This window comes from Petromyzon marinus, unplaced genomic scaffold, assembly GCF_048934315.1.
Source record: "Petromyzon marinus isolate PM22_M1 ecotype Great Lakes invasive population unplaced genomic scaffold, UKy_Petmar_22M1.pri1.0 PM_G_Scaffold_9, whole genome shotgun sequence".
Classification (NCBI taxonomy): Eukaryota; Metazoa; Chordata; class Hyperoartia; order Petromyzontiformes; family Petromyzontidae; genus Petromyzon; species Petromyzon marinus.
This window is the reverse complement of record NW_027423046.1, coordinates 2579490-2651578: the sequence shown is the minus strand read 5'-3', so window position 1 is coordinate 2651578 and position 72089 is coordinate 2579490. Positions and strand designations below refer to the sequence as shown.

The window sequence follows — 72089 nt, the reverse complement described above, 5'->3', positions numbered from 1 at the left end:
CAATTGATAAAATAGTGAATGCTTGGGAGCTTATTGGCTCTCGCTCCTGGATAGAGATCAACCCAACCCACAGGTCCACAAAGACTGGCCGCTCGCTCTCACCCTGCAGGTTGAACCTAGGGACTGAGTGTTCAACTTCACATTCTTGTCATTAAAGGCCTTTGACAAAGGTGCATCTATTGGAGCGACATCGTCTCTGGCTTACACATCTACCGGGTCTCCACTTGATGTTGTATTGTCTAGGAGTAAGTCCACCCACACTTCCACAAACTGCTGGGATCCATGCTCTTTGGTTCCATTCGCTAAAGTCACGTAGGTAAAAAATAAAAAAAAATCACGACGTTTCGGCCACAACACAAGTGGCCTTTTTTGTTGTTTTATTTTTTACCTACGTGACTTTACCGATTAGAACCAAATAGTATAGATCCTTTCAGTCACGAAAGCTTCAAATCTAAAACTGCTGGGAGTTGCCTCGCTCTGCCTCACAGTCAGAATTCTCCTCCTGCTTCACGTTGCCTCCATCAATATGAAGGTCCCATTTTGGAGTTGAATCTTCATCTTCACATTTCACCTTCACTTCTTTGCTCTTCACCATCACTTCTTCCCTCTTCACCTTCACCTCTTCATATTTCACCTCGGTTCCTTTTCAGTGTCAAAGCTGGGATTTTCCTCCGGTTCTGGTATAATGAGGGATGGGCTTATTGTGGCACTTTGACTTTCACAAGCTGATTTCAAACTCCACTCCTTGTGGATCTTCTGATGCTTCTGTGTTCTCTGGTGTACTTGAAGATGTTGTTGCTGTGAAAACGCCTTCCTGCACGGAGTGCACCAGAAGGGTTTCTCTCCCGTGTGTGTTCTCTGGTGTTTTTTAAGAGCAGATGAATGTGCAAATGCCTTCACGCACACACTGCACTTGAAGGGTTTCTCTCCTGTGTGTGTCCTTTGGTGTATTACAAGAGCAGATGACTGTGCAAACGCCTTTCCACACACACTGCACCAGAAGGGTTTCTCTCCCGTGTGTGTTCTCTGGTGTATTACAAGAGCAGATGAACGTGGAAACGCCTTCCCACACACATTGCACTTGAAGGGTTTCTCTCCCGTGTGAGTTCTCTGGTGCCGTGTGAAATCTCCAGTACGATCCGTGCTGTATGCACACCGGTCGCATTGTTGACTCGTCATACCGAGCTGCGCCGAGCGCCTTTGCTCCATCAGACCAATTCTGCAGGTCAGCTGCAGACAGAAAAAAATAATATCCACACCATCTACACGACAGTATCGAGGCACAGAGGAATGCATATATAGTCACATGTGACTTACACGTCTATACTTATTCATATATTCATGATGCAGTAAAAACTTTCCCAAATTCATCACAGGGCTGTTATGGCACACAATGAGAGGGCAAATGGTCATAAACATGCATGGAAGCCCTCGATTCTTCAAAATGAATGTTCACCCAAAACCCCGAGCACACAATTTCGGCTGTCTGGCTACAAAAGGAATATTTATGAGAGCTAAATTCAGCTGACATAGCAAAGGGTGTTGAAAACAATACTATTTGTGTTATGCAGAAATTCATAAATTAATGTTCAATCACAACTTAGAGGTGTGAATCCAGGGTCAGATGTCCTTGAATGCTGGGATGAACAGTTCCGACTTCAGCTGAATGTGTGTGCTGTGTTCACCTCCAGTTTCCATTCTTATAAAGAGTTCCAGAGGAAAACAAAAGTAAACTACTGTTATGCTATAACCTCCGTGTTCAACAGAGTTAATAGACGTTACTGCAAACACAAACTGTACACCGTCACTGGGTAAACAGGCGGTGGCGTGTCTAGAATCACGCCTGGCCATCTTAATCTGTTTGGCATGAATGCTTCCTCACTCCACCAAATAATTAATCGAGGATCAATTAACATAGCCGAGGCTAACTGGAGTTTGCGTGTCTCTCTCCGTGGTGAGATGTTAACTACCTCACCTGGTATACAGGAAGTCGTGGGTTCGATCCCGACCCTGATGCCTGCTGTATATTTGGAGTTTGTGCGTCTCTCCGTCTATCGTCTTTGACCGATAAACATTGACACACGTATTCTTGGTTCTTTTGGTAAAGTTACGTAGATAGGAAATAACAATAACAGATAATAACAATAACAGATAATACAATTAAATTTAATAAAGACTACTTGTGTTGCAATCAAAACGTCGGTTTTTTTTGCTTTATTTACTATTTTTTATTTTGTTATTTTTATTTTATTTTCTATCTACGTGACTTTACCGAAAGAACCAAGAATAATAATTCCTGCAGTCACCAAAGTTTTAAGTCAAAACATTCACACACGTTGACAAAGCCCCACCTTGTGTTGTTGTGGGCAGGTCGCTTCTGATAACAAGAGCGGTATAGCAGCTCAAGCGGGCTTGGCCTGCAACAAAAGAAAATAAAAACTGCGTGAATATTTACAATAAAACAAAGTTACAAAGTGGCGAGCCGGGTGAAGACAAATTAAACTTAAGCGAGATAATTAAAGTGAACGCAATCAGGCGAGGGCAGGAGGCAAGGCCCCGCGTGGCTAGGCCCCGCGTTGTAAAGTTCCAACCTGGACATCGATTCCCATGCTCGCTGCTACTCAACTGACATCCCTGAGAGAGAGAGCGAGGCTCTACCTTGGTAAACAACAACAACCACCACCACAACGATGAGAATTTCTCACCTCGGATTTCAGTGCAAGCGCGCACACGGCAGCTTCCTGTTGCCTAGCGACAGCAGGAAGTAGTATGACGTCACTTCCCTCCCACGAGCGGCTCTATAACTGAATACATTATGTTAATGAGGCCGTCCCATATGTCGAGCGATGGGGGCGTGGGCGCTGAACCCGTCGCAATAAACTCGCGACGGCTTTAACGAATACATTATGTTAATGAGCCACCAGTCACTGGGCGTAGTTTTGCCCAAATGAGGATTGCCACTGGAACGATATCGGCAGCGACCCAGGTGGAGGTGACGTCACGCTCAAGAACGCGGTGGACTGATGAATACCTTGGTGACATGACGTCACTACGGAGGGAAACCTCCCCCTGGCGTTTCACGCCGATGAGGTAATGCAGAGTGGTGACGTCACAGAGTTGGAGTTTAAGTTGATTTAGATTCATTTTCCATTGCTCCCTCCCTTGGGTGTGTGAGCTCAGCTACAACAACGTGGACAGTATTGTGTATACACTGTGTGTGTGTGCACTGTGTGTATGTACACTATGTGTATACAATGTGTGTGTCACTGTGTGTCTACACTGTGTGCCACTGTGTCACTGTGTGTGTGTACACTGTGTGTGTATATATACACTGTGTGTGTACCGTGTGTGTGCACTGTGTATATACTGTATGTACAATGTGTGTGTACACTGTGTGTGTACAATGTGTGTGTACATTGTGTGCACACTGTATGTACACTGTGTGTGTACACTGTGTATACACTGTGTGTACACTGTGTGTGTGTACACTGTGTGTGTACACTGTGTATGTGTACACTGTGTGTATACACTGTGTGTGTACGCTGTGTGTACACTGTGTGTGTGTACACTGTGTGTGTGTACACTGTTTGTGTCCGCATTGAACCGAACCCCCCGGCAAGGCCATCTACTTAATGACGAGAGAAAATTCACACGAAATGTCCTTTTCAATGAAGTCTTCCACATGTAAATTGATACAAGCTTTTAATGAAGAAATAAAATCATCTAATTCAAAACACAACACAATTCAAAGATGTTTCATTTTAAAACTTCAAAACGGAGCATGGGGTACTTGCGTGAATGCGTCCTTCATGTGCAAATGTTGTGACTTTCCTGGCCTGAAGGCCGTCAATGTGTTGGACCCTTATTGGTGCACAGCGTCTCAACAACAGCAGTGGGGTTTGCTTCAACCGATAGGTACGAACATCCAGACGTGAATCAGCAAGGAGCATTTCTAGTCCCAGTTAGACAAAATCTACATCAACACATAAGACAAAACTACAATTCGTGTTGTAGAGAATGTACCTCCTCCTAAACGTGTAACTTTCAAGTGGTATGCCTTGTAACTGATGAATGATCCGAGCGTGCTCCCTATTTCAAAGACGATGAGTTGCTTCAGAGGCAAACGCTTCGTGAAACACAAAAGTACCCTTTGACCTGTATCACAAGAACAACGGGTCTCACCCGAGTTCTCTGTACAGGTTACTTCCAAAACACACACGCACTTTGTCCTACCATCACTTATTCAATGTATGACCCTCAGACAAAATGTTACATGCACACGCACAATCAGACAAGTATGCATTCTAAATCATTGACGGGCATATTAACAACATTGAATTACTGCAGCGAAATTGACTGCATCACGTTACATCGTATTAACAAGAAGCTATTTTACAAATACGCACTGTCTGCTTAAGAGTGTATGTACAACGTACTATTGTTGCGTCATTCAAAACGAGTAGGCCGTTGCATGCTGGCGTCTGCGTCAAAATGTAGCAAATTCTAAACATTACGCTACAAATAATAGATCACGGAGTTTCGATGGCAACACAAGCAATCGTCATCAGGTGGGACAAGCACAGCAGCAAGAAGAAGAAACTGCTGGAGTAGGCGCCTACTACTTCAGCAGTTTCTCTTGCTGTGGTTGTCCCACCTCATGACGATTGCTTGTGTTGCGATCTAAACGCCGTGGTCTGTTATGTTTCTACCCACGTGATGACTTTACCGAAATAACTCAAGAGTGTGGATTCCTGCAGTCACGAAAGCTTCGAATCAAGATTGCCTACAAACTACACAACTGAGATGACGCATCAATCATCGCCCCCTACTGACAGGCTCTTGTCCACATGCAGGCTGGTGCAGGGCCACCACCTTGTGCCGCACAGGGGCAGCTGCTACTTGGGGATGCTCTTCGAGTGTTTCAGACGAGGTACGACACAAAACTCCGAGTTGCTGAGGCGATTAAACAAGCACTGTGTAAATGCAATTATTATAACATAGTGAATGCTTGGGAGCTTACTGTCTCTCGCTCCTGGTTAAAGATCTACCCAACCCACAGGTCCACAAAGACTGGCCGCCCTTACTCTGCAGGTTGAACCTAGCAACTGAGTGTCCAACTTCACATTCTTGTCATTGAAGGCCTTTGACAAAGGTGCATCTATTGGAGCGACATCATCTCAAGCTTACACATCTACCGGGTCTCCACTTGACTTTGTATTGTCTCGGAGGAAGTCCACCCACACCTCCACTTCCACAAACTGCTGGGAGTTGCGTCGCTCTGCCTCACAGTCAGAATTCTCCTCCTGCTTCACGTTGCCTCCATCGATGTGAAGGTCCCATTTTGGAGTTGAATCTTCATCTTCACATTTTACCTTCACTTCTTCGCTCTTCACCATCACTTCTTCCCTCTTCACCATCACTTCTTCACATTTCACCATCACCTCTTCACATTTCACCTCGATACCTTTAAAAGTGTCCAAGCTGGGATTTTCTTCTGGTTCGTGTTTCATGAGGGATGGGCTCATTGCGGCACTTTGACTTTCACACGCTGATTTCAGACTGTACTCCTTGTGGATCTTCTGATGCTTCTGTGTTCTCTGGTGCATTTTAAGATTTGATGAATCTGAAAATGTCTTCCCACACACAGTGCACCTGCAGGGTTTCTCTCCCATGTGTGTTCTCTGGTGTGTTTTAAGAGCAGATGACCGTGAAAATGCCTTCCCACAAACGCTGCACTTGAAGGGTTTCTCTCCTGTGTGTGTTTTCTGGTGTCCTTGAAGATTAGATGAATCTGAAAATGCCTTCCCACACACAGTGCACTTGAAGGGTTTCTCTCCCGTGTGTGTTCTCTGGTGTGTTTTAACATGATATGAATCTGGAAATGCCTTCCCACACACACTACACTTGAAGGGTTTCTCTCCCGTGTGTGTTCTCTGGTGTTTTTTAAGAGTAGATGAATCTGAAAATGTCTTCCCACACACACTGCACCTGAAGGGTTTCTCTCCCGTGTGTGTTCTCAGGTGTGTTTTAAGAGCATATGACTGTGAAAATGCCTTCACACACACACTGCACTTGAAGAGTTTCTCTCCCGTGTGTGTTCTCTGGTGTTTTTTAAAAGCAGATGACTGTGAAAATGCCTTCCCACACACACTGCACTTGAAGGGTTTCTCTCCTGTGTGTGTTCTCTGGTGTGTTTTAAGAGCAAATGAACCTGAAAATGTCTTCCCACACACAGTGCACCTGAAGGGTTTCTCTCCCATGTGTGTTCTCTGGTGTTTTAAGAGTAGATGAATCTGAAAATGCCTTCCCACACACAGTGCATTTGAAGGGTTTCTCTCCCGTGTGTGTTCTCTGGTGTGTTTTAAAAGCAAATGAACCTGAAAATGTCTTCCCACACACACAGCACCTGAAGGGTTTCTCTCCCGTGTGTGTTCTCTGGTGTTTTTTAAGAGTAGATAAATCTGAAAATGTCTTCCCACACACACTGCACCTGAAGGGTTTCTCTCCCGTGTGTGTTCTCTGGTGTGTTTTAAGAGCAGATGACCATGAAAATGCCTTCCCACACACAGCGCACTTGAAGGGTTTCTCTCCTGTGTGTGTTCTCTGGTGGGTCTCAAGAACTGATGGCCATGCAAATGCCTTGTCACACACAGTACATTTGAAGGGTTTCCCTCCTGTGCGAGTTCTCTGCTGCTGTGTCAAATTTCCAGTCCGATCCGTGCTGTATGCATGCTGGTCACATTGTTGAATTGTCGTACCGGCTTGCTGTGCTGAGTGCCTTTGCTCCATCAGACCAGCGTCAGCTGCAGACAGAAAATAAGAATATCCACACCATCTACACGTCAGTATCGAGCCATGGAGGAATTAATATATACAGTCACACGTGACTTACACGTCTATATTCATTCATGTATTCACGACTAGCTGTACTACCCGGCTTCGCCCGGGACTTGGATCCACCACGTCCGGCCGCCTTTGTCTCCCCAGTGGCGATGTTCACACCGCAGCAGTTACTCGTTTGAGGCTGAGTCGACCTAGGGGAGGCCCAGAAGCGGTTCAAATAATCGTCGCCGGTGGTGGCCATGAGCGGGAATTGAACTCGGGTCGCCGGGTTCGTAGCGCGGCGTAGTGCTAACCGCTACACTGCAATGCGTTACGCTTACACACACACAGACACACACACAGACAACGCTAACCGCTACACTACAATGTGTGACGCTTCCACACAACAACAACCGCCATTCGCCACTAAGTGGCGGTGACGTCACCACGACGCTTGTGCCAGGCTATGTGCACCGTGAGGCCACGTGAAGTGTCGAACGCCCGCTGGCAGGTCACTGGGCAGACCCAGGTGCCACGGGTCGACTGACTGAGATGACTGGCTGATGCACCACCTGTGCCCCCTACTGTGCCAACCTGCTGTGCTTTAGCCACCCGGCGCTCCGCTCGTTGTTCTGAGCGTCGCTCCTCCGCCCTCCGTTGTTGTTGGAGGGCGACTGCCTCCAACTGCCCAGTAGCATCCTTCACGAGCCTCCTCCACAGAGGCCGATCTTGACACCGCTGGTACCAGTCATCGGCAAGTCCACTCAGCTCCACGTCCTCCTGTACCACATCACTCCATCTCTTCTCTAGCCCGTGCCGCGCCCGCTTAGCCCCCTCAATCCGGCCAAACAAAAGCTGTTTCGGCATGCGGTGGCTGGGCATGCGGGCTACATGACCCAGCCATCGCAGCCTTGCCTGCCGGAGGAGCTCACCGATGGGACCCTGCCCAGATCTTTCAAGGATTTGTGAGCTCCTCACACAATCCAGTCTGGTTAATCCCAGGATGGATCGTAGGCAGGCCAGCATAAATGTTTCTAACCGGCAAAGATGTTCCATTAGGGGGGTCCACGTTTCGCAAGCGTAGAGAAGGGAGGGAATGACCGTGGCCGAGAAGACCTGAAGCTTAGTGCGGAGCGACAGACCAGGTAGCTTCCACACAGCGTTACGCAACCGATGAAAAGATGTTGCCGCTCGACTGAATCGGAGTGAGACCTCTGCTGTTAAACTGGAGCCAGTCATAAGCACACTGCCCAGGTATGGGAAACTCTCTACTCTCTCCACAACTGCCCCATCACCGATTGGGAGTTGTGGGGGTGGAGTGTCCGATGGTACAAAATACCCAGGCAGGTGCTTAGTTTTGGTGGGGCTGATAGTAAGGCCCCACCTCTTAGTGGCACGCTCCAGTCTCAGCAGCAGCGTGTGAAGAAGTGATGAGCTTCCACACACACACAGACACACACACAGATACACACACAGACACAAACACAGACAACGCTAACCGCTACACTACAATGCGTTACTCTTCCACATGCGAGGGTCACGTGACAGATTTGACGTCACAGGTCACTTGCCGTGCAAAAAATCTATACATTATTGAGCTCCCCCCCCCCCAGAAACAAAAGTGTATTTGTATGTTTGCACGGTGTACAGTCTGCAAAGTACCCACATGGCAAATTTCCAGTTTGTTGCATGTCGGGAAGTACGCTAAACATTTTGAACAGACAACACAATCACAACTTTGCCTTTTATATATATTTGGAGATGCAGTGAAAAACTTTCCCAAATTCATCACACGGTTTCAGTTTTTTGATTTTCAGTTTGATTTATTTTGGTTATAGTCCTGTGAGCCATTCGGCTCTTGAATCGGGTGCAACCACAACAAGCAACAAAACAAAAACACGACCAAGAAAAACATCTTACAGTGACTATGTGTGACTGTGCAAACAGCACTGTCATGGCACGCAATGAGAGGGCAAATGTCATAAATATTCCTGTAAGCCCTCACATCTTCAACATTAATGTTGCCATAGAAACGTTGTGGGGTTTTTTGCTTCATTGTAAAAAAGAAAAATTATCATCTGTTATTTTTATTTAATTTCCTATCTACGTGACTTTACCGAAAGAACCAAGAATATTAATTCCTGCAGTCACCAAAGTTTTAAGTCAAAACATTCACACACGTTGACAAAGCCTCACCTTGTGTTGTTGTGGGCAGGTCGCTTCTGATAACAAGAGCGGTATAGCAGCTCAAGTGGGCTTGGCCTGGTGAAAAAAACAAAAACTGCGTGAATATTGACAATAAAACAAAGTTACAAAGTGGCGAGCCGGGTGAAGACAAATTAAACTTAAGCGAGATAATTAAAGTAAACGCAATCAGGCGAGGGCAGGAGGCAAGGCCCCGCGTGGCCTAGGCCCCGCGTTGTAAAGTTCCAACCTGGACATCATTCCCATGCTCGCTGCTACTCAACTGACATCCCTACGAGAGAGAGGGAGGCTCTACCTTGGTAAACAACAACCACCACAACCACAATCGCAATGAGAATTTCTCACCTCGGATTTCAGTGCAGGAAGCGATAGCTTCCTGTTACCTCGTGACGTCACGCGGGTAAGCAGGTAACGTGACGCCACATCCGGGGTACGAGACACGCTCCTCCCACAATGAGCTGCTCCGTAAATAAATAACTTATGGAATGAATCAATTATGCTACTGTTACCCGTCCCATATGTCGTGGGGTGCTGAACCCGTCGAAAAAAACTCGCGACGGCTTTGACGAATACATTATGTTAATGAGCCGCCAGTCCTGGGCGTAGCTTTGCCCAAATAAGGATTCGCACTGGAAGGAAATCGACAGTGATACAAGCAGAGGTGACGTCATGTTCAATAGCGCGGTGGACGGAGAGGGGTGAATACCTTGGTGACATGACGTCACTAGCGAGGGACACCTCCCCCTGGCGTTTCACGCCGATGAGGTGACTGAGTAGTGACGTCACAGAGCGGGATTGGAGTTGATTTAGATTCATTTTCCATTGCTCCCTCCCTTGAACTCAGCAACAAAAACGTGGACATTGCATCCCACTGGGATTTTTATCACACAGCGTTGGTGTACCGTGCTTTTTTCAGGAACATTTTGCTGTTTTTTTCATGGATTTTCTGTTTGCAGAGTCACACAAAGTAGTCACTTTAAGATGTGTTTCTTGTTTGTGTTTGTTGTGGTTGCACTTGATTCAAGAGCCGAATGGCTCACAGGGCTATACCAAAATATATAAACTGAAATTATTGTGTACACACTGTGTGTACGTACACTGTGGGTGTGTACACTGTGTGTGTGTACACTGTGTGTACACTGTGTGTGTGTACACAATGTGTGAGGGGCACCGCAGGCGGTCAGGCTTGCTTCAACCCTTGGTCGTGAACATCCAGACGTGAATCAGCAAGGACCATTTCACGTCCTAGTTCGGCAAAATCTACGTCAACACGTAAGACAAAACTACAATTCGTGTTGCAGAGAATGAACCTCCTCTACGTGTAACCTCTGAGTGGTGTGCCATGTAACTGAATAATGATCCGAGTGTGCTCACTATTTCAAAGACGATGAGTTGCTGCAGAGGGAGATGCTTCCTGAAAACGCAAAAAATACCCTTTGACCTGTATCACAAGAACAATGAGTCTCACCTGAGTTCTCTATACAGGTTACTTCCAAACACACACACACTTTGTCCTAACATCACTTATTCAATGTTTGACCCTTATAGACAAAATGTTACATGTACGCACACAATCAGACAAGTATTAATTCCAAATTATTGACAGGCATATTAACAAAATTGAATTACTGCAGTGAAATATACTGCATCAGGTTACATCGCATTAACAAGAAGCTATTTTAAAAATACGCACCGTCTGCTTAACAGTGTATGTACAACATACTATTGTAGTGTCATTCAGAACGAGTAGGCCGTTGCATGCTGGCGTCTGGGTCAAAATTTATCAAATTCCAAACATTGCCTACAAACTCCACAACTAAGATGCCAAATCAACCATTGCCCCCTACTGACAGGCTCTTGTCCACATGCAGGCCGGTGCAGGGCCACCACCTTGTGCCACACAGGGGCAGCTGCTACTTGGGGATGCTCTTCGAGTGTCTGAGACGAGATAGAAAAACTCCGAATTGCCAGAGGCGATTAAGCAAGCACCATATAAGTGGAATAATTAAATAACAAAAATCACGACGTTTCGGCCACAACACAAGTGGCCTTCATCAGGTGAAGGGACCGTGCTGTCATGATGAAGGCCACTTGTGTTGTGGCCGAAACGTCGTGATTATTGTTATTTTATCTTTTACCTACGTGACTTTACCGAATAGAACCAAAGAGTATGGATCCTTGCAGTCACGAAAGCTTCAAATCTAGAATGGAATTATTAAAACCGAGTGAATGCTTGGGAGCTTATTGGCTCTCGCTCCTGGTTAGAGATTAACCCAACCCACAGGTCCACAAAGACTGGCCACTCTAACCATGCAGGTTGCATCTAGGAACTGAGTGTTCAACTTCACATTCTTGTCATTAAAGGCCTGTGACAAAGGTGCATCCATTGGAGCGACCAGAGTGGAGTCGGCTCCGGGAGAGGCAACCACCTCGCCCCACGCCGCTCCTCCACTTCGAGGTCTGCGGAGAACTTCGCCACCACCACCACCAGTGTGGCGATCTTCACGGCTGTGCTCACTGTGGTTTTGCTGCTTACGCAGCCGGTGGTGGAACTCCTCAGAGGATCTCGGCGTGGGGGTTCGAACATCAACGGCTCCAACGCCACCACTACCACCATCACGATAAACAACTACTCGGGACTCATGAAGGACGTCTCTCCACCGGCAGCGGTCGCCACCTGGGGACCGATGTTCACCAGCGGCCACGCAGACGGACAGGAGAGGGACGGCCCAGCCTGGCCCCCCTGGGATGTCCTGGCTCATGGACAGCGCGCCGACTCCTCTCCTGCACGCTGCGGGTCAGCTGTGCAGTAGCCACAGTGAGGACATAGTGGACAGCGTGCTCCCTGCCCTAGTGCAGGCTATGGGTCAGCTGTGCAGTAGCCACAGTGAGGACATTGTGGACAGCTCGCTCCCTGCCCTACTGCAGGCTATGGGTCAGCTGTACAGCGGCTGCCAGGACATAGTGGACAGCGTGCTCCCTGCCCTACCGCAGGCTATGGGTCAGCTGAGCGGCAGTTGCCAGGACATAGTGGACAGCGTGCTCCCTGCCCTGCTCCACGTCGTGCGTCAGCTGTACAGCGGCAGCAAGGAGGCCATCGGCTCCACCGTGCCGCTGAACACCCCGCACATCGCCGTGCGTCTCCGGCATTTCGTACGTCGCAGAGTTGAGTGAGCAACATCCATCGTCATCAGCCACGGTCAATCCACTAGCGGGTAGAGACCTCCACGTGCCGTCGCCACCTCCCACGATGCCGCTGTGCGATGATCCATCCAGCGCCTGACACGTGGAGCGATTTCATTGCTTCATCTCCCCACTGGGCATCCTCTCGGATGACCACCTCGCCGCCCATCGGCATCACTCGCCCCCTTCGCGCCCTCCACCGACCCCCCTCAACTCCACCCGCGGTGTTTTCAACAGCCTGGTTGGGCACTGGAACGGTATCCCGGACAGTGCCGGATTAAGCTCGTGCGGGTCCTGTGGCATGTATTATAAAGGTGCCCAAAATAAAATAAAAAAAACACAATTATTAAAACGCAAAGTTACACATCTACCGGGTCTCCACTTGACTTTGTATTGTCTCGGAGGAAGTCCACCCACACCTCCACTTCCACAAACTGCTGGGAGTTGCCTCGCTCTGCCTCACAGTAAGAATTCTCCTCCTGCTTTACGTTGCCTCCGTCGATGTGAAGGTCCAATTTTGGAGTTGAATCTTCATCTTCACATTTCACCTTCACTTCTTCGCTCTTCACCATCACTTATTCACATTTCACCATCACTTCTTCCCTCTTCACCATCACTTCTTCCCTCTTCACCATCACCTCTTCATGTTTCACCTCGATAACTTTAAAAGTGTCCAAGCTGGGATTTTCTTCCGGGTTCGTGTTTCATGAGGGATGGGCTCATGGTGGCACTTTCACTTTCACAAGCTGATTTCAGACTCCACTCCTTGTGGATCTTCCGATGCTTCTGTGTTCTCTGGTGTACTTGAAGATTTGATGAATGTGCAAACGCCTTCACGCACACACTGCACCTGAAGGGTTTCTCTCCTGTGTGTGTTCTCTGGTGTATTACAAGAGCAGATGACTGTGCAAACGCCTTTCCACACACACTGCACTTGAAGGGTTTCTCTCCCGTGTGTGTTCTCTGGTGTATTACAAGAGTACATGAATGTGCAAATGCCTTCCCACACACACTGCACTTGAAGGGTTTCTCTCCTGTGTGAGTTCTCTCGTGCCGTGTCAAATCTCCAGTACGATCTGTGCTGTATGCACACCAGTCGCATTGTTGACTTGTCCTACCGAGCTGCGCTGAGTGCATTTGCTCCATCAGACCAATTCTGCGGAGGAAGCGTCAGAGGAAGCGTCAGCTGCAGACAGAAAAAAAATAATATCCACACCATCTACACGTCAGTATCGAGGCACAGAGGAAAGCATATATACACAGTAACACGTGGTTTACACGTCTATACTTATTCATATATTCATGATGTAGTGGAAAAGTGTCCCAAATTCATCACACGGGCTGTTATGGCACACAATGAGAGGGCAAATGGTTATAAACATGCCTGGAAGCCCTCGTATCTTCAAAATGAATGTTCACCCAAAACTCTGAGCACACAATTTCGGCTGTCTGGCTACAAAAGGAATATTTATGAGAGCTAAATTCAGCTGACATAGCAAAGGGTGTTGAAAACAATGCTATTTGTGTTATACAGAAATGCATGAATTAATGTTCAATCGCAACTCAGATGTCCTTGAATGCTGGGATGAACAGTTCCGACTTCAGCTGCATGTGTGTGCTGTGTTCACCTCCTGTTTCCATTCTTATGAGTTCCAGAGGAAAACAAAAATAAACTATTGTTTTGATAGAACCTGCGTGTTCAATAGAGTTGATAGACTTCACTGCAAATACAAACTTGACACTGTCACACACTGGCGGTGGCGTGTCCAGAATCATGCCTGGCCACCTTCATCTGCTTGACATGAATGCTTCCTCACTACACCAAGTAATTAATCGAGGATCAACGAACATATCCGAGGCTAACTGGAGTTTGCGTGTCTCTCTTCGTGGTGAGATGTTAACTACCTCACCTGGTATACAGGAAGTCGTGGGTTCGATCCCGACCCTGACGCCTGCTGTATATTTGGAGTTTGCGCGTCTCTCCGTTTAGCGTCTTTGACCGATAGACATTGACACACGTATTGTTGTTTCTTTCGGTAAAGTTACGTAGATAGAAAATAACAATAACAGATAATACAATTACATTAAATAAAGACTACTTGTGTTGCGATCAAAACGACGTGAGTTTTTTTGCTTTATTTACATTTATTTTTATTGTTATTTTTATTTAATTTCTATCTACGTGACTTTACCGAAATAACTAAGAATATTAATTCCTGCAGTCACCAAAGTTTTAAGTCAAAACATTCACACGTTGACAAAGCCCCACCTTGTGTTGTTGTGGGCAGGTCGCTTCTGATAACAAGAGCGGTATAGCAGCTCAAGCGGGCTTGGCCTGGTGAAAAAAATAAAAACTGCGTGAATATTTACAATAAAACAAAGTTACAAATTGGCGAGCCGGGTGAAGACAAATTAAACTTAAGAGAGATAATTAAAGTAAACGCAATCAGGCGAGGGCAGGAGGCAAGGCCCCGCGTGGCTAGGCCCCGCGTTGTAAAGTTCCAACCTGGACATCGATTCCCATGCTCGCTGCTACTCAACTGACATCCCTACGAGAGAGAGCGAGGCTCTACCTCTGTAAACAACAACAACCACAACCACCACCACAACCACCACCACAACCGCGATGAGAATTTCTCACCTCGGATTTCAGTTCACGCGCGGAGCGGCAGATTTCTGTTACCTCGTGACGTCACGCGGCAGCATGATATGACGTCACCTGCGTGGTACAAGAACACTCCCCTCCCGCAACGAGCGGGTCTTATTTAAATAAATTATGTTAATGAGCCCGGTCCATACGTGGAGGGATGGGGCGTGGGTGCTGAAACCCGTCGCAATAAACTCGCGGCCTTCACGAACACATTATGTTAATGAGCCGCCAGTCACCGGGCGTAACTTTGCCCAAATAAGGATTGTACTTGAACAAATAACGGAAGTGACCCAGGCAGAGGTGACGTCACGCTCAAGGGCGCGGTAGACGGGGTGGGGGGGTGAATACCTTGGTGACATGACGTCACTAGCGAGGGACACCTCCCCCTGGCGTTTCACGCCGATGAGGTGATGCTGAGTAGTGACGTCACAGAGCGGGGTTGGAGTTTAAGTTGATTTAGATTCATTTTCCATTGTTCCCTCCCTTGAACTCAGCAACAACAACGTGGACATTGCATCCCACTGGGATTTTTTGCACAGTGTTGGTGGTGTACGGTGCTTTTTTCAGGAATATTTGCTGTTTTTTTTTATTAATGGATTTTCTGTTTGCAGAGTTACACAAAGTAGTCACTTTAAGATGTGTTTCTTGTTCGTGTTTGTTATGGTTGGACTTGATTCAAGAGCCGAATGGCTCACAGGGGTATACCAAAATAAATAAACTGAAACTATTGTGTACACACTGTGTGTATGTACACTGTGTGTGTGTACACTGTGTGTGTACACTGTGTGTACGTACACTGTGTGTACACTGTGTGTGTGTGTACACTGTGTGTATACACTGTGTGTGTACACTGTGTGTATACACTGTGTGTGTACAATGTGTGTGTACACTGTGTGTGTGTACACTGTGTGTACACTGTGTGTGTGTACACAAATGTGTGTACACTGTGTGTGTACACTGTGTGTGTGTGTACGTGTACACTGTGTATGTGTGTACACTGTGGGGGGCACAGTCATCTCAGTCGACCAATGGGCATCTTTTCATCAATTTATTATTTTCCAATTTTCTTGTTTTTTGTTATTTTCTATCTACGTGACTTTACCGAAAGAACCAAGAATGTGGTAGCACATTCTCTATTTATTGCAGAGGTTCAAGGTTAAAATCCGACAGGCACACCTGGCTACCCCAGTAACATTCACCACAATATGCGCAGTCTGCTAAACGGCAGATGTAAAACATAACGTCGCGTCATTCACAACGCACAGGTCATTGCACAGGTCATTGCATCATTGGAAACCTCATTTGCCAGTAACAAAATATAATTGTTTTTTTTACCCTTTTATCTGGCAACAAAACTGACACCTTTTTTTACAAGGAGTCATGTTTACATTGACCACAATACCTGCGGTCGGAACGCAAACACAAAACAACTCTGATAATGTACGTGGCACTGTCCTTGAAATTGATTGGTCCACACCCGAGACAGCTTTCTTTTTGGCGTCTTCTGGTCCAACACCAATGTGAGACGAGGCTCTAAAGAAAGCTGTCTTGGGTGTGGACCAATCAATTTCAAGGACAGTGCCACATACATTATCAGAGTTGTTGTTTTGTTTGCGTTCCGACCGCAGGTATTGTGGTCAATGTAAACATGACTACTTGTAAAAAAATAGGTGTCAGTTTTGTTGCCAGATAAAAGGGCAAAAAAACAATTATCAGGTCATTGCATGCTGGTGTCACGGTCAAAATTGTGGCAATTCCAAACATGATCCAGAAACTCCACAACGGAGACACGCACCCCCTGTACCAACGACGGAGGCGCAGGGACAGAAGCTCGATTACGTTGGAATCGATCTGCAGGCGGCCAGCAGCTCCGTGTCGCCTCATCTCGATCCCACAATCCCAACCAGGCGAAAGTCCGCATCGAACCGAACCCCCGGCAAGGCTGTCTACATAACGACGAGAGAAAATTCACACGAAATGTCCTTTTCAACGAAGTCTTCCGGATGTAAAATGAAATAAGCTTTTAATGAAGAAATAACAATAATCTAATTCAAAACACAACACAATTCAAAGATGTTTCATTTTAAAACTTCAAAACGGAGCACGAGGTGCTTGCGTGAATGCGTCCTTCGTGTGCAAATGTTGTGACTTTCCTGGCCGAAGGCCCTAAAATGCTTGGACCCTCATTGGTGTACAGCGTCTCAACAACAGCAGTGGGGTTTGCTTCAACCGATAGGTACGAACATCCAGACGTCAATCAGCAAGGAGCATTTTTAGTCCCAGTTAGACAAAATCTACGTCAACACGTAAGACAAAACTACAATTCGTGTTGTAGAGAATGTACCTCCTCCTATACGTGTAACTTTCAAGTGGTATGCCTTGCAACTGATGAATGATCCGAGCGTGCTCCCTATTTCAAAGACGATGAGTTGCTCCAGAGGCAGACGCTTCGTGAAACACAAAAGTACCCTTTGACCTGTATCACAAGAACAACGGGTCTCACCTGAATTCTCTGTACAGGTTACTTCCAAAACACACACACACTTTGTCCTAACATCACTTATTCAATGTTTGACCCTCAGACAAAATGTTACACGCACGCGCACAATCAGACAAGTATTCATTCTAAATCATTGACGGGCATATTAACATTGAATTACTGCAGCGAAATTGACTGCATCACGTTACATCGTATTAACAAGAAGCTATTTTAAAAATACGCACCGTCTGCTTAACCGTGTATGTACAACGTACTATTGTTGCGTCATTCAAAACGAGTAGGCCGTTGCATGCTGGCGTCTGGGTCAAAATGTAGCAAATTCTAAACATTACGCTACAAATAATAGATCACGGAGTTTAGATCGCAACACAAGCAATCGTCATCAGGTGGGACAACCACAGCAGCAAGAAGACAAAACTGCTGAAGTAGGCGCCTACTTCAGCGTCTTCTTCTTGCTGTGGTTGTCCCACCTGATGACGATTGCTTGTGCTGTGATCTAAACGCCGTGGTCTGTTATGTTTCTACCCACGTGGTGACTTTACCGAAATAACTAGAGAGTGTGGATTCCTGCAGTCACAAAAGCTTCGAATCAAGATTGCCTACAAACTACACAACTGAGATGACGCATCAATCATCCCCCCCTACTGACAGGCTCTTGTCCACATGCAGGCCGGTGCAGGGCCACCACCCTGTGCCACACAGGGGCAGCTGCTACTTGGGGATGCTCTTCGAGTGTTTCAGACAAGATACAAAACTCCGAGTTGCCGAGGCGATTAAGTAAGCACCATGTAAAAGCAATTATCATTAGAACATCGTGAATGCTTGGGAGCGTATTGGCTCTCGCTCCTGGTGAGAGATTGACCCAACCCACAGGTCCACAAAGACTGGCCGCTCTTACTCTGCAGGTTGAACCTAGGAGCTGAGTGTTCAACTTCACATTCTTGTCATTAAAGGCCTGTGACAAAGGTGCATCTATTGGAGCGACATCGTCTCTGGCTTACACATCTAAAGGGTCTCCACTTGACTTTGGATTGTCTCGGAGGAAGTCCACCCACACCTCCACTTCCACAAACTGCTGGGAGTTGCCTCACTCTGCCTCACAGTCAGAATTCTCCTTCCTGCGTCACGTTGCCTCGAATCGATGTGAAGGTCCCATTTTGGAGTTGAATCTTCATCTTCACATTTCACCATCACTTCTTCGCATTTCACCATCACCTCTTCCCTCTTCACCATCACCTCTTCATATTTCACCTCGATACCTTTAAAAGTGTCCACGCTGGGATTTTCTTCCGGTTCGTGTTTCATGAGGGATGGGCTCATGGTGGCACTTTGACTTTCACAAGCCGATTTCAGACTCCACTCCTTGCGGATCTTCTGATGCGTCTGTGTTCTCTGGTGTACTTGAAGATTTTATGAATGTGCAAACACCTTCTTGCAGAGTGCACATGAAGGGTTTCTCTCCCGTGTGTGTTCTCTGGTGTGTTACAAGAGGAGATGACCGTGCAAACGCCTTCCCACACACACTGCACTTGAAGGGTTTCTCTCCTGTGTGTGTTCTCTGGTGTACTTTAAGATGTGATGACTGTGCAAACGCCATCATACACAGAGTGCACCTGAAGGGTTTCTCTCCTGTATGTGTTCTCTGGTGTACTTGAAGATTTGATGACTGTGCAAACATCATCCCGCACAAAATGCACTTGAAGGGTTTCTCTCCCGTGTGTGTACTCTGGTGTCTTTGCAGATTTGATGAATGTGGAAATACCTTCACACACACACTGCACTTGAAGGGTTTCTCTCCCGTGTGTGTTCTCTGGTGTAGTTGAAGATGTGATGACTGTGCAAACGCCTTCCCGCACATTGTGCACTTGAAGGGTTTCTCTCCTGTGTGTGTTCTCTGGTGTTTTTTAAGAGTAGATGACTGTGAAAATAACTTCCCACACAAAGTGCACTTGAAGGGTTTCTCTCCCGTGTGAGTTCTCTTGTGCCGTGTGAAATCTCCAGTCCGATCCGTGCTGTATGCACACCGGTCACATTGTTGCCTTGTCCTACCGAGCTGCGCTGACTGCATTTGCTCCATCAGACCAATTTTGCAGAGGAAGCGTCAGAGGAAGCGTCAGCTGCAGACAGAAAAAAATAATATCCACACCATCTACACGACAGTATCGAGGCACAGAGGAATGCATATATATTGTCACATGTGACTTACACGTCTATACTTATTCATATATTCATGATGTAGTAAAAACGTTTCCCAAATTCATCACACAGGCTGTTATGGCACACAATGAGAGGGCAAATGGTTATAAACATGTCTGGAAGCCCTCGTATCTTCAAAATGAATGTTCACCCAAAACACCGAGCACACAATTTCGGCTGACTGGCTACAAAAGGAATATTTATGAGAGCTAAATTCAGCTGACATAGCAAAGGGTGTTGAAAACAATACTATTTGTGTTATGCAGAAATTCATAAATTAATGTTCAATCGCAACTTAGAGGTGTGAATCCAGGCTCACATGTCCTTAAATGCTGGGATGAACAGTTCCGACTTCAGCTGAATGTGTGTGCTGTGTTCACCTCCTGTTTCCATTCTTATAAAGAGTTCCAGAGGAAAACAAAAATAAAATATTGTTACGCTATAACCTCCGTGTTCAACAGAGTTAATAGACGTTACTGCAAACACAAACTGTACACTGCCACTGGGTAAACAGGCGGTGGCGTGTCTAGAATCACGCCTGGCCACCTTCATCTGCTTGGCATGAATGCTTCCTCACTCCACCAAGTAATTAATTGAGGATCAACGAACATAGCCGAGGCTAACTGGAGTTTGCGTGTCTCTCTCTGTGGTGAGATGTTAACTACCTCACCTGGTATACAGGAAGTCGTGGGTTCGATCCCGACCCTGACGCCTGCTGTATATGTTTGCGCGTATCTCCGTTTAGCGTCTTTGACCGATAGACATTGACACACGTATTCTTGTTTCTTTCAGTAAAGTTACGTAGATAGAAAATAACAATAACAGATAATACAATTACATTAAATAAATACCACTTGTGTTGCGATCAAAACGCGGGGGGTTTTTTTGCTTTATTTAATATTTTTTGTTTATTATGTTATTGTTATTTTATTTTCTATCTACGTGACTTTACCGAAAGAACCAAGAATATTAATTCCTGCAGTCACCAAAGTTTTAAGTCAAAACATTCACACACGTTGACAAAGCCTCACCTTGTGTTGTTGTGGGCAGGTCGCTTCTGATAACAAGAGCGGTATAGCAGCTCAAGCGGGCTTGGCCTGCTAACAAAAGAAAATAAAAACTGCGTGAATATTGACAATAAAACAAAGTTACAAAGTGGCGAGCCGGGTGAAGAAAAATTAAACTTAAGCGAGATTATTAAAGTAAACGCAATCAGGCGAGGGCAGGAGGCAAGGCCCCGCGTGGCTAGGCCCCGCGTTGTAAAGTTCCAACCTGGACATCGATTCCCATGCTCGCTGCTACTCAACTGACATCCCTACGAGAGAGAGCGAGGCTCTACCTTGGTAAACAACAACAACAACCACCACCACCACAACAACCACAATTGCAATGAGAATTTCTCACCTCGGATTTCAGTGCAGGAAGCGATAGCTTCCTGTTACCTCGTGACGTCACGCAGCAGCAGGTGACATGACGTCAAATCCGGGGTACGAGACACGCTCCTCCCACAATGAGCGGCTCCGTAGGTAAATAAATTAGAGAGTGAATAAATTATGTTAATGTAACTTGTCTCATATGTCGTGAGTGCTGAACCCGTCGCAATAAACTCGCGACGGCTTTAACGAATAAATTATGTTATCGAGTTGCCGTCACTGGGCGTAGCTTTGCCCAAATAAGGATTGCCACTGGACCGATATCGGCAGTGACCCAAGCGGAGGTGACGTCACGCTCAAGAGCGCGGTGGACGGGGGAGGGGTGAATACCTTGGTGACATGACGTCACTAGCGAGGTACACCTCCCCCTGGCGTTTCATGCCGATGAAGTAATGCTGAGAGTTGACGTCACAGAGCGGGATTGGAGTTTAAGTTGATTTAGATTCATTTTCATTGCTCCCTCCCTTGGGTGTGTGGGCTCAGCTGCAACAACGTGGACATTATTGTGTATACACTGTGTGTGTACACTGTGTGTGTGTATACACTGTGTGTGCACACTGTGTGTGTGTACACTGTGTGTGTATACACTGTGTGTGTGTACACTGTGTCTGTGTGTACACTGTGTGTACACTGTGTGTGTACACTGTGTGTGTGTGTACACTGTGTGTGTATACACTGTGTGTGTGTACACTGTGTGTGTGTGTACGCTGTGTCTGTGTGTACACTGTGTGTGTGTGCACTCTGTGTGTGTGTACACAGTGTGTGTAGTGGGGGGCACAGGTGGTGCATTCGCGAGTCATCTCAGTCAGTCGACCCATGGCATCTTTTCATCAATTTATTTTCAATTTATTATTTTAATTTGTTATTATTTTATTATTAAAATGTTTACTTATTATTTTTATCTTTTATTGTTCTATCTACGTGACTTTACCGAAAGAACCAGGAATATGGTAGCGCATTCTCTATTTATTGCAGAGGTTCAAGGTTCAAATCCGACAGGGATATCTGGCTACCCCAGTAACATTCACCACAACATGCGCAGTCTGCTTAACAGCGGATGTCAAACAAGCCACTGTCACTCACAACGCACATTGCATGTTGGTGTCACGGTCAAAATTGTGGCAATTCCAGTAACACTATCCAGAAACTCCACAGGGAGATGACGCGTCAATGATCGCCCCCTACCGACACTCATGTCCACGTGCAGGCCGGTGCAGGGCCACCTTGTGCCACACAGGGGCAGCTGCCACTAGGGGGCGACCTTCGATTGTTTGAGATGAGGTTCGATACGAAACACCGAGTTGCTGAGGCAATTAGGCAAGCGACTTATGAGTGCAAATATGTTGTTTATAACGTAGTGAATGCTTGGGAGCTTAATTGTCTCTCGCTCCTGCTCACAGATATACCCAGTCCACAGCTCCACAGATACCAGCCGCTCCTCCTGGGCAGGTTCGGTTACGTACGGTGCGAAATAAGTTCCAGATACACACAGAGACTCACACAGATACACACACAGAGACTCACACAGATACACACACAGAGACTCACAGATACACACACAGAGACTCACACAGATACACACACAGAGACTCACACAGATACACACACACAGAGACTCACACAGAGACCCATAGATTATCACGGTTGGCTACGTACGGCGCGAAATAAATTACAGATAAACACTCCTTTGAGCAAGTTTGAGTCACGGGCCGTGCAAGTTGACCGGGCGCATGTTGCTACTGGCAGTTGTTGAAGACGGTTGGATAGACGCTGATAGAGAGACACACACACAGACAAGACAGGCGGACAGACACAGGTAAGAGGAACACAGAGACGACAGAGAGACACAGGCAGAGAGAAACACAGAGGCAAACAGATGACACAGACGGACAGAGACAGAGAGATGTTGAATCGAACACACTGAACTCGCTCCATTGAAAGAGATTCCTCGATCTTCGCAATGCCCGGAAGTCGTTCTTATTTTATTGATTTAATTGCGTGTGGTGTGTACGTGCAAGCAATGTGGGATATCGATGTACACAGATATGAACAAGATCAGCAGACAAGACGTCTTTAATTTAGTCGGTCTCTCCACTAAACAAAGGAATGTTGAACACGAAATATAAATCCCACGGCCTTCGTGCGAGTCCATAATTACTGCAGCATTGATTCAGTGCAAGCCAACTGTGGACCGGTTTTGGTGGACACTGTGTGTGTACACTATGTGTGTATGTATACACAATGTGTGTGTACACTATGTGTGTGTGTACACTGTGTGTGTGTATACACTGTGTGTGTACACTGTGTGTGTGTACACTGTGTGTGCAAGCCAACTGTGGACTTGTTTTGGTGGACAATGTATCAACAGCAGTGGGGCTTGCTTCAAGCCATGGTTGTGAACATCCAGACGTTAATCAGCAAGGAGCATTTCTAGTCCAAGTTCGACAAAATCTACGTCAACACGTAAGACAAAATTATAATTCGTGTTGTAGAGAATGTATCTCCTCTACGTGTAACTTTAAGGTGGTATGCCTTGTAACTGATGACTGATCCGAGTGTGCTTCCTATTTCAAAGACAATGAGTTGCTCCAGATGCTTCCTGAAACACAAAAGTACCCTTTGACCTGTATCACAAGAACAACGGGTCTCACCTGAGTTATCTGTACAGGTTACTTCCAAAAACACACGCACTTTGTCCTAACATCACTTATTCAATGTTTGACCATTATAAAAAATAAAGTGATGCATGTACACACAAAATCAGACAAGTGTTCATTCTAAATTTCGATTTAAAGCTTCCGTGACTGCAAGGATTCATCTTAAGTCACGTAGAATGAGAATAAATTAATAAATTAATAAAATAACACAATAAAGCAATTTATATGACCAGTCTATTTATATGACCAGTCACAAGCTAATCACTCAGCTATTTCAATGCTAAATTCTCCTGTTTTATATGTAAACCCCTTTGTCAAGGTGCCTCACTTCTCTAAACCAGCTTAAAAGACGCTACGAATCTTAACAACGTTCATTGTAGCTCTGTCGTCCCGACAGGTTTGTTCCTTTCACCTGAAGGCCACTTGTGTTGTGGCCGAAACGTCGTGAGAATTTGATTGTTATTTTATTTTATTAATTTATTCTTTTATTCTCATTCTACGTGGTGACTTTACCGAAAGAACCAAAGAAGATGTTCATTCTAAATTATTGACAGGAATTTTAACAAAAAATAATTACTGCAGTGAAATCTACTGCATCAGATAACATCTGATTAAAAAGCTATTTTAAAAAATATGCACCGTCTGCTTAACAGTGGATGTAAAACATACTATTGTGTCATTCAAAACGAGTAAGCCATTGCATGCTGGCGAATTCTAAACATTAGCGACAAATTACACAACTGAGATGAAACATCAATCATCGCCCCCTACTGACAGCCTCTTGTTCACATACTCTTTGATTCTTTCAGTAAAGTCACGTAGGTAGAAAAAATAATAATATATCACGACGTTTCGATCGTAACACAAGCGGTCATCCTCAGGCGAAAAACAAAATAAATGAAGGCCGGTGCAGGGCCACCACCCTGTGCCACACAGGGGCAGCTGCTACTTGGGGATGCTCTTCGAGTGTTTCAGACAAGATACAAAACTCCGAGTTGCCGAGGCGATTAAAGTAAATGCACTGAGTAAATGCAATTATAACATAGTGAATGCTTGGAGGCTTCTTGGCTCTCGCTCCTGGTCAGAGATCTGTCCAATCCACAGGTCCACAAAGACTGGCCGCTCGCTCTTACTCTGCAGGTTGAACCTAGGAATTGAGTGTTCAACTTCGCATTCCTGTCATTAAAGGCCTGTGACAAAGGTACATCTATTGTAGCGACATCGTCTCTGGCTTACACATCTACCGGGTCTCCACTTGACTTTGTATTGTCTAGGAGCAAGTCCACCCACACCTCCAGTTCCACAAACTGCTAGGAGTTGCCTCGCTCTGCCTCACAGTCAGAATTCTCCTCCTGCTTCACGTTGTGAAGGTCCCATTTTGGAGTTGAATCTTCATCTTCATATTTTACCTTCACCTCTTCGCATTTCACCATCACTTCTTCATATTTCACCATCACCTCTTCATATTTCACCTCGATACCTTTAAAAGTGTCCAAGCTGGGATTTTCTTCCGGTTCGTGTTTCATGAGGGATGGGCTCATTGCGGCACTTTGACTTTCACAAGCTGATTTCAGACTCCACTCCTTGTGGATTTTCTGATGCTTCTGTGTTCTCTGGTGTACTTGAAGATTTGATGAATCTGCAAACGGCTTCCCACACAGAGTACACTTGAAGGGTTTCTCTCCTGTGTGTGTTCTCTGGTGTTTTACAAGAGCAGATGACTGTGCAAACGCCTTCACGCACACACTGCACTTGAAGGGTTTCTCTCCCGTGTGTGTTCTCTGGTGTTCTACAAGAGTAGATGAATGTGGAAACGCCTTCCCACACACACTGCACTTGAAGGGTTTCTCTCCCGTGTGTGTTCTCTGGTGTATTACAAGAGTAGATGAACGTGCAAACGCCTTCCCACACACAGTGCACTTGAAGGGTTTCTCTCCCGTGTGTGTTCTCTGGTGTGTTTTAAGAGAAAATGACCGTGCAAATGCCTTGTTACACACACTGCACTTGAAGAGTTTCTCTCCTGTGTGTGTTCTCTGGTGCTGTGTCAAATTTCCAGTCCGATACGTGATGTATGCACGCTGGTCGCATTGTTGACTTGTCGTACCGAGCTGCGCTGACTGCCTTTGCTCCATCAGACCAATTCTGCAGAGGAAGCGTCAGAGGAAGCGTCAGCTGCAGACAGAAAAAAATATCCACACCATCTACACGTCAGTATCGATGCACAGAGGAAAGCAAATATACACAGTAACACGTGACTTACACGTCTATACTTATTCATATATTCATGATGTAGTGGAAAAGTTTCCCAAATTCATCACAGGGCTGTTATGGCACACAATGAGAGGGCAAATGGTCATAAACATGCCAGGAAGCCCTCGTATCTTCAAAATGAATGTTCACCCAAAACTCCGAGCACACAATTTCGGCTGTCTGGCTACAAAAGGAATATTTATGAGAGCTAAATTCAGCTGACATAGCAAAGGGTGTTGAAAACAATACTATTTGTGTTAGGCAGAAATGCATAAATTAATGTTCAATCGCAACTTAGAGGTGTGAATCCAGGCTCAGATGTCCTTAAATGCTGGGATGAACAGTTCCGACTTCAGCTGAATGTGTGTGCTGTGTTCACCTCCTGTTTCCATTCTTACAAAGAGTTCCAGAGTAAAACAAAAGTAAACCACTGTTATGATATAACCTCCGTGTTAAACAGAGTTAATAGACTTTACTGCAAACACAAACTGTACACTGTCACTGGGTAAACAGGCGGTGGCGTGTCTAGAATCACGCCTGGCCACCTTCATCTGCTTGGCATGAATGCTTCCTCACTCCACCAAGTAATTGAGGATCAACGAACATAGCCGAGGCTAACTTGAGTTTGCGTGTCTCTCTCCGTGGTGAGATGTTAACTACCTCACCTGGTATACAGGAAGTCGTGGGTTCGATCCCGACGCTGACGCCTGCTGTATATTTGGAGTTTGCGCGTCACTCCGTTTAGCGTCTTTGACCGACAGACATTGACACACGTATTCTTGGTTCTTTCTGTAAAGTAACGTAGACAGAAAATAACATTAACAGATAATACAATTACATTAAATAAAGACCACTTGTGTTGCAATCAAAACGTGGGTTTTTTTGCTTTATTTACTATTTTTATGTTTATTATGTTATTTCTATTTTATTTTCTATCTACGTAACTTTACCGAAAGAACCAAGAATATTAATTCCTGCAGTCACCAAAGTTTTAAGTCAAAACATTCACACACGTTGACAAAGCCTCACCTTGTGTTGTTGTGGGCAGGTCGCTTCTGATAACAAGAGCGGTATAGCAGCTCAAGCGGGCTTGGCCTGCTAACAAAAGAAAATAAAAACTGCGTGAATATTGACAATAAAACAAAGTTACAAAGTGGCGAGCCGGGTGAAGACAAATTAAACTTAAGCGAGATAATTAAAGTAAACGCAATCAGGTGAGGGCAGGAGGCAAGGCCCCGCGTGGCTAGGCCCCGCGTTGTAAAGTTCCAACCTGGACATCGATTCCCATGCTCGCTGCTACTCAACTGACATCCCTACGAGAGAGAGAGCGAGGCTCTACCTTGGCAAACAACAACAACCACCACCACAACCACCACCACAACAACCACAATCGCAATGAGAATTTCTCACCTCGGATTTCAGTGCAGGAAGCGATAGCTTCCTGTTACCTCGTGACGTCACGCAGCAGCAGGTGACATGACATCACTTCCGGAGTACGAGACACGCTCCTCCCACAATGAGCGGCTCCGTAACTAAATAAATTAGAGAATAAATAAATTATGTTAATGTAACTCGTCCCATATGTCGTGGGCAATGAACTCGTCGCAATAAACTCGCGGCTTTAACGATACATTATGTTAATGAGCCGCCAGTCACTGGGCGTAGCTTTGCCCAAATAAGGATTGGCACTGGAACGCAATCGGCAGTGACCCAAGCGGAGGTGACGTCACGCTCAAGAGCGCGGTGGAATACCTTGGTGACATGACGTCACTAGCGAGGTACACCTCCCCCTGGCGTTTCACGCCGATGAAGTAATGCTGAGTGGTGACGTCACAGAGCGGGATTGGAGTTTAAGTTGATTTAGATTCATTTTCCATTGCTTCCTCCCTTGGGTGCGTGGGCTCAGCTACAACAACGTGGACATTATTGTGTATACACTGTGTGTGTGTGTACACTGTGTGTGTGTGTACACGGTGTGTGTGTACACTGTGTGTGTACACTATGTGTATACACTGTGTGTGTGTACACTGTGTGTACACAATGTGTGTGTGTACACTGTGTCTGTGTGTGTACGCTGTGTGTGTGTGTACAATGTGTGTGCACACTATGTGTATACACTGTGCATGTGTGTACACTGTGTGAGTGTGTACACTGTGTGTGTGTGCACTGTGTGTGTGTACACAATGTGTGTGTGTACACTGTGTGTGTACACTATGTGTATACACTGTGTCACTGTCACTGTGTGTCGCTGTGTCACTGTGTGTGTGTGCACTGTGTGTATACACCTTGTGTGTGTGTACACTGTGTGTATACACATAGTGTATACACACTGTGTCACTGTGTGTCACTGTGTGTGTGTGTACACTGTGTGTGTGTATATATACACTGTGTATACCCCGTGTCCACTGTTTGTACACTGTACACTATGTGTACACTGTGTGTGTACACTGTGTGTGTACATTGTGTGTGTACACTGTGTCTACACTGTATGTGTGTACACTGTGTGTGTGTACACTGTGTGTGTACAGTGTGTATGTACACTGTGTGTGTATATTGTGTGTGTGCACACTGTGTGTACACTGTGTGTACACTGTGTGTGTGCACACTGTGTGTGTGTACACTATGTGTATACACTGTGTGTGTACACTGTGTGTGTACACTGTGTATAAACTGCGTGTATACAGTGTGTGTGTACATTGTGTGTACACTGTGTCGCTGTGTGTCACTGTGTGTGTCACTATGTGTGCACACTGTGTGTTACTGTGTGTCACTGTGTGTGTGTACACTGTGTGTATACACTGTATGTACACTTGTGTGTGTGTACACTATGTGTACACTGTGTGTGTGTCACTGTGTGTCGCTGTGTGTCACTGTGTCACTGTGTGTCACTGTGCCTGGCACAAGCGTCGTGGTGACGTCACCGCCACTTAGTGGCGAATGACGGTTGTTGTTGTCACTGTGTATACTATGTGTGTCACTGTGTGTGTGTCAGTGTGTGTACACTGTGTGTGTACACTATGTGTATACACTGTGTCACTGTGTGTCGCTGTGTCACTGTGTGTGTGTACACTGTGTGTGTATATATAGTGTGTGTACACCGTGTGTGTACACTGTGTGTATATATACACTGTGTGTGTACCCTGTGTGTGTGTACACTGTGTGTATATACTGTATGTACACTGTGTGTACACTGTGTACTGTTTGTGTACACTGTGTATACACTGTGTACAGTGTGTATAAACCGTGTGTGTACACTATGTGTGTACAATGTGTGTGTACACTGTGTATATACACTGTGTGTGTACACTGTGTGTATACTGTGTGTGTACACTGTGTGTACACTGTGTGTACACAATGTGTGTACACTGTGTGTACACTGTGTAGTGTGTACACTGTGTGTACAGTGTGTGTACATTGTGTGTACACTGTGTGTGTACACTGTTTGTGTCTGCATTGAACCGAACCCCCGGCAAGGCCATCTACTTAACGACGAGAAAAAAATCACACGAAATGTCCTTTTCAATGAAGTCTTCCAGATGTAAATTGATACAAGCTTTTAATGAGGAAATAAAATCATCTCATTCAAAACACAACACAATTCAAAGATGTTTCCTTTTAAAACTTCAAAACGGAGCATGGGGTACTTGCGTGAATGCGTCCTTCGTGTGCAAATGTTGTGACTTTCCTGGCCTGAAGGCCGTCACTGTGTTGGACCCTTATTGGTGCACAGCATCTCAACAACAGCAGTGGGGTTTGCTTCAACCGATGGTTACGAACATCCAGACGTGAATCAGCAAGGAGCATTTCTAGTCCCAGTTAGACAAAATCTACGTCAACACGTAAGACAAAACTACAATTCGTGTTGTAGAGAATGTACCTCCTCCTATACGTGTAACTTTCAAGTGGTATGCCTTGTAACTGATGAATGATCTAAGCGTGCTCCCTATGTCAAAGACAATGAGTTGCTCCAGATGCTTCGTGAAACACAAAAGTACCCTTTCACCTGTATCACAAGAACAACGGGTCTCACCTGAGTTCTCTGTACAGGTTACTTCCAAACAGACACACTTTGTCCTAACATCACTTATTCAATGTTTGACCCTTATAGATCAAATGTTACAAGTATGCACAAAACCAGACAAGTATACATTCTAAATTATTGACAGGCATATTAACAAAATTGGATTACTGCAGTGAAATATACTGCATCACGTTACATCGTATTAACAAGCTTTTTAAAAAAGTTGCAGTCTGCTTCACCGTGTATGTAAAACATACTATTGTGTCATTCAAAACGAGTAGGCCATTGCATGCTGGCATCTGAGTGAAAATGTAGCAAATTCTAAACATTACCTACAAACTACACAACTGAGATGACACATCAATCATCGCCTCCTACTGACAGGCTCTTGTCCACATGCAGGCTGGTGCAGGGCCACCATCTTGTGCCACACAGGGGCAGCTGCTACTTGGGGATGCTCTTTGAGTGTTTCAGGCGAGTTACGACACAAAACTCCAAGTTGCTGAGGCGATTAAGCAAGCACCGTGTAAAAGCAATTATTATAACATAGTGAATGCTTGGGAGCTTATTGGCTCTTGCTCCTGGTTAGAGATCTACCCAACCCACGGGCCCACAAAGTGTTCAACTTCACATTCTTGTGATTAAAGGCCTGTGACAAAGGTGCATCTATTGTAGTGACACCGTCTCTGGCTTACACATCTACCGGGTCTCCACCTGACTTTGGATTGTCTCGGAGGAAGTCCACTCAAATCTACACTTCCACAAACTGCTGGGAGTTGCCTCGCTCTGCCTCACAGTCAGAATTCTCCTCCTGCTTCACGTTGCCTCCATCGATGTGAAGGTCCCATTTTGGAGTTGAATCTTCATCTTCACATTTCACCTTCACTTCTTCCCTCTTCACCATCACTTCTTCCCTCTTCACCATCACCTCTTCATATTTCACCTCGATACCTTTAAAAGTGTCCAAGCTGGGATTTTCGTCCGGTTCTTGTTTCATAAGGGATGGGCTTATTGTGGCACTTTGACTTTCACAAGCTGATTTCAGATTCCACTCCTTGCAGATCTTCTGATGCTTCCGTGTTCTCTGGTGTACTTGAAGATTTTATGAATGTGCAAATGCCTTCCCGCAGAGTGCACCTGAAGGGTTTCTCTCCCGTGTGTGTTCTCTGGTGTACTTTAAGATGTGATGACTGTGCAAACATCATCCCACACAGAGTGTACCTCAAGGGTTTCTCTCCTGTGTCTTTTCTGGTGTACTTGAAGATTTGATTAATGTGCAAATGCCTTCCCGCACACACTGCACTTGAAGGGTTTCTCTCCCGTGTGTTCTCTGGTGTTTTTTAAGAGCAGATGACCGTGAAAATGTCTTCCCACAAACACTGCACTTGAAGGGTTTCTCTCCCGTGTGTGTTCTCTGGTGATTTTTAAGAATAGATGAATCTGAAAATGTCTTCCCACACACACTGCACCTGAAGGGTTTCTCTCCCGTGTGTGTTCTCTGGTGTTTTTTAAGAGCAGATGAATCAGAAAATGTCTTCCCACACACACTGCACAAGAAGGGTTTCTCTCCCGTGTGTGTTCTCTGGTGTTTTAAGAGCAGATGACCGTGAAAATGTCTTCCCACAAACACTGCACTTGAAGGGTTTCTCTCCCGTGTGTGTTCTCTGGTGTTTTTTAAGAGTAGATGAATCTGAAAATGTCTTCCCACACACACTGCACCTGGAGGGTTTCTCTCCCGTGTGTGTTCTCTGGTGTTTTTTAAGAGCAGATGAATCAGAAAATGTTTTCCCACACACACTGCACTTGAAGGGGTTCTCTCCCGTGTGTGTTCTCTGGTGTCTTTTAAGAGTAGATGAATCAGAAAATGTCTTCACACACACTGCACTTGAAGGGTTTCTCTCCCGTGTGTGTTCTCTGGTGTGTTTTAAGAGCAGATGACCATGAAAATGTCTTCCCACACACACTGCACCTGAAGGGTTTCTCTCCCGTGTGTGTTCTCTGGTGTTTTTTAAGATTAGATGAATATGAAAATGTCCTCCCACACACACTGCACTTGAAGGGTTTCTCTCCCGTGTGTGTTCTCTGGTGTTTTTTAAGAGTAGATGAATCTGAAAATGCCGTCCCACACACACTGCACTTGAAGGGTTTCTCTCCCGTGTGTGTTCTCTGGTGTGTTTTAAGAGCAAACGAATCTGAAAATGCCTTCCCACACACACTGCACTTGAAGGGTTTCTCTCCCGTGTGTGTTCTCTGGTGTTTTTTAAGAGTAGATGAATCTGAAAATGCCGTCCCACAAACACTGCACTTGAAGGGTTTCTCTCCCGTATGTTCTCTGGTGATTTTTAAGAATAGATGAATCTGAAAATGTCTTCCCACACACACTGCACCTGAAGGGTTTCTCTCCCGTGTGTGTTCTCTGGTGTTTTTTAAGAGCAGATGAATCAGAAAATGTCTTCCCACACACACTGCACAAGAAGGGTTTCTCTCCCGTGTGTGTTCTCTGGTGTGTTTTAAGAGCAGATGACCGTGAAAATGTCTTCCCACAAACACTGCACTTGAAGGGTTTCTCTCCCGTGTGTGTTCTCTGGTGTTTTTTAAGAGTAGATGAATCTGAAAATGTCTTCCCACACACACTGCACCTGGAGGGTTTCTCTCCCGTGTGTGTTCTCTGGTGTTTTTTAAGAGCAGATGAATCAGAAAATGTTTTCCCACACACACTGCACTTGAAGGGGTTCTCTCCCGTGTGTGTTCTCTGGTGTCTTTTAAGAGTAGATGAATCAGAAAATGTCTTCACACACACTGCACTTGAAGGGTTTCTCTCCCGTGTGTGTTCTCTGGTGTGTTTTAAGAGCAGATGACCATGAAAATGTCTTCCCACACACACTGCACCTGAAGGGTTTCTCTCCCGTGTGTGTTCTCTGGTGTTTTTTAAGATTAGATGAATATGAAAATGTCCTCCCACACACACTGCACTTGAAGGGTTTCTCTCCCGTGTGTGTTCTCTGGTGTTTTTTAAGAGTAGATGAATCTGAAAATGCCGTCCCACACACACTGCACTTGAAGGGTTTCTCTCCTGTGTGTGTTCTCTGGTGTGTTTTAAGAGCAAACGAATCTGAAAATGCCTTCCCACACACACTGCACTTGAAGGGTTTCTCTCCCGTGTGTGTTCTCTGGTGTTTTTTAAGAGTAGATGAATCTGAAAATGCCGTCCCACAAACACTGCACTTAAAGGGTTTCTCTCCCGTGTGTGTTCTCTGGTGTTTTAAATTTTAAGAGTAGATGAATCTGAAAATGTCTTCCCACACACACTGCACCTGGAGGGTTTCTCTCCCGTGTGTGTTCTCTGGTGTTTTTTAAGAGCAGATGAATCAGAAAATGTTTTCCCACACACACTGCACAAGAAGGGTTTCTCTCCCGTGTGTGTTCTCTGGTGTGTTTTAAGAGCAGATGACCGTGAAAATGCCTTCACACACACACTGCACTTGAAGGGTTTCTCTCCCGTGTGTGTTCTCTGGTGTGCTTTAAGAGCAAATGAATCTGAAAATGTCTTCACACACACACTGCACTTGAAGGGTTTCTCTTCCGTGTGTGTTCTCTGGTGTGTTTTAAGAGCAGATGACCATGAAAATGTCTTCCCACACACACTGCACCTGAAGGGTTTCTCTCCCGTGTGTGTTCTCTGGTGTTTTTTAAGATTAGATGAATATGAAAATGTCCTCCCACACACACTGCACTTGAAGGGTTTCTCTCCCGTGTGTGTTCTCTGGTGTTTTTTAAGAGTAGATGAATCTGAAAATGTCTTCCCACACACACTGCACTTGAAGGGTTTCTCTCCCGTGTGTGTTCTCTGGTGTTTTTTAAGAGTAGATGAATCTGAAAATGCCGTCCCACACGCAGTGCACTTGAAGGGTTTCTCTCCCGTGTGTGTTCTCTGGTGTGTTTTAAGAGCAAACGAATCTGAAAATGCCTTCCCACACACACTGCACTTGAAGGGTTTCTCTCCCGTGTGTGTTCTCTGGTGTTTTTTAAGAGTAGATGAATCTGAAAATGCCGTCCCACACACACTGCACTTGAAGGGTTTCTCTCCCGTGTGTGTTCTCTGGTGTTTTTTAAGAGCAGATGAATCAGAAAATGTCTTCCCACACACACTGCACTTGAAGGGTTTCTCTCCCGTGTGTGTTCTCTGGTGTTTTTTAAGAGCAGATGAATCAGAAAATGTCTTCCCACACACACTGCACTTGAAGGGTTTCTCTCCCGTGTGTGTTCTCTGGTGAATTTTAAGAGCAGATGACTGTGAAAATGCCTTCCCACACACAGTGCACTTGAAGGGTTTCTCTCCCGTGTGTGTTCTCTGGTGTTTTTTAAGAGTCGATGAATCTGAAAATGCCTTCCCACACACAGTGCACTTGAAGGGTTTCTCTTCCGTGTGTGTTCTCTGGTGTGTTTTAAGAGCAGATGACCATGAAAATGTCTTCCCACACACACTGCACCTGAAGGGTTTCTCTCCCGTGTGTGTTCTCTGGTGTTTTTTAAGATTAGATGAATATGAAAATGTCCTCCCACACACACTGCACTTGAAGGGTTTCTCTCCCGTGTGTGTTCTCTGGTGTTTTTTAAGAGTAGATGAATCTGAAAATGTCTTCCCACACACACTGCACTTGAAGGGTTTCTCTCCCGTGTGTGTTCTCTGGTGTTTTTTAAGAGTAGATGAATCTGAAAATGCCGTCCCACACGCAGTGCACTTGAAGGGTTTCTCTCCCGTGTGTGTTCTCTGGTGTGTTTTAAGAGCAAACGAATCTGAAAATGCCTTCCCACACACACTGCACTTGAAGGGTTTCTCTCCCGTGTGTGTTCTCTGGTGTTTTTTAAGAGTAGATGAATCTGAAAATGCCGTCCCACACACACTGCACTTGAAGGGTTTCTCTCCCGTGTGTGTTCTCTGGTGTGTTTTAAGAGCAAACGAATCTGAAAATGCCTTCCCACACACACTGCACTTGAAGGGTTTCTCTCCCGTGTGTGTTCTCTGGTGTTTTTTAAGAGTAGATGAATCTGAAAATGCCGTCCCACACACACTGCACTTGAAGGGTTTCTCTCCCGTGTGTGTTCTCTGGTGTGTTTTAAGAGCAAATGAATCTGAAAATGCCTTCCCACACACACTGCACTTGAAGGGTTTCTCTCCTGTGTGTGTTCTCTGGTGTATTTTAAGAGCAGATGAATCAGAAAATGTCTTCCCACACACACTGCACAAGAAGGGTTTCTCTTCCGTGTGTGTTCTCTGGTGTGTTTTAAGAGCAGATGACCGTGAAAATGTCTTCCCACAAACACTGCACTTGAAGGGTTTCTCTCCCGTGTGTGTTCTCTGGTGTTTTTTAAGAGTAGATGAATCTGAAAATGTCTTCCCACACACACTGCACTTGAAGGGTTTCTCTCCCGTGTGTGTTCTCTGGTGTTTTTTAAGAGCAGATGAATCAGAAAATGTCTTCCCACACACACTGCACTTGAAGGGTTTCTCTCCCGTGTGTGTTCTCTGGTGAATTTTAAGAGCAGATGACTGTGAAAATGCCTTCCCACACACAGTGCACTTGAAGGGTTTCTCTCCCGTGTGTGTTCTCTGGTGTTTTTTAAGAGTCGATGAATCTGAAAATGCCTTCCCACACACAGTGCACTTGAAGGGTTTCTCTCCCGTGTGTGTTCTCTGGTGTTTTGTAAGAGTCGATGAATCTGAAAATGCCTTGTCACACACAGTGCACTTGAAGGGTTTCTCTCCTGTGTGAGTTCTCTGGTGCTGTGTCAAATTTCCAGTCCGATCCGTGCCGTATGCACGCTGGTCGCATTGTTGACTTGTCGTACCGAGTTGCTGTGCTGAGTGCATTTGCTCCATCAGACCAGCGTCAGCTGCAGACAGAAAATAAGAATATCCACACCATCTACACGTCAGTATCGAGCCATGGAGGAATTAATATATACAGTCACACGTGACTTACACGTCTATATTCATTCATGTATTCATGACTAGCTGTACTACCCGGCTTCGCCCGGGACTTGGATCCACCACGTCCGGCCGCCTTTGTCTCCCCAGTGGCGATGTTCACACCACCACAGCAGTTACTCGTTTGAGGCTGAGTCGACCTAGGGGAGGCCCAGAAGCGGTTCAAATAATCATTACCGGTGGTGGCCGTGAGCGGGAATCGAACTCGGGTCGCCGGGTTCGTTGCGCAGCGTAGCGTTAACCGCTACACTACAATGAGTTACTCTTCCACACACACACGCACAGATACACAGACACACAGACACACACACACAGACACACATACACACAGATACAGACACACACAGATACACACACAGACACACACAGACAGATACACACAGACACACACACACACAGACACACACACATACACACACATACACACACACACAGACACACAAACACACAGACAATGCTAACCGCTACACTACAATGCGTTCCTCTTCCACATGCGAGGGTCACGTGACAGATTTGACGTCACAGCTCACTTGCCGTGCAAAAAATCTATACATTATTGAGCTCCCCCCCCCCCAACAAAAACACAAAAGTGTATTTGTATAATGTCTGCACGGTGTACAGTCTGTAAAGTACCCACATGGCAAATTTCCAGTTTGTTGCATGTCGAGAAGTACGCTAAACATTTTGAACAGACACACACAATCACAACTTTGCCTTTTATATATTTGGAGATGCAGTGAAAAACTTTCCCAAATTCATCACGCGGTTTTAGTATTTTTGATTTTCAGTTTGATTTATTTTGGTTATAGTCCCGTGAGCCATTCGGCTCTTGAATCGGGTGCAACCACAACAAGCAACAAAACAAAAACACGACCAAGAAAATAATCTTACAGTGACTATGTGTGACTGTGCAAACAGCACTGTCATGGCACGCAATGAGAGGGCAAATGTCATAAATATTCCTGTAAGCCCTCGCATCTTCAACATTAATGTTGCCATAGAAACGTTGTGGGGTTTTTTGCTTCATTTAAAAAAAAGAAAAATTATTATCTGTTATTTTTATTTTATTTTCTATCTACGTGACTTTACCGAAAGAACCAAGAAAATGAATTCCTGCAGTCACCAAAGTTTTAAGTCAAAACATTCACACACGTTGACAAAGCCTCACCTTGTGTTGTTGTGGGCAGGTGGCTTCTGATAACAAGAGCGGTATAGCAGCTCAAGCGGGCTTGGCCTGGTAACAAAAGAAAATAAAAACTGCGTGAATATTTACAATAAAACAAAGTTACAAAGTGACGAGCCGGGTGAAGACAAATTAAACTTAAGCGAGATAATTAAAGTGAATGCAATCAGGCGAGGGCAGGAGGCAAGGCCACGCGTGGCTAGGCCCCGCGTTGTAAAGTTCCAACCGGGACATCGATTCCCATGCTCGCTGCTACTCAACTGACATCCCTACGAGAGAGGCTCTACCTTGGTAAACAACAACAACCACCACCACCACAACCACCACCACGAGAATTTCTCACCTCGGATTTCAGTGCAAGCGCGCACACGGCAGCTTCCTGTTGCCTCGCGACAGCAGGAAGTAGTATGACGTCACTTCCCCCCCACGAGCGGCTCTCTAACTGAATAAATTATATTCTTAGTTTTTTCGGTAAAGTCACGTTGAAGAGAAACAACAAAATAACAAAATATATATAAAACAATAAAAAATTCTCACGACGTTTCGACCATAACTCAAACGGTCATCATGAACACCTGATGATGACCGTTTGAGTTATGGTCGAAACGTCGTGAGAATTTTTTATTGTTTTATATATATTTTGTTATTTTGTTGTTTCTCTTCAACGTGACTTTACCGAAAAAACTAAGAATAAGAATTACTGCAGTCACGAAAGCTTTAAATCAAAATTGAATAAATTATGTTAATAAGGTAGGCCCATATGTCGAGGGATAGGGTCGTAGGCGCTGAACCCGTCGCAATAAACTCGCGACGGCTTTAACGGACACATTATGTTAATGAGCCACCAGTGTTTTTTAAGAGCAGAATCAGAAAATGCCTTCCCACACACACTGCACAAGGATTTCTCTCCCGTGTGTGCTTTCTCGTGTGTTTTAAGAGCAGATGAATCAGAAAATGTCTTCCCACACACACTGCACAAGAAGGATTTCTCTCCCATGTGTGTTATGTGGTGTTTTTTAAGAGTAGATGAATCTGAAAATGTCTTCCCACACACACTGCACCTGAAGGGTTTCTCTCCCGTGTGTGTTCTCTGGTGTTTTTTTAATATTAGATGAATCTGGAAATGCCTTCCCACACACACTGCACATGAAGGGTTTCTCTCCCGTGTGTGTTCTCTGGTGTGTTTTAAGAGTAGATGAATCTGAAAATGTCTTCCCACACACACTGCACCTGAAGGGTTTCTCTCCCGTGTGTGTTCTCTGGTGTTTTTTAAGAGCAGAATCAGAAAATGTCTTCCCACACACACTGCACAAGGATTTCTCTCCCGTGTGTGTTCTCTGATGTGTTTTAAGAGCAGATGACCGTGAAAATGCCTTCACACACACACTGCACTTGAAGGGTTTCTCTCCCGTGTGTGTTCTCTGGTGTGTTTTAAGATTAGATGAATCTGGAAATGCCTTCCCACACACACTGCACATGAAGGGTTTCTCTCCCGTGTGTGTTCTCTGGTGTGTTTTAAGAGCAAATGAATCTGAAAATGTCTTCCCACACACACTGCACTTGAAGGGTTTCTCTCCCGTGTGTGTTCTCTGGTGTGTTTTAAGAGCAGATGACCGTGAAAATGCCTTCACACACAGTGCACTTGAAGGGTTTCTCTCCTGTGTGAGTTCTCTGGTGGGTCTGAAGAACTGATGGCCATGCAAATGCCTTGTCACACACAGTGCACTTGAAGGGTTTCTCTCCTGTGCGAGTTCTCTGGTGCTGTGTCAAATTTCCAGTCCGATCCGTGCTGTATGCACGCTGGTCGCATTGTTGACTTGTCGTACCGAGATGCTGTGCTGAGGGCCTTTGCTCCATCAGACCAGCGTCAGCTGCAGACAGAAAATAAGAATATCCACACCATCTACACGTCAGTAACGAGCCATGGAGGAATTAATATATACAGTCACACATGACTTACACGTCTATATTCATTCATGGATTCACGACTAGCTGTACTACCCGGCTTCGCCCGGGACTTGGATCCACCACATCCGGCCGCCTTTGTCTCCCCAGTGGCGATGTTCACACCACAACAGTTACTCGTTTAAGGCTGAGTCGACCTAGGGGAGGCCCAGAAGCGGTTGAATTAATAATCACCGGTGGTGGCCGTGAACGGGAATCAAACTCGGGTCGCCGGGTTCGTAGCGCGGCGTAGCGCTAACCGATACACTACAATGCGTTACGCTTCCACACACAGACAGACACAGACACACACACACAGACACACACACACAGACACACACACACAGATACACACACAGATACACACACACACAACAACAACAACAACAACCGCCATTCGCCACTAAGTGGCGGTGACGTCACCACGACGCTTGTGCCAGGCTATGTGCACCCTGAGGCCACGTGAAGTGTCGAACGCCCGCTGGCAGGAGGTCACGGGGCCGACCCAGGTGCCACGGGTCGACTGACTGAGATGACTGGCTGATGCACCACCTGTGCCCCCTACTGTGCCAACCTGCTGTGCTTTAGCCACCCGGCGCTCCGCTCGCTGTTGTGAGCGTCGCTCCTCCGCCCTCCGTTGTTGTTGGAGGGCGACTGCCTCCAACTGCCCAGTAGCATCCTTCACGAGCCTCCTCCACAGAGGCCGATCTTGACACCGCTGGTACCAGTCATCGGCAAGTCCACTCAGCTCCACGTCCTCCTGTACCACATCACTCCATCTCTTCTCTAGCCCGTGCCGCGCCCGCTTAGCCCCCTCAATCCGGCCAAACAAAAGCTGTTTCGGCATGCGGTGGCTGGGCATGCGGGCTACATGACCCAGCCATCGCAGCCTTGCCTGCCGGAGGAGCTCACCGATGGGACCCTGCCCAGATCTTTCAAGGATTTGTGAGCTCCTCACACAATCCAGTCTGGTTAAACCCAGGATGGATCGTAGGCAGGTCAGCCTAAATGTTTCTAACCGGCGAAGATGTTCCATTAGGGGGGTCCACGTTTCGCAAGCGTAGAGAAGGGAGGGAATGACCGTGGCCGAGAAGACCTGAAGCTTAGTGCGGAGCGACAGACCAGGTAGCTTCCACACAGCGTTACGCAACCGATGAAAAGATATTGCCGCTCGACTGATTCGGAGTGAGACCTCTGCTGTTAAACTGGAGCCAGTCATAAGCACACTGCCCAGGTATGGGAAACTCTCCACTCTCTCCACAACTGCCCCATCACCGATTGGGAGTTGTGGGGGTGGAGTGTCCGATGGTACAAAATACCCAGGCAGGTACACAGACACACACAGATACATACACACAGACACAGACAGACACACACACAGATACACACACAGACACACACACAGACACACACACACAGACACACACACACAGACACACAAACACACACAGACACACACACAGACACACACACACAGACACACAGACACACACACACAGGCACACACACACAGACACACACACACAGACAACGCTAACCACTACACTACAATGCGTGATGCTTCCACATGCGAGGGTCACGTGACAGATTTGACGTCACAGCTCACTTGCCGTGCAAAAAATCTATGCATTATTGAGCTCCCCCCCCCCCAACAAAAACACAAAAGTGTATTTGTATAATGTTTGTACGGTGTACAGTCTGTAAAGTACCCACATGGCAAATTTACAGTTTGTTGCATGTCGGGAAGTACGCTAAACATTTTGAACAGACAACACACACAATCACAACTTTGCCTTTTATATTTGGAGATGCAGTGAAAAACTTTCCCAAAATTCATCACGCGGTTTCAGTTTTTTGATTTTCAGTTTGATTTATTTTGGTTATAGTCCCGTGAGCCATTCGGCTCTTGAATCGGGTGCAACCACAACAAGCGACAAAACAAAAACACGACCAAGAAAATCATCTTACAGTGACTCTGTGTGACTGTGCAAACAGCACTGTCATGGCACGCAATGAGGGCAAATGTCAAATATTCCTGTAAGCTCTAGCATCTTCAACATTAATGTTGCCATAGAAACGTTGTGGGGTTTTTTGCTTCATTTAAAAAAGAAAAATGATTATCTGTTTTTATTTTATTTTCTATCTACGTGACTTTACCGAAAGAACCAAGAATATTAATTCCTGCAGTCACCAAAGTTTTAAGTCAAAACATTCACACACGTTGACAAAGCCTCACCTTGTGTTGTTGTGGGCAGGTCGCTTCTGATAACAAGAGCGGTATAGCAGCTCAAGCGGGCTTGGCCTGCTAACAAAAGAAAATACAAACTGCGTGAATATTTGCAATAAAACAAAGTTACAAAGTGGCGAGCCGGGTGAAGACAAATTAAGCTTAAGCGAGATAATTAAAGTGAACGCAATCAGGCGAGGGCAGGAGGCAAGGCCCCGCGTGGCTAGGCCCCGCCTTGTAAAGTTCCAACCTGGACATCGATTCCTATGCTCGCTGCTACTCAATTGACATCCCTGAGAGAGAGAGGCTTTACCTTGGTAAACAACAACAACCACAACCACCACCACAACCACAACAATCGCAATGAGAATTTCTCACCTCGGATTTCAGTGCAGGAAGCGATAGCTTCCTGTTACCTCGTGACGTCACGCAGCAGCAGGTGCCACGACGTCACATCCGGGGTACGAGACACGCTCCTCCCACAATGAGCGGCTCCGTAACTGAATAAATTAGAGAATAAATAAATTATGTTAATGTCACTCGTCCCATTTGTCGTGGGCAATGAACTCGTCGCAATAAACTCGCGACGGCTTTAACGAACACATTATGTTAATGAGTTGCCGTCACTGGGCGTAGCTTTGCCCAAATAAGGCTTGGCACTGGAACGCAATCGGCAGTGACCCAAGCGGAGGTGACGTCACGCTCAAGATCGCGGTGGAATACCTTGGTGACATGACGTCACTAGCGAGGTACACCTCCCCCTGGCGTTTCACGCCGATGAAGTAATGCTGAGTGGTGACGTCACAGAGCGGGATTGGAGTTTAAGTTGATTTATATTCATTTTCCATTGCTCCCTCCCTTGGGTGTGTGGGCTCAGCTACAACAACAACGTGGACATTATTTGTATACACTGTGTGTGTACACTGTGTGTGTATACACTGTGTGTGTGTGTTTACACTGTGTGTGTGTACACTGTGTGTGTGTGTACACTGTGTGTGTGTGTACACTGTGTGTGTACACTGTGTGTGTGTACACTGTGTGTGTAGTGGGGGGCACAGGTGGTGCATTGGCCAGTCATCTCAGTCAGTCGACCCATGGCATCTTTTCATCAATTTTTTTTCAATTTATTATTTTTATTTATTATTTTTTTTATTATTAAAATGTTAATTTATTATTTTTATCTTTTATTTTTCTATCTACGTGACTTTACCTAAAGAACCAGGAATATGGTAGTGCATTCTCTATTTATTGCTGAGGTTCAAAGTTCAAATCCGACAGGCACATCTGGCTACTCCAGTAACATTCACAACAACATGCGCAGTCTGCTTAACAGCGGATGTCAAACAAACCACTGTGTCACTCACAACGCACATTGCATGTTGGTGTCACGGTCAAAATTGTGGCAATTCCAGTAATGATCGCCCCCTACCGACAGACTCATGCCACGTGCAGGTCGGTGCAGGGTCACCTTGTGCCACACAGGGGCAGCTGCCGCTAGGGGGCGCCCTTCCATTGTTTGAGATGAGGTTCGATACGAAACATCGAGTTGCTGAGTGCAATTAGGCAAGCGACTTATGAGTGCAAATATGTTGTTTATAACGTAGTGAATGCTTGGGATCTTAATTGTCTCTCGCTCCTGCTCACAGATTTACCCAGCCCACAGCTCCACAGATGCCAGCCGCTCCTCCTGGGCAGGTTCGGTTACGTACGGTGAGAAATAAGTTCCAGATACACAGAGACTCACACAGAGACTCACACAGAGACTCACACAGATACACACACAGAGACTCACACAGACACTCACACAGATACACACACAGATACACACACAGAGACTCACACAGAGACACACACAGAGACTCACACAGAGACACACACAGATACACACACACAGACTCACACAGAGACACACACAGAGACTCACACAGATACACACACAGAGACACACACAGATACACACACAGATACACACACAGATACACACACAGAGACTCACACAGAGACACACACAAATACACACACAGAGACTCACACAGATACACACACACAGACTCACACAGAGACCCATAGATTATCACGGTTGCCTACATACGGTGCGAAATAAGTTCCAGATACACACACAGAGACTCACACAGACCCATAGATTATCACGGTTGGCTAGGTATGGTGCGAAAGAAGTTATATACACACACAGAGACCCATGGGTTAACACAGTTTGCTACGTACGGTGCGAAAGTTACAGATAAACGAGTTTGAGTCGCGGGCCGTGGAAGTTGACCAGGCGCGTGTTGCTACTGACAGTCGTTGAATACGGTTGGATAGACGCTGATAGACACACACACAGACAAGACAGGTGGACAGACACAGACAAGAGGAACACAGAGACGACAGAGAGACACAGGCAGAGAGAAACACAGAGGCAAACAGACGACACAGACGGACAGAGACAGAGAGATGTTGAATCGAACACACTGAACTCGCTCCATTGAAAGAGATTCCTCGATCTTCGCAATGCCTGGAAGTCGTTCTTATTTTTATTGATTTAATTGCGTGTGGTGTGTACGTGCAAGCAATGTGGGATATCGATGTACACAGATATGAACAAGATCAGCAGACAAGACGTCTTTAATTTAATCGGTCTCTCCACGAAACAAAGGAATGTTTAACACGAAATATAAATCCCACGGCCTTCGTGCGAGTCCATAATTACTGCAGCATTGCTTCAGTGCAAGCCAACTGTGGACCGGTTTTGGTGGACACTGTGTGTGTACACTGTGTGTGTACACTGTGTGTGTACACTATGTGTGTACACTGTGTGTGTACACTATGTCTGTGTACACTGTGTATATACACTGTGTGTACACTGTGTGTGTGTACACTGTGTGTGTGTACACTGTGTGTGTACACTATGTCTGTGTACACTGTGTATATACACTGTGTGTACACTGTGTGTGTGTACACTGTGTGTGTACACTATGTGTGTGTACACTATGTATATACACTGTGTGTACACTGTGTGTGTGTACACTGTGTGTGTGTACACTGTGTGTACACTGTGTGTGTACACTGTGTGTACACTGTGTGTGTGTACACTATGTGTGTGTACACTGTGTGTGTGTGTACACTGTGTGTGTGTACACTGTGTGTGCAAGCCAACTGTGGACCGGTTTTGGTGGACAATGTCTCAACAGCAGCGGGGCTTGCTTCAAGCCATGGTTGTGAACATCCAGACCTTAATCAGCAAGGAGCATTTCTAGTCCAAGTTCGACAAAATCTACTTCAACACGTAAGACAAAATTACAATTCGTGTTGTAGAGAATGTACCTCCTCCTATACGTGTAACTTTCAAGTGGTATGCCTTGTAACTGATGAATGATCCGAGCGTGCTCCCTATTTCAAAGACAATAAGTTGCTCCAGATGCTTCATGGAACACAAAACACCGTTTGACCTGTATCACAAGAACAACGGGTCTCACCTGAGTTCTCTGTACAGGTTACTTTCAAACACACACACACACTTTGTCCTAACATCACTTATTCAATGTTTGACCCTCAGACAAAATGTTACATGCACGCGCACAATCAGACAAGTATTCACTTTAAATTATTGACGGGCATATTAACAACATTGAATTACTGCAGTGAAATATCCTGCAACAGGTTACATCGTAACAACAAGAAGTTATTTTACAAATACGCACCGTCTGCTTAACAGTGTATGTACACCGTACTATTGTTGCGTCATTCAAAACGAGTAGGCCGTTGCATGCTGGCGTCTGGGTCAAAATGTAGCAAATTCTAAATATTACGCTACAAATAATAGATCACGGCGTTTAGATCGCAACACAAGCAATCGTCATCAGGTGGGACAAGCACAGCAGCAAGAAGAAGAAACTGAACTAGGCGCCTACTTCAGTGACGTCACGCTCAAGGGCGCGGTGGACGGGGGTGGGGTGAATGCCTTGGTGGCATGACGTCACTAACAAGGCACACCTCCCCCTGGCGTTTCACGCCGATGAGGTCATGCTGAGTGGTGACGTCACAGAGCGGGGATGGAGTTTTATGTTGATTTAGATTCATTTTCCATTGCTCCCTCCCTTGGGTGCGTGGGCTCAGCTACAACAACGTGGACATTATTGTGTATACACTGTGTGTGTGTGTACACTGTGTGTATACACTGTGTCTCTGTGTGTGTGTGCCTGTGTCTCTGTGTGTGTGTGTGCCTGTGTCTGTGTGTGTGAGGGTGGCGTTTGTGCACAGACTGCCCTATATGACATCATAACAACAATCTGGACCACTGGACGGGTTCCGCAGGATTGGAAGGATGCCCTGGTGGTCCCCCTCTTTAAGAAGGGGACCGCACAGACTGTAACAGCTACAGGGGCATCTCACTCCTCAGTGTGCCAGGAAAGGTCCTGGCAAGGATTATTCAACATCGCCTTGCCAGGCACGCTGAGGAGAGGCTTGCGGAGCCCCAATGCGGTTTCAGGAAAGGGCGGTCCTGCACAGATGTCATATTTTCTGTCCGTCTGCTACAGCAGAGATGTAGGGAATTCCAACAAGACCTACATCTCTGCTTTATTGACCTGGTCAAGGTCTATGATACCATCAGTAGGCCTGGGCTCTGGGTTGTTCTTCGTGCTTTTGGAGTCCCTGACCCTCTGCTCACGATCATTAAGGACCTTCATGATGGTGAGCGGGCCCGGGTAAAAAAACTACATAGCCGGGAGTCAGAGCCATTCCCTGTACACCTTGGGGTGCGACAGGGATGTCCTCTGGCTCCCACATTATTTAACATCTATTTTGACCACGTAGTTCATGAAGCCTTCAATAGCTGTACCGGGGAATCTCCATTTGGTACAGATATAATGGAGGCTGATTGATGCCCGGGTGCGGTCAAGTGATGGCTCCCTATTGCTCAACCACGTTATGTATGCTGATGATTTGGTAATAGCTGCTCATTCAGAGGAGGAGTTGGAGACGCTGCTGCTGAGACTTTACCATCAGCCCCACCAAAACTAAGCACCTGCCTGGATATTTTGTACCATCGGACACTCCACCCCCACAACTCCCATTCGGTGATGGGGCAGTTGTGGAGAGAGTGGAGAGTTTCCCATACCTGGGCAGTGTGCTAATGACAGGCTCCAGTTTAACAGCAGACGTCTCACTCCGAATCAGTCGAGCGGCAATCTCTTTTCATCGGTTGCGTAACACTGTGTGGAATCTACCTGGTCTGTCACTCCGCACTAAGCTTCAGGTCTTCTCGGCCACGGTCATTCCCTCCCTTCTCTACGCTTGCGAAACGTGGATCCCCTTAATGGAGCATCTTCGCTGGATGGAAACATTTAGGCTGGCCTGCCTACGATCCATCCTGGGTTTAACCAGGCTGGATTGTGTGAGGAGCTCAAAAATCCTTGAAAGATCTGGGCAAGGTCCCATCGGTGAGCTCCTCTGGCAGGCAAGGCAACGTTGGCTGGGTAATGTAGCCCGCATGCCCAGCCACCGCATGCCGAAACAGCTTTTGTTCGGCTAAACGGGCGCGGCACGGGCTAGAGAAGAGATGGAGTGATGTGGTACAGGAGGACGTGGAGTTGAGTGGACTTGCCGATGACTGGTACGAGCGGTGTCAAGATCGGCCTCTGTGGAGGAGGCTCGTGAAGGACGCTATTGGGCAGTTGGAGGCAGTCCCCCTCCAACAACAACGGAGGGCGGAGGAGCGATGCTCACAACAACGAGCGGAGCGCCGGGTGGCTGAAGCACAGCAGGTTGGCACAGTAGGGGGCACAGGTGGTGCACCAGCCATTCATCTCAGACAGTCGACCCGTGGCACCTGGGTCTGCCCCGTGACCTCCTGCCCGCGGGCGTACGACACTTCACGTGGCCTCAAAGCGTCGTGCTGACGTCACCGCCACTTAGTGGCGAATGGCGGTTGTTGTTGTTGTGTCTGTGTGTGTGTCTGTATCTGTGTGTGTATCTGTGTGTCTGTGTGTGGGGTGTTTGTGGCGTGTCTGTGTGTGTGTGGTGTGTCTGTGTGTGGTGTGTGTAGTGCATGTGGCGTGTCTGTGTGTGTGTAGTGTCTCTGTGTGTAGTGTGTGGCGTGTCTGTGTGTGGTGTGTGTGGCTTGTCTGTGTGTGTGTGGTGTGTAGTGTCTCTGTGTGTGTGTGTATCTGTGTGTCTGTGTGTATCTGTGTGTGGTCCGGCAAAACAACCCCCTACCTCCTCGCGGTGCCGGACGGGCAACTCTGTCGTTGACAGCGCTGTGGGGGGAGATCCAATTTTGATTGGCTCCTCCCCTCATGGCATATGTGTCCACCACAGGGGCTAAACGGGGGCTCTAGACGGGTGCGAGGGGCTGGTAACCCCTCCACCTTCAATTAATTACCACGAAACCACGAATTAAACTGAAATATGTAACAACTAAGCTTGTGCCGGAGGCCCCGGGGGGCCAGGCGTCTATGACGTCTCCTGGCCAAACCCCAATTGGCGGAGCCAGGAGATTGAATACCTACCCTCGGGGCTACTCCAGAAACAACGAAAAGCCACTACGGGTGGCCACGTGGAATGTTCGAACGCTCACTGCAGAGGAGAGGCTGCCACTCCTCTGTCGGGAGCTGGACCGGTATCGCCTGGATCTATGCGGCATTCAGGAGGTCCGGTGGACCGGCTCTGGCTCCTGCCACCATGAGGGGTGGACAGTCCTCTACTCGGGGCAGCAGACTGCCAAACAACAGGGTGTGGGTCTTCTTTTGAACAAAAGAATGAAGGGGGCGTGGGAGCGTGGCGGTGAGGTGTGGGAAGCTGTAAGCCCCAGGCTACTTTGGGCTCGCCTTCCCATCAACCGGAGGCGAGGAATGGTGGTCGTGGTTACTTATGCCCCCACCGAAGATGAACATCCGTGGAGGGATGCAGGCAAAGCCGATGAGTCAGATGCCTTCTATGACCTCCTGTCACAGGTGCTGGCTAAAGTGGCCCCTCGGGATAGAGTCATCATGTTGGGTGACTTCAATGCCCGAGTTGGTCATGATACTGGCACCTGGTCTGGAGTGATTGGAGGGCATGGGCCAGATCAGCTCAATAACAACGGTAGGAGGCTGCTAGATTTTTGTGCAGCCCATGGGCTTGTAATTACCAACACGCTGTTCCGGCATCGGCGCATCCACACAACATCATGGATGCATGCCGGGTCCAAGCAAGAACATCTGCTGGACTACATAGTGACGGACCAGCGAATGCGAGCCCATGTCCTTGACACCAGGACCTACCGTGGAGCTGATCTGCCCTCTGACCATCGACTAGTCATCTGTAAGATGCGCCTGCCATTCTTCCACTCCGGTGGTGGGTGTACACCCAGGACCCCATTCCAACCTAAAGTGGCCTGGTCTCAGTTATCTGATGAAAGTTGCAAGCGAGAATTTCATCATCGCTTGCGGCTGGGATTGGCATCGTCCCCGACTCCTCCTGATGTCGAGGGTAAATGGGCGAGGTTTAGGACTGTGACTCATGCAGCTGCAATGGCTGCTTTGGGTACGCGGTCCAGACCTCCCCAGACACCCTGGATGACAGAGGAGTTGTTCAGGATGGTTGAGAAAAAGCGACAGGCCCACTGTCATCAGCTACAGAATCCCACGTCAGAGAATGAGGAGGCTTACCGCAGCCTTCGCTCGGAGGTTCGGAGAGCCGTGAGGCGCTGCAAGGATGGGTGGTGGTCGCGGGTTGCTGAGGAGATGGAGTCTGCCTCAGTGGCCCGTGATCACAAATCTCTATTTAACTCCATCAAAAAAGTAACCTGCAGCACCACACCTGTTACCATCAATAGGGGAAAAAACGGTGATCCAATTTCCGACCCCCAGGAACAGGTTCGCAGATTTGCTGAGCATTTCTGTGAGGTCCTGGGGAAGGGAATATCCCTCAGCCAGGAAAACATCGTGGCACAAAGTGAGGATGACCCTGCTGAGGCTGCGGTGCCTCAAATATTGGATGAAGTCACCCCCTGTGAGTGGCTGGCTGAGGTGCCATCTGCTGAGGAAGTATTGAAGGCGATCCGGAGTCTGAGACCAGGAAAGGCAGCGGGCAGAGATGATCTCCCAAGCGAAATGCTGAGGGAGGGTGGCGTTTGTGCACAGACTGCCCTATATGACATCATAACAACAGTCTGGACCGCTGGACGGGTTCCGCAGGATTGGAAGGATGCCCTGGTGGTCCCCCTTTTTAAGAAGGGGGACCGCACAGACTGTAACAACTACAGGGGCATCTCACTCCTCAGTGTGCCGGGAAAGATCCTGGCAAGGATTATTCAGCATCGCCTTGCCAGGCACGCTGAGGAGAGGCTTGCGGAGCCCCAATGCGGTTTCAGGAAAGGGCGGTCCTGCACAGATGCCATATTTTCTGTCCGTCTGCTACAGCAGAGGTGTAGCGAATTCCAACAAGACCTACATCTCTGCTTTATTGACCTGGTCAAGGCCTATGATACCATCAGTAGGCCTGGGCTCTGGGTCGTTCTTCGTGCTTTTGGAGTCCCTGACCCTCTGCTCACGATCATTAAGGACCTTCATGATGGTGAGCGGGCCCGGGTAAAACTACGTGGCCGGGAGTCAGAGCCATTCCCTGTACACCTTGGGGTGCGACAGGGATGTCCTCTGGCTCCCACATTATTTAACATCTATTTTGACCACGTAGTTCGTGAAGCCTTCAATAGCTGTACCGGGGGAATCTCCATATGGTACAGATATAATGGGAGGCTAATCGATGCCCGGGTGCGGTCAAGGGATGGCTCCCGATTGCTCAACCACGTTATGTATGCTGATGACTTGGTAATAGCTGCTCAGTCAGAGGAGGAGTTGGAGACGCTGCTGCTGAGACTGGAGCGTGCCACTAAGAGGTGGGGCCTTACCATCAGCCCCACCAAAACTAAGCACCTGCCTGGGTATTTTGTACCATCGGACACTCCACCCCCACAACTCCCAATCGGTGATGGGGCAGTTGTGGAGAGAGTGGAGAGTTTCCCATACCTGGGCAGTGTGCTTATGACTGGCTCCAGTTTAACAGCAGAGGTCTCACTCCGAATCAGTCGAGCGGCAATATCTTTTCATCGGTTGCGTAACGCTGTGTGGAAGCTACCTGGTCTGTCGCTCCGCACTAAGCTTCAGGTCTTCTCGGCCACGGTCATTCCCTCCCTTCTCTACGCTTGCGAAACGTGGACCCCCCTAATGGAACATCTTCGCCGGTTAGAAACATTTAGGCTGGCCTGCCTACGATCCATCCTGGGTTTAACCAGACTGGATTGTGTGAGGAGCTCACAAATCCTTGAAAGATCTGGGCAGGGTCCCATCGGTGAGCTCCTCCGGCAGGCAAGGCTGCGATGGCTGGGTCATGTAGCCCGCATGCCCAGCCACCGCATGCCGAAACAGCTTTTGTTTGGCCGGATTGAGGGGGCTAAGCGGGCGCGGCACGGGCTAGAGAAGAGATGGAGCGATGTGGTACAGGAGGACGTGGAGCTGAGTGGACTTGCCGATGACTGGTACCAGCGGTGTCAAGATCGGCCTCTGTGGAGGAGGCTCGTGAAGGATGCTACTGGGCAGTTGGAGGCAGTCGCCCTCCAACAACAACGGAGGGCGGAGGAGCGACGCTCACAACAACGAGCGGAGCGCCGGGTGGCTAAAGCACAGCAGGTTGGCACAGTAGGGGGTACAGGTGGTGCATCAGCCAGTCATCTCAGTCAGTCGACCCGTGGCACCTGGGTCTGCCCCGTGACCTCCTGCCAGCGGGCGTTCGACACTTCACGTGGCCTCAGGGTGCACATAGCCTGGCACAAGCGTCGTGGTGACGTCACCGCCACTTAGTGGCGAATGGCGGTTGTTGTTGTTGTTGTATCTGTGTGTGGTGTGTGTGGTGTGTGTGGCGTGTCTGTGTGTGTGTAGTGTGTGTGGCGTGTCTGTGTGTGTGTAGTGTCTGTGTAGTGCGTGTGGTGTGTGTGGCGTGTCTGTGTGTGTGTGGTGTGTGTGTAGTGTCTCTGTGTGGTGTGTGTCTCTGTCTGTGTGTGTAGTGTCTCTGTGTGTCTCTGTGTTTCTGTGTAACCGGTCCTGGGACTCACCGAGGTCTTCTCTGCAGGCTCCACCGCCACTATTTGGTGCTCGCAAAGTGGCAGTGGTCCCCCCACCACGGGGGGGGGGGACAGTGGGGGGGGGGGCTCTGGGAGTTTGTTGCCAATTTTCGCGTTCCATCTCCCCGAGGACGCGAGGCTTGCGGAGCCCCCGGGGGTGGAAATCCCGCGGCGTTTTTCTCTCTCCACTGGGCAGCCCCCTTGCCAGGAAGGTCGACTGGACGGTAATGCATGCAGGGTCCCTCCCCCCCTACCGCACTGGCAAATAACATAAACCCATAACACAACATCGCTTAATAGCTTATTGTTACATCTCTCGTCATCAGAGGACAAGGCGCGTGATGTTGAATTGTGTTTATTTAAATGTTGTGTATGTAACCTTGAAATGGATTTGATGTTGCCTGCGGGCAGAGTCGCAGCACCCTTAAAAACAAATTAGCTCAATGACTCTTCAGATTTGAAGCTGTCGTGACTGAAAGGATTCATACTCTTTGGTTTTGTCGGTAAAGTCACGTAGGTGAAAAAATAAATAAAATAAATGAAAACTAAATTTAGTTTTAATTTCAAAATAAATAAAATAAAAGAAAACTAAATGTAGTTTTCATTTATTTTATTTTATTTATTTGAAAACTAAATGTAGTTTTCATTTATTTTATTTATTTTGTACGTACGTGACTTTACCGAAAAAACCAAAGAGTATAGCTCAATGACCTTTACTCGGGAACCAATTTATTATTCTGACTTCAGAACTGTCCATGGCAGGAAAATCAAGGGAGGCAGGGAGGGTAGGAGGGGGAGTGGGAGGGAGGAGGAGAGTCCTACTAAATCCGAATTTTCCATCTCCCGTGGTGGCACGCAAGCCAGAGAGATTAGGAACCGTGTCGTATTTGGATCAATTAAAATGGACAGGAGTCAACAAGATACACCGCTCACTCTCACCGGGGCTAGGGCCTCAACTTGGCCGTTTGAGCTGCGTGTCTCCGAATCAATCAATCATTCGTGAGTTCACATTCCAGCCATGGGCAACTCGACCTCATCATTGTGGGCATAATTTTACACGACATCATTGGTAGCTTTGATTGCCCGTGTGTCTGCGAGTCAGTGTTGGTCGTCATGTTGGTCGTACAGAGCCGAGTAAGGGCACATTCTGACCGGTACTATTGATGGGCTATATCTGACCTACGACCTACGACCCAAGTCAAAACAAGTGAGCACAATCGGTGTCCGTGATAACGATGGGCATTGAGAGTTAAAGTTGCCGTTTCTGCTGCTGCTGCCGACGACGACGATGATGAGTTAACGATGATGATGCATAATCGATGTTTGGGCGAGGTCACTTCATGACGATGAACCCTTCAAAATTGCCATCGTAAAAACCCCCCCACCCACAGCCACACAGACGCAGGTGTCACGTGTGCGAGCGCTTTCACGATCGTTCGGCGGCGACCGATGTGCACGTGACCCGCGATGCGGGCCACGTGCGGGCGGCAGCGATGGGGAGGTGGATCACCGCACGAACGCTGCGAAACTCCCTCGCCCGTGAGCGCCGAGGAGGCGCCCATAACCCCTGGCTCGCCAGCAGAAGGCGGTGCAGCAATCGGGGATTAACCGCCATGCCTTTTGGCTGCTGTCCGTTCGTATAAAAATGCTGCGCGCGTTGAGCTTTTGATCGCACCGTACGTAGCCAACCGTGCAAAATCAGAGGCGTGGGTGGAGTGTTTCCCCCCTCGCGCAAGGAGCGGCTTTTCTCCGGGTGCTCAGGTTTCCTCCTACGCTTGTTCACACGACTCATTCATTGGCTGACAATATCCTGCGATTAAAAATAAATGAAAAACCCAAATGTCGAAGGTGCCCTACTAAGTGGAGAGTCCCCGTGACACTGCGTAACTTCCTGGATAATGAAATTATCATCATTTACACTCCGCACCCAGTTGGGTTTTTTTTGCTGTCGTCTGACGTACCGATTTGGGGAGGCATCACGCGCGTGCAGGGGCAGAGCCACAGGGGGGGGGCTGGGAGGGCCTAGCCCCCCCTGAAAGTTTGGGAAAGTCGGTCATCGGGGTAACCGGATATGCGGCTGCTGCAAAATGCTGCAGGCTGCCACCTTGTGCTGCCCTGCAGGCTGCCACCTTGTGTGCTGCCCTGCAGGCTGCCACCTTGTGTGCTGCCCTGCAGGCTGCCACCTTGTGTGCTGCCCTGCAGGCTGCTTGAGCAGCAGCCTTTCGAACTTATCGAACTTATCGGCCACGTCAGCGGCTCCGGCCTATTAATAAACTCCGCGTTCAAATCCAATAAAATTTGTTTCATACATTTGTGGCGCCCATTGGAAAACATAAACTGGATATCTCAGAATGTTGAAGTCAACAACCCCCCAAGCTCAAAATCCTGGCTCCGCCCCTGCACGTGTGCACAGACGGAGGGGAAACTCGCGAATGTTGCGCGATTCTAGTTTATCGATAATGAAACTGTTCCAGTGGGATAAGGCGTTGCTGGAGAGCGTTACGGGATCCATGAGTACGCCCACTCCCTACCCCCCCCGTTTGGTTATCATTTGCAATCGATGCAGAACTAGTGCACCACTATACGCCATCATGAACACTACAGCCGACTTAATCGAGACCCAAAACGCACAGAAATTACCGTGATACTCTGATTTAACGTCGCTTCGCAAATTAGGTGGTCACTTTATTAACATCGCCACCCGATTTGCGTCGCCTCAACCCCCACACTCACGTCGCTGACAGCATAACCGTTCGTCCTCTCTCGTTATCCATCGCCTCTCAGCCCCTTCGCCTCCACCACCACCACCTACTACCACCATCACCACTTATTACTACCACCACTACCACCACCACCTACTACTACCACTACCACCACCACCATCACACTATCAATCGCTTCGGTATAACGCCGTTTCGATACTCAGGAACGCATCCCCGACGTCCACACACACACACAGATAGACACACAGAAAATTACTTTTATAGGCAAGGTTGTCTACAAGTGTAGCGTGAAGTGTATACAGTGCAACGCGGCTCAGTGAAGGGTATGACGGATGCTGCAGGGGCGGCTCCCTAAACAACTTTGTAGGGGTCACCGAACCACACTGTGAATCCTCAGTGTGCCGAGTGAATGTTTCTAACATTTGGCAAAACGCGGCGTTAACAAGAACGGAGTTAAAAGGAACAACAAGGCCACTTAGTCACTAACCCCATTAAAGTGGTGATGGTCAAAAACAACGGTGCTTCTGCATTGTGGAAATTCACCACGTGCGGATGTTGGCAAGTGTATAGCAGGGTAGTGAAGTGTAGCGTATCAAAGTGTAGCGTTTGTAGTAGTGTAATGTATAGTGTAACGTGGCTCGTAGCGATGGGCATGCTGGATGCCGTGGTGCCCCAAACAAACTTCGTGGGGGTCACCAAACACCCGCAGGACCCAGGGCTGAAACCAGATGGAGTCCGATTTCAGCCGAGGCCACCCCTTGACTGCGGCTTGAGGCTACTTGCACAAGAATTGATCGGTCCATGGGCACAGCTTGCAATCGACGTTCCAGTGGAGTTGTTCCTTGCATCCGCATTGCTTCTCCACCGTGACTGGGGGGGGGGGGGGACGGCACGGGGCGAGAGTGCGAAACGAACGCGAGAACCGTCGTCGTTTTGACCTCGAGATTTTTTTCATCGCAATTTTGCGATCGCCGTTGACGTCGCCGTCTCCGTGCCGGCGTTGCTTGGGTCGCTGTCCTAGCCCAAGTTTTTGATTCTATCCTAGCCCAAGTTTTTGTTTCTATCCTAGCCCAAGTTTTTGTTTCTCTCCTAGCCCAAGTTTTTGTTTCTATCCTAGCCCATGTTTTTGTTTCTATCCTAGCCCAAGTTTTTGTTTCTATCCTAGCCCAAGCGCTGTATATGCTGGTCATTGCGAAGTACCGTAGGATATGAAAGTATGTTATCTGCACGATGCGCCCTAATCAAAAAAAGAACGAAGGCAAGTTTTCCGAGGGACATTACAGTAGTGTAGAATAGTGTAGAGTGGTGTATAGTTGTATAGTGTAGCATGCAGCATAGTGTATAGTGTGTGATGTATAGTGTAGTCGTGCATTGCAGTGTATAGTGTGCGTGCTGAACTTCTTCACACGGTACATAGCTAACCATGCTCAGGAGGTGCGGGGGAAGGACAAACACTAAAAGTGCTTCTAAAGAAGAGCTTTAAATCTAAGCGCCTCCTAATATCGGAAGAGCATTCCAGACGGCCGCAGAAGCACATCCGAGAGCGCTGCACAATGATGCGGTGACCACCGTCTTTGTTCGATGGCCGAGCCAAAAAGCCGCTGCTACCAAGATGACCGGAGTTTGTTCCAACGGTTCACACTCCTGGACGAGATCATTTTTTTTACCATGGTTTATTTGTGGAAAGCCGAGTGGCTGACTCTGTTTCAGATCGCGGGCTCCCAATTCTGTGTTTCGGCCGTCCGTAATTTCAACAATAAAGCTGCTATGTTTGAGTTGTACATTTTTGCTCGATACCAGATTAGAAAAATTCACAAAATGTCCTTTCACTGAAATGTGACACACATGTAGAGAGAGAGACAGCAGAGGTTGTGGGTTCGATGCCGGCCCCTGCTGCTGCATATTTGGAGTCTGCGTCTCATCATCATCACGGTGGCTAGTAGATGTTAACTATCTCGCCTGATATGCAGGGGTCGTGGGTTCAATCCCAACTCTGACAATGACTGCTGCTGTATGTTTGGAGCGTTTCAGATCGGCCTTGTGCTCGCGGATCTGGTCAGAGACGTGACGTTTCGTTTACCCAACGTAACAATCACCACATGTGCAACTTCGTTTGTAGACTCCAGGGTATTGCAGGTCAGGAATGACATCCTTCACAGATGGGATTAGATCACGGATTTTGTGTAATATGAAATAGTTGCCGCTTATTAATGAATAGTTTTAGTTTATTTTCGGGGAGGGGAGGGGGGGGGTGGGTGGGGTGAGGTGCGCACCTTGAGAGGTGTCGTATCCTCTGTCACAGCACGTGACACAGCGTCCCTCGGTGGCCCCCTCCGAGGTGACGCTGCACTGCGGCCCCACCGTGGCGGGGACGCCGTGAGTCTCGTTGCGCTCGCAATACTCCGGGCTGGCGTTCACGTGAACCAGGTCGCTCGCCGTGGGCGCCGTCAACCGCTCGTTCACTGCCTCCAGACGCCGGCGGGGCCAGTGGACGGCGCCGCCCCTGCCGCCGTTGGCGCCTCCGGCACCGCCCCCACCGTTGTGGCTCACCAGCTGCACGGCGGAACTTCTGTCGTACTTTTCCTGCGGCAACCATCATCGTCGTCATCAGGGGATGTGGTGGTTGTTGAGTGAATGCGGGGAGCTCCCTTAGCTGTGAGGGACCCCCCCCTCCCCCACCCCCCACCCCCGTCTGTAACCCTCCTATGGATTCATCCTCACTCTTGGTTCTTTCGGTAAAGTCACGTAGGTAAAGAAAATAAAAGATCAAAAAATGTAATCACGACGTTTCGATTGCAACACAAACAATCATCATCAGGTGTGACAACCACAGCAAGAACATTTTACTGAAGTGGGAGAGAAACCGGAGTCAAGGGGTTTATACTGGCCATGGTAGGGGGGGGGGGAGTGGGCGGGGCTGTAGGTGCGGGAGGAGGGGCCAGTGGAGAGAGAGCCACGCATCTACAACGATTGCTGCCAACACGGATGGTGGCACTCGCAACAAAATAGCCGCACTGCCAAGCGCTGACGATGTAATTAACTCTGTAAAATAAACTAGTATCCAGTAAATAAGAGGGAACAACTATGGACTGTTAAATTTTACTTGGTTAATAACACATTTTAATGATTGCTCAGTTTGTATCTGTCCTCTGGGTTGAAGTTATGTCTGTGTTTGTATATCTGGATGGCTTCATGAACAAATCTTTGATGGTAGCCAGACGGCTTGCAGAGCACTTTGATCTCGGAGAAAACAATATCATGGGAGCCCACGGCGTTGTAGCAGTGATCAGCCACGGCGGAAAAGTTAGTCCTGCCGTGTTTCAAATCTCGCGGATACGGTCTGAGACATGACATTTCGTTTCCCCAATGTAACAATCGAAACAAATGCAACTCAGTTTGTAAACTCCAGGGTATTGCATGTCAGGAATGACATCCTTCACAGATGGGATTAGATCAGGGATTGTGTACTGTACTGAATCGGACCTGGATCTTGTGCTTGTTTTTAAGATTTTGGAAATCTTTTTGGTAACGCCTGCTATGTATGGTGACGTGATGGCTCCCCCACCCCCACCATGCCCAGTATAAACCCCTTGACTCCGGCTTCTTTCCCACTTCAGTAAAATTTCTTGCTGTGGTTGTCACACCTGATGATGATTGCTTGTGTTGCAATCGAAACGTCGTGATTTTTAAAATATTTTTATTTTTTATTTTCTTTACCTCCGTGACTTTACCGAAAGATCCTTGCGGTCATGAAACTTCAAATCTAGAAGGCTTCATCCTCATCACTCCCACCCCACACTCACCTCCTCTGGGTGCAGTCTCATCACCTGCAGCCGTGAGCTCACCTTCAGAAAGTTCCCAACGCTGCGAAAGTCGGCGAGCTGCTGCCAGCAGATTTTCAGCATGCAGGTGCCAAATAACACGTGGCACTTGCAGTCCATGTACGCCAGATTGTACACCGCCTGCAGCACCACCACCACCACCGTCATCATCGTCACCACCACCACCACACTCACCGCCACCATCATAATCGCCACTACCAACCGCCGTTCGCTAACAAGTGGCGGTGACGTCACGACGGCACCTGTGCCTGCGTCCGGGGATGGAATTCCTTTCCAGCTCAGACCCAGCGTGCCCTTCGCCACAAACATCACCTCTTGCTGTGTGTAACGGCTCTCTCGCTGCTCCAGCAGTTCAACTGCTGGGTTATGTTTTTTCGCCCTAAAGACGACCGCTTTGTGGTGTTGCGATCAAAACGGCATGGACGTTTTATTTTTTCTCCCTCCGTGACGACTTTACCGAAAGAACCCAAAGGGGTGTGGATTCCTGCAGTCGCGAAAGCTTCAAATCAAGATTCATGCATAACAATAATCTTAAATGTAAGAACTGTATCCTGCGACCAGACGTTATTGTACTTGAAACATAAACCGGTAAAATTTTGATTTAAAGCTTTCGTGATTGCAGGGATTCATATTCTTGGTTCTTTCGGTAAAGTCACGTAGAAGGGAAACAATAAAAAAATATATATAAACCTATAAAATTTTCACGACGTTTTGACTGCAACACAAGCAATCATCAGGTGTGGTTTTTTTTTCTTCAAATTTTGATGATGATTGTTTGTGTTGCAGTCGAAACGTCATGAGAATTTTAATGTTCATATTATTATTTTTTATTATTTTATTGTTTCCCTTCTACGTGACTTCACCGAAAGAACCAAGAATATAACCGGTGAAAGTTAAAGCGAGAATCATTGCATCAATCAAGATTGGTAATACAACCCGAGCCGACAAAGCCGAACCTAATTTGCATTGATCGCATAAAATAACTTTTTTCCATTACATTTGTTTTTTTAATGACAATACACACACATGCACAACCCACCCGTTCACCCACTCACCAGCCGGCCGGCCTCGTTGTTGTGCAAATTCAACGCCAAAGACTCCCCTCCTTGCCCGCTGCCACGATTGCGATCGCCCGCATCCACGAACCACTTGGCGAATTGGTATCCGTATTCGACGTCGTCTCCGGAGCCGCCCCGCCGAGCACCCGGCGGTAGCTTCATGGCGTGGGGAACGACCCAGGAGCAACCGCCCTGCAGGGCCCCCTGGCGGCAGGCGCGCGCCACTGCGTGGGCCACTCCGGCGGCGGTGACGGCGGAGACGAACGCGGCCTCGCGCGAGCCTGAGGAGACTCCCGGGGGGGCGTCGTGCGTGAAGCCCGCCCCGTCAGCTGGAGACGGTGCGGCCAGACCGGTGTGGGAAGGGGTTTTGGGGGAGAACACGCCAAGCAGGTGGTAGGGAAAACGTCGCCTATTTAGAGACAGACCCCTCTCACGGGATTTGCCCGGGGACCGAACAATGGGCTCCACGGCCCTGCGAAAGGAGAGCCCCCGAATCGGCGGCGTGGGGGCGCGCAGCTCAGAAGCGGCAGCAGCATGAGCGGCTGGGGAGAGCTCCCACCCTCAAGGACCGACACAAGTGGGGACCAGGGGGATCGTCGCCGCGGGTAGGAGCCGAGCGCCGTCTCCAACTCCGCGGAATAGATCTCGGGACAGGGAAACGATCAGGTGACGGGTATTACGATTGCTGCGTTTATAGCGGCCGACCTGGGGAGCGAACCAGGGCCGGTGGGACGTCTGGGACCCCCAAGAGGCGTGCCAGGAGCGTCAAGAGCAGTGAAGCGAGCGAGCCGCAGCCTGGCACTGGCCCAGAGCGAAGGCGGTTGTCATCGGGTTAACGGGGCGGCCGCTTGGGCCGCCCGCGGACATCTCCCGCTGCCCGAGGACGGGAACTCTGTGAAGCAGAGTCGCGTAGGGGAGGGGGAAACCCCTGGAGGAGGAACGCGGGAACTCCGAAGCAGAGTCGCGTAGGGGAGGGAGGTGGGCGACCCCCCCCTTTCCCCCCCCCAAAAAAGCTTCTGTGTGCGTGTCTCGGGGAACCGGTCGGGGACCTTAAGTGCGAGTGGATGTGGCGGGCTCGCTCTGACCCCTTACCCGACTTGGCCACGGGGTCCAGCGCGTCCTCCGCGCCAGGCACGGTGCAGTTCCACCGTTTGCCCTGGAACTGGTGCCGGCACTCGGACAGCGCCAGGTGGACGCCCTCGGCCACGTGCGCCATGTGGTCCCGGTGCCGCAGGCATATTCTGCGCTGTGCGGGGGACAGCCCCGGCACCCAAATGCACAGCGGCCGATACTCGGAGGGGTCAAAGTTGGGGGCCCACAGTGCGAGCGACCTGCAGAGGGATGGGGGCGGAAGTCACGGTGGACGGGGGATGTTGACTACCTCGCCTGGTACGCAGGCAGTTGTGGGTTCGATCCCAACCCCTTAAAAAATGCCTACTGCTGCATGTACGTTTGGAGTTTGCATGTCTCTCCCCGTGGTTGCGTGGATTTATCTCCAGGTCCCTCTGGTTTTAGAATCAACGTCTCTACGCGTTTGGAGTGATTTGGCTGCTGCTATAAATCACCACGTGATGATGATATCGGCCACTTGCTTGAGCTATAAAGTGCGATAGCCAGGCCTCTCCTGAAAAAGTGCTACATGATAAAAAGTTAAATAGAGCAAATATCTGTGGAATTTCTACAGGTTTGTAAATTTGAATATTACGCGATGTACACACACACACGAGTTATTCTTCTCTGAAGTTGTGTAGTGACACAGCGCCGACCGCTGTCCAGCGGCGGCAACTGCTGTGGACAGCGAGTGCACTCACGCCGTCGAGAGTCTACACACGGCCGCTGCGTGCCGGCAGGGCGGAGGAACCGGGGCAAGGGTCATGGAAGACCTCACAGGGAGGGAGGCCCCTGGAACCCTCTGGTTGGTTTGAGAAGGGAGGTGAGGCCAGGGACGGGGCCAGGGCGGGGCAAGGGGCAATATAAAAGCAGCGGTGAGAGCGCTCCGGGCTGCCGGTACTGGGAATGGACTCTTCTTCTCATTGTCGCCTTCACCGGTAATTGTGCGGCCGGACAGCGGTTGGTCGTCTCGGTCGACGCAACGCGGTTCAGGGTCGTGTCTGGGCCGCGGCTGTACGGCAGCGTGGTCGAGAGAGAGAGAGAGGCCGGAGTTGGTGTAACGGAAATAAGAGACGGTGCCTCCTGCGACTGCATCGTCTCCGACTGTGCGTGTGCGTGCCGCACGCCGGAGGAGGATGCTACATGGGCGCAGGATGGGAAACAAGCGATTGTCTTTTAGCGCGCAAGACCCCGGCCGAGCCAAGTGGCTCTTTCCTCAGCGGCGACCTGGCGATCATCACGCTGACACTTACAGCAGTAGGCAAACACTCTCAACGCGTGCTTCTAAATGTGGAGGGAATAATCGGAGGACCCCGGAATAAAAATTCTTAAGACGACCACGGGGAAAACATAGCAACTCCAAATATACGGCATGTGTCAAGGTCGCGATTGAACCCACGACCTCCTGCATAACAGCCGAGGTCGTCAACATCTCCTAGCCGCCATGGTGCACCAATATACCGCGCTAGATACTGTATATGTGATGTATATACACGCACACGATAAAAAAAAAATCCCGTACAACAACCGTATGGGGTGTGCAAAATAGAGGCAAGGTAAGAAGGTTGCTCAAATCGACGTCGAAACTTGTGAGCTCTCATCGCAGCAGTGAGGACGAAGACAGCGGCGGTGGCGGCGGCTTGCGGTCACCACAAAGAGGCGCTGGCGACTGCCCGCAGCTGTGCCAAGGCGCAGAGCCCCAGCGGGAACCAGCCCACACGTCGCAGGGGACCCATCGCAATCCTCGTGGTCAGCGGCGCTGCGCAGAAGAGAAGCGGCCCGGTGGTGACGATGTTAACTCCCTCGCCTGGTACGCAAGAGGTCGTGGGTTAGACCCTGACGATGCCCGCTGCCGTATGTTTTGAGTTTTCACGTCTCGCTCATCATCATCATCACCACGGTGGCTGGGAGATGATCGAACCCACGACCGCTTGCGAACCAGGCGAGGGAGTTAACATCTCCTAGCCACCGTGATCGTGACCAACTCGACTGCCGTCACTCTGGTGGGCTCTGCAGCCGACCAACCTCATAACCACGTCGTGCAGTGAATGTATCCAGTCGGGTAGAGACCCCTCCTGCCTGCAACACCGGCAATGTGTTACACACACAGACAAAGTGTTATACACACACAAAGTGTTATACCCAATGTTACACACACAAAGTGTTACACACAATGTTACACACACAAAGTGTTATACACACACAAAGTGTTATACACACACAGACAAAGTGTTATACACACACACAAAGTGTTATATATACACACACAAAGTGTTATACACACACAAAGTGTTATATACACACACACACAAAGTGTTATATATACACACACAGAAAGTGTTATACACACATTGACAATGTGTTATATACCAGGTGGGGGGCTTAAAAAAAAAACCTCAGTTCTCAAACAATCCGTCTTAACCCTGCAAATCCCAAACGGTCTGCATGGCTGTGCTGCTGCTGCCGTTTTATCTGCTTGTGGGATTTGCGAGAGAGTCTGAGATGGGGTTTGGGAGGGGTTGGTGTCAGAAGGCATGCGGAGGAATGAACGGAAGAGGGAGGAGGAGGAGGAGGAGTGACCCGTTTAAAGGTCACAGAGGTAAGGGTCAACGAGAGGGCTGCGTGCAGTCAGTCGGTAAATCCCCTGCGGTGTCTCAATCTTTGCGAGGTAAAATGGAAAAGTAACATTTATTTTTTGTATCCATGACATTCCAAAACGCTAAAACGCTCGCTCAGATTGCGACGGCAGGGCTGAGGACGCATTTTGCAAGTGACCCATCACTGCAATTCTGCAGCATATGAGTGTGCAACATGAGTGTTGTTGTTTTTTAAAATCTGTAATTGTGGAATGCTGTGATGTCTGCTGCCCAAGTCATTGAACATCCTTTTTCTTAGCTCTGGGGATTTTTTCCTGGGTGGTAAACATTTTTGGACTCCTCCGATTACATTTGTGGGATTTTATTCAAATGTCTTGCCCGTTTCATACTGGATGATGTTTTTTTGTGTCCAAACTGCTCATCCAGAGGCGTCTCATTCTCAGCCAGGGGTGAGGGTGGGAAAGATGATTTCCTTTATTGGTGGCCAATTAACTCTCAAACCCCGTAAGTGGCGGGCGAGCACACACGAGCACACGCCTTGCAAGCCTCGACAGTGCATGAAGGAGCCCTTGGTGCAAAGCAATTGCACTTTACTCAGATTGGAAGCAGTGTTTCCAGGTCCATTACATTGAATATATCCCCCCCCCCCCCCGATTAGTGTTGCCAAGATGCTTGTAGGTAAATGACCACGTGATCGTAATTTAAATTGTTTCATCAAACACAACGATGGCGATCAAGTACGTTCAACGCATTCGTATATCAAGGAGTTTTTATAAAATGCAATGTAGTCATCGTTGGGGCTGCGCTTTAGTCTATTACGGCATGATAATGTGTTTATATATAATGTAATAACTCTGTGCAGCATATTGTTAAATCATTGTTAATAGAGTGAAACATCCGATTGCCAAATATAACCTTGTAAGATGATACCCCACACACACATCTTTGTTGCATTTATTTTATTAAAATTACATTTTCTCGATAGCATTGGATTTTCATAGAACAGAACGACTTTTGAAGAAATTCTATGTCAAGTCAAATTAGTATTTCAAAAGGCAGGCACATGCAAAATACGTTAACATGAATATTTTTTACATTTTTAAAATTAAATATCTCAATGTTTCAGCACATGTCTTGCCGACACTAATACATGGTTACATTTCACCGCGTTCACATTTGTAAATGTATAACCAGATGCCATCCAGCACCGTTCGTGAGCGTTGTTAATAATAAACAAAATGCGATTAGGTTAATACACAGTACAGTTAATGTCTTTTTTAAAGAGGGCGCTTTGTAAGAACATCGACTTGCAGAGTGAGCAGCACACACAACGGATGAAGGCCTCCCTCCCCCATGTTGCGTCAGTCAGAGGTTGTTTGACCATACTTCACCACGCTGGTCAGTGCTTGTTCATAAACGTGGGGAGGTGAAACAGGCGTGCTTCAGATATCACCCTCTAAAGATAAAAACTTTATAGTTTGATTTCAAGCTTTCGTGACTGCAGGGATTCACATTCTTGGTGATGATTGCTTCTTGTGTTGCAGTCGAAATGTCGTGAGAATTTTGTTTTATATTTTTATTATTTAATTGTTTCCCTTCTACGTGGTGACTTTACCGAAAGAACCAAGAATATAAACTTTAGAGTTTTTACCAGGCAAGGCCCACAGAGCTAGAGATGTTTTTGTTCACAAGCGACGTGGCTATCACAAATAACTGTACTTGCTTATCTACCAGTTATGTGTTACTTATTTATTGGATATTTACTTTTGTTACTTGTTTACCATTTAAAGTTCACTCGTTTGCGGTTAGTTTGTCGTCTTTGTGCACGTTACGATTTTAATGTTAACAATTGACAGTGGAATGTATTACAAATGTAAACTTCCTATTCGTACGATGGAATTAAGCTGCGGTAACGACGTTAAATCTATGAATGCATGCGGGGTATATGGAGGTGCGGGCTATCTGAATTTCTGCGGGTTACATGCTTGAAACTACGGTAGTCTCAATGGAGCGTGGCTGCTGGTGGAGGGGGGTGAGGGCATGTGAGGATGATGAGTCTCCCCGGTATCGTCTGAAGAGCGCGATGGGCCGGGGAGTTTCATGCTCCCCACCGTGAAACACTTGCACACACACACACAAAGACAAAGGTCCCCCGTGCAAGCCTTAGACCGTCGAGGCAAGTGCCGTTAGTGAGTAGCGGCGCCACGCTCGGCCGCCTTTGTCTCCCCTGTGGCGAGGTCTACCCATCGCACCAGGTGTGCTCATTTGAGGCCGAGTATACCTAGGGGAGGCCCAGGACCGGTTCAGATAATCGTCACTGGCGTTGGCCGTGAGCGAGGGAACTGAAATCGGGTCAAGAATTGACCCCACCTACGTTCGTCAGATTTATATTTTTAAGGTCGGAAGTTTGACCACTCGCTCGCTCCCTTCGGGGCGAAGCGACTAAGGAGCGAAATCCTTTCGCGTGAAGACGAAAAAAAACTCGCCCGCAATGTGGCGCCATTCCGAATTAAATAGACGCCGATTGCAAACGGTGCGACACTTTGGGACGTGCTCCACGGGCCGTGGACGAGTTTCCCCGTCGTCGGCAGTCTCACCTGGCAGGTGCACAGGCAGGTACACAGCCTGGCAGGCAGGTAGGTAGGCTGGCAGGCAGGCAGGAAGGCAGGGCAGGCAGGTGGGGCAGGCAGGCAGGCGGGTAGGCAGGCAGGCAGGCAGGTGGGGCAGGCAGGCAGGCGGGTAGGCAGGCAGGCAGGCGGGCGGGCAGGTAGGCAGGCGGGCAGGCAGGCAGTGGAATCCACACCCCCGCAGTGTCAGCGGAGGGCCCTTTTATAGATCTTGTTGTTTGTCAAATTACTCATCACGGCGTGCTCATCACGAGTCCACGTGCTCCCGAGATGATCTCATCCCACACACAGATTAAAATTAATTAGCATACCAAAATTAGCATAGGATAACCGTTGACCAATCGCTGCGCACCATCGCCGGAGACGCGCCCAGGTTTGCCTCTCGACCAATCGGATCGCTGGCCCTGCCCCCCTCCCCACTTTGGCACGCGGCGACCAATCAGATCGCGGGAGGTCGCTACCATTTTTAATGCCCTACACGCTGAACGCCGCGCGCCCATGTGCGTGTGAGTGTTTAGTTTTGTTTTAATTATTTTAATCATTAAAGTTCGCGAGTGTCAAGGTAAGCTACGTTGACTTTTTTAAAGCATTTTCTCAAGAGAACCGTTGTTGCTGTTGCTGCGGCTGTTGTTGTGAAAGGCCCGGTACACCCTGAGGCCTTGCCTAGACTAGGACAGCCTTGATGTCACGTGGGTCCACACTCTTTGCGTCTTTCGGTAAAGTCACGGAGGTAGAAAATAAAATGTATTTATTATTTAATTTAATTACATTTTATTTTATACCTACGTTAAATTTAATTTAAATTGTTTATTTAAATGAAATGTATTTTATACCTACGTAATTGTTTTTATAAATGAATATTTTTTTTATAATTTAAATTCATTTTATTTTATACCTACGTTAAATTTAATTTAAATGTGTAATAAATTACATTTGATTTCATACATACGTTAAATTAAATTGAATTTTTGTATAAATTAAATTTCTTTTATACCTACGTTTAATTTAAATTTTTAATAAATTACATTTATTTAAATTACATTTCTTTTATACCTACGTTAAATTAAATTTTTAATAAATTACATTTATTTAAATTACATTTCTTTTATACCTACGTTAAATATTTTTTTAATTACATTTATTTTATACCTATGTTAAATTACATTTTTTAGTACATTTATTTAATTTAAATTTATTTTATATCTACGTTAAATTAAATGTTTTAATAACTAAAATGTATTTTATTTAAATAAAATTTATTTTATTTAATACCTACACATGTACAGTCATTTTAACTGCTCTGACTGCTACAAGCTAAGTGCGGCCTGGAATCGTATTATTAAGTAATACATTCTACAATTACAATTCCTTATAGAGGAACCCCATACTAATGAACTGACTACGTATCTATATAATTAAAAGACCGCACACAGACGTCGCAAAAGTGGACCCCGTTGTCAATGATTAAAATTACACCGATTGCAATACGTCACCAAAGACGACACAATTTTAATTTGACCCCCGGGCCTGATCGCGTTAACTGTGCAGGTGGCGGGTCGAGAGGTGACTTGCACGTGTGTGCAGTTTGTTGAATATTGACGTGCGATGACTTGTGGAGAGGAAGAACGATGATGATGGCAATGCAAGTCTTGAAGTCTGACGCTGTTCTCTGAGTCGTGTAGCCTACCGCGTGCCACTTTGGGGATTGCGTAATGTCATTTTAGTTTCCTCTGTGGAACTTTTTATTTTGTTGATCCTAACGATGTAACTAACGTAGGGCGGGCTTGGGAGCGGCGTTGACGATGTGTTTTGGCGTTACACCAACCAGCACCTTTGCATTCAGAAGTTGGAGGTGCTTTGATTGTCAAGTGGGCACGGAGCCCGTCAAGGGAATGGGTAGGTAGAGTAATGGGGTTGGAGAGTATACACAACTTGCATTTCTAGTCATTTCAACAATTTATGGGCATGCGCATCATTAACAGTGTCCTGATTGATGAGCAAAACAAAATCGCAATTCAATCGTGAATCTATTGTCATAAATGAGTCCAAAATATCAATAGTCATGCTCAAAACCGCATTCCTATTGTTATAAAAATAATTGTACCCCCCATTCATGATGACAATTCCAATGTGGTCATTATGATGCTCAGAATTACACTTATATTCTCAGAATCATGAACATTTATTAAAACAGCAGTGTGCTCAAAATGCTCATTTAACAATTGCAACATGTACACAATCAATTCCAAGATTCTAATCAAAGTAAGTCCTATGTATCGTGGTGTTTTCATGCTTATCCATTATTGCGCGCCCCCCCCCAAAAAAATATACAAAAGTGTATTTTTATGTTTGCATGGTGTACAGTCTGGAAATTACTCACATGGCAAATTTCAAGCTTGGTGCGTGTCGGGAAGTACGCTAAATATTTTGAACAGACATACATTCACAACTTTGCCTTTGATATATGGAGATTAGTAATAAATTGTTAATTTAACTACTTTCATGTTGACGGATTGGAAATAGGAATAGCACTGGCTCACCACGGGGCGTATCGCGTGGTATCTGGGCACTTTATTTGAAACGTAAACCCCACAGTTTGTGGGTACAATTCCTCGCAAGTTGCGTCCACAGAGACAGACAGACAGACAATGACGTTTCTAGGTAAGAGTAAGAAATGAATCTATGTGTCGAGGAGAGACGAGAGAGCCAAGAGGTCACCTCGGGAGACGGGGCGGCGCGTCAACCTTAGTCACGTGACTGAAGGAGTGTGGGCGTGCCGTGCGTACGTGTGTGAACTGTGTGTGTGTCTACTGTGTGTGTGTACTGTGTGAGTGTACCGTGTGTGTGTACTGTGCGTGTACTGTGCGCTGTCCTCCAGACAGTCTCGTCCCTTCACCTGATGAAGGCCGCTTGTGTTGTGGCCGAAACGTCGTGATTTTTGTTATTTTTGATTTTTTACCTACGTGACTTTACCCAATAGAACCAAAGAGTATAATTTATTCAGTTACAGAGCCGCTTATTATGGGAGGGGCGTGTCTCTTACCCTGGAAGTGACGTCATGTTACCTGCTTTCCCGCGTGACGTCGCGAGGTAACAGGAGGCTGCCGATCCGCGCTTGCACTGATATCCGAGGTGAGAAATTCTCATGGTGGTGGTTGTTGTTGTTTACCAAGGTAGAGCCTCTCTCTCTCTCATAGGGATGTCAGTTGAGTAGCAGCGAGCATGGGAATCGATGTCCAGGTTGGAACTTTACAAGGCGGGGCCTAGCCACGCGGGGCCTTGCCTCCTGCCCTCGCCTGATTGCATTCACTTTAATTATCTCGCTTAAGTTTAATTTGTCTTCACCCGGCTCGCCACTTTGTAACTTTGTTTTATTGTAATTATTCACGCAGTTTTTATTTTCTTTTGTTAGCAGGCCAAGCCCGCTTGAGCTGCTATACCGCTCTTGTTATCAGAAGCGACCTGCCCACAACAACACAAGGTGAGGCTTTGTCAACGTGTGTGAATGTTTTGACTTAAAACTTTGGTGACTGCAGGAATTAATATTCATGGTTTATTCGGTAAAGTCACGTAGATAGAAAATAAAATGACAATAAAATAAAAAAAAATTGAAAATGAAGCAAAAAACCCACGACGTTTCCATCGCAACACAAGTGGTCTTTATCTTATTAAATTTAATCAGTTATTTTTATTTTCTATCTACGTGACTTTACTGAAAGAACCAACAATACGTGCGTCAATGTATCTATCGGTCAAAGACGCTAAGCGCGTGCCGCTGTTGACTCTGAATGTGTGGAGGGGAACACCTTCACCACAGGGAGAGAGAGACAGAGACACGGATAGCCTCAGCTATGTTGATGATCCTCGATTAATTACTTGGTGGAGTGAGGAAGAATTAATGCTGAGCAGATGAAGGTGGCAAGGCATGGTTCTGGTCACACTGCCACCTGTTTACTCATGGCAGTGTGTGACAGTGTCAAGTTTGTATTTGCAGTAAAGTCTATTAACTCTGTTGAACACGAGGATATATAAAAACAATAGTTTATTTTTGTTTTCCTCTGGAACTCTTTATACAAATGGAAACAGGAAGTTAACACAGCACACACATTCAGCTGAAGTCGGAACTGTTCATCCCCAGCATTCAAGGACATAGCCTGGATTCACACCTGAGTTGCGATTGAACGTTAATTAATGCATAACACAAATAGTATTGTTTTCAACACCCTTTGCTATGTCAGCTGAATTTAGCTTTCATAAATATTCCATTTGTAGTCAGACAGCCGACATTGTGTGCTTAGAGTTTTGAGTTAACATTCATCTTGAACATATGAAGGCTTCCAGGTATATTCATGACATTTGCCCTCTCACTGTGTGCCATAACAGCCTGTGGAGAGAAACCCTTCAGGTGCACTCTGTGCGGGAAGGCGTTTGCACGTTCATCAAATCTGATGAATTTGAGAAACTTTTCATTACATCATGAATATATTAATATATTAATATATGTAAGTCACGTGTGCATTCCTCTGTGCCTGACGTGTAGATGGTGTCGATATTCTTTTTTTCTGTCTGCAGCTGACGCTTCCTCTGCAGAATTGGTCTGATGGAACAAAGGCACTCAGCGCAGCTCGGAACGATAAGTCAACAATGCGACCAGCGTGCATACAGCACGGATCCGACTGGAAATTTGACACGGCACCAGAGAACACACACAGAGAAACCCTTCAAGTGTACTCTGTGCGGGAAGGCGTTTTCAGATTCATCAAATCTTAAAGTACACCAGAGAACACACACGGGAGAGAAACCCTTCAGGTGCACTCTATGTGGGAAGGCGTTTGCACATTCATCAAATCTTAAAGTACACCAGAGAACACACACGGGAGAGAAACCCTTCAAGTGCAGTGTTTGTGGGAAGGCATTTTCATGGTCATCTGCTCTTAAAACACACCAGAGAACACACACGGGAGAGAAACCCTTCAAGTGCAGTGTTTGTGGAAAGACATTTTCAGGTTCATTTGCTCTTAAAACACACCAGAGAACACACATGGGAGAGAAACCCTTCAAGTGCAGTGTTTGTGGGAAGGCATTTTCATCGTCATCTGCTCTTAAAAAACACCAGAGAACACACACGGGAGAGAAACTCTTCAAGTGTACTCTGTACCGGAAGGCGTTGTCAGATTCATGTCATCTTGTAACACACCAGAGAACACACACGGGAGAGAAACCCTTCAAGTGCAGTGTGTGCGTGAAGGCATTTGCACATTCATCTGATCTTGGAAAACACCAGAGAACACACACAGGAGAGAAACCCTTCAAGTGCAGTGTGTGCGTGAAGTCATTTGCACAGTCATCTGATCTTGTAAAACACCAGAGAACACACACAGGAGAGAAACCCTTCAAGTGTGCTCTGTGCGGGAAGCCTTTTGCAGATTCATCAAATCTTCGAAGACACCAGAGAACACAAAAGCATCACAAGGAGCCGAGTCGGAGTCTGAAATCAGCTTGTGAAAGTCAAAGTGCCGCAATGAGCCCATCCCTCATGAAACAAGAACCGGACGAAAATCCCAGCTTGGACACTTTTAAAGGTATCAAGGTGAAATATGAAGAGGTGAAGGTGAAATGTGAAGAAGGTGAGGCTTTGTCAACGTGTGTGAATGTTTTGACTTAAAACTTTGGTGACTGCAGGAATTAATATTCATGGTTTATTCGGTAAAGTCACATAGATAGAAAATAAAATGACAATAAAATAAAAAAAAATTGAAAATGAAGCAAAAAACCCACGACGTTTCGATCGCAACACAAGTGGTCTTTATCTTATTAAATTTAATCAGTTATTTTTATTTTCTATCTACGTGACTTTACTGAAAGAACCAACAATACGTGCGTCAATGTATCTATCGGTCAAAGACGCTAAGCGCGTGCCGCTGTTGACTCTGAATGTGTGGAGGGGAACACCTTCACCACAGGGAGAGAGAGACAGAGACACGGATAGCCTCAGCTATGTTGATGATCCTCGATTAATTACTTGGTGGAGTGAGGAAGAATTAATGCTGAGCAGATGAAGGTGGCAAGGCATGGTTCTGGTCACACCACCACCTGTTTACTCATGGCAGTGTGTGACAGTGTCAAGTTTGTGTTTGCAGTAAAGTCTATTAACTCTGTTGAACACGAGGATATATAAAAACAATAGTTTATTTTTGTTTTCCTCTGGAACTCTTTATACAAATGGAAACAGGAAGTTAACACAGCACACACATTCAGCTGAAGTCGGAACTGTTCATCCCCAGCATTCAAGGACATAGCCTGGATTCACACCTGAGTTGCGATTGAACGTTAATTAATGCATAACACAAATAGTATTGTTTTCAACACCCTTTGCTATGTCAGCTGAATTTAGCTTTCATAAATATTCCATTTGTAGTCAGACAGCCGACATTGTGTGCTTAGAGTTTTGAGTTAACATTCATCTTGAACATATGAAGGCTTCCAGGTATATTCATGACATTTGCCCTCTCACTGTGTGCCATAACAGCCTGTGGAGAGAAACCCTTCAGGTGCACTCTGTGCGGGAAGGCGTTTGCACGTTCATCAAATCTGATGAATTTGAGAAACTTTTCATTACATCATGAATATATTAATATATTAATATATGTAAGTCACGTGTGCATTCCTCTGTGCCTGACGTGTAGATGGTGTCGATATTCTTTTTTTCTGTCTGCAGCTGACGCTTCCTCTGCAGAATTGGTCTGATGGAACAAAGGCACTCAGCGCAGCTC

General features: G+C 47.1%; 3 protein-coding genes across 3 annotated transcripts in view; 1 reads left to right on the top strand and 2 right to left on the bottom strand.

Moving 5' to 3' along the window:
- Nucleotides 1-22691: 22691 nt before the first annotated feature.
- Nucleotides 22692-35808, bottom strand: LOC142921836 (uncharacterized). The gene is made up of 2 exons (XM_076063172.1): nucleotides 33899-35808; nucleotides 22692-22759 (listed from the first exon to the last, which is right to left on the bottom strand). The coding sequence occupies exons 1-2, from the start codon at nucleotides 35796-35798 to the stop codon at nucleotides 22692-22694; spliced, it is 1968 nt and encodes a 655-aa protein (XP_075919287.1). The 5' UTR covers nucleotides 35799-35808.
- An 18511-nt stretch (nucleotides 35809-54319) lies between these two features.
- LOC116937884 (protein Wnt-5b-like) lies at nucleotides 54320-60198 on the bottom strand. The gene is made up of 5 exons (XM_076063171.1): nucleotides 60075-60198; nucleotides 58980-59542; nucleotides 57928-58044; nucleotides 56356-56665; nucleotides 54320-54952 (listed from the first exon to the last, which is right to left on the bottom strand). The coding sequence occupies exons 1-5, from the start codon at nucleotides 60196-60198 to the stop codon at nucleotides 54858-54860; spliced, it is 1209 nt and encodes a 402-aa protein (XP_075919286.1). The 3' UTR covers nucleotides 54320-54857.
- An 11840-nt stretch (nucleotides 60199-72038) lies between these two features.
- The window catches only part of LOC142921752 (uncharacterized), a 3222-nt gene continuing 3171 nt past the window's right edge, over nucleotides 72039-72089 (top strand). Inside the window, exon 1 of the mRNA XM_076063075.1 lies at nucleotides 72039-72089. This exon is cut by the window's right edge and continues 1000 nt beyond it. Within this exon, the coding sequence (XP_075919190.1) occupies nucleotides 72063-72089 (27 nt within the window). The 5' untranslated portion in view covers nucleotides 72039-72062.

Bases quoted from the DNA above. Each gene is read 5' to 3' on its own strand.
- LOC116937884 (XM_076063171.1), bottom strand. From the start codon at position 60,198: ATGGCGCACGTGGCCGAGGGCGTCCACCTGGCGCTGTCCGAGTGCCGG. The intron at 59,543-60,074 runs GTAAGGGGTCAG...TCGGTCCTTGAG, and splicing joins GGACCCCGTGGCCAAGTCGG to GGTGGGAGCTCTCCCCAGCC. The intron at 54,953-56,355 runs GTGCGCACCTCA...CCCCCCCCCCAG, and splicing joins AGGATACGACACCTCTCAAG to TCACGGTGGAGAAGCAATGC.
- LOC142921836 (XM_076063172.1), bottom strand. From the start codon at position 35,798: ATGGAGCAAATGCACTCAGCACAGCAACTCGGTACGACAAGTCAACAA. The intron at 22,760-33,898 runs GTGTGTGTGGGA...TCTCTCTATCAG, and splicing joins AGAGAAACCCTTCAAGTGCA to CGTCTATCCAACCGTCTTCA.